Source organism: Homo sapiens, chromosome 5 (assembly GCF_000001405.40).
Source record: "Homo sapiens chromosome 5, GRCh38.p14 Primary Assembly".
Classification (NCBI taxonomy): Eukaryota; Metazoa; Chordata; class Mammalia; order Primates; family Hominidae; genus Homo; species Homo sapiens.
In genome coordinates this window covers 100,118,769-100,190,857 of record NC_000005.10, presented here as the reverse complement: position 1 = coordinate 100,190,857, position 72,089 = coordinate 100,118,769, and the positions used below count along the sequence as shown (strand labels likewise).

At 33.3% G+C, this 72,089-nt stretch overlaps 1 pseudogene, besides 1 other annotated feature; it reads right to left on the bottom strand.

The window, feature by feature from the left end:
• Positions 22,773–23,423: an enhancer, noted in NCBI's record as "NANOG hESC enhancer chr5:99503139-99503789 (GRCh37/hg19 assembly coordinates)". NCBI's record gives its function as "activates a minimal SCP1, AML or CMV promoter by ChIP-STARR-seq in primed H9 embryonic stem cells {active_cell/tissue: H9 hESC(primed)}" and the evidence as "EXISTENCE:reporter gene assay evidence [ECO:0000049][PMID:30033119]".
• On the bottom strand, positions 37,079–37,186 carry RNU6-1119P (RNA, U6 small nuclear 1119, pseudogene; annotated as a pseudogene).

Below are 72,089 nucleotides of genomic sequence, written 5' to 3'. Positions count from 1 at the left end.
GGAGGCTATTATCCTTAGCAAACTAATGCAGGAACAGAAAACCAAATATGGCATATTCTCACTTATACGTGGGAGCTAAATTATGAGAACACAGGGACATATAGAGAGAAACAACACACACTGGGGCCTACTGGAGTGTGGAGGGTGGGAGGAAGGAGAAGATCAGGAAAAATCATGAATGGATACTCGGCTTAATATCTGGGTGGTGAAATAATCTGTATGACAAACCCCCATGACATATGTTTACTTATGTATCAAACCTGCATATTCTGCACATATACCCCTGGACTTAAAATAAAAGTTAAAAAAAAGGATTACCAGTCATTTAAAGAAGTAAATAAGCACAATTCATAGTGACCAGGATAATCCATTGGAACTGACTCAAAAATGAAACAGATGTCAGAATTAGCAGACAATAACATTAAAACAATTATTATTACAATATGCCATGTGTTCAAAACGTTAAGTAGAGACCTGCATATTGTATTTTTTAAAAAGACCCAAATTGATATTCTAAATAAAAAAATGGATAGAATTAATGAAAGATTAGACACTGCAGAATGGAAGATTGGTAAACTTGTAGCTATATCAATACAAACTACCTAAAATGAAAGAGTTAAATAAGAATTAATGAAAAAATAAGAACATCATGAATTATGCAAGGACTTCAAGTAAATTAATATGCTAGTAACTTCAAAGAAGAAGATAGAGAAGAAGCGCAGATGGACATTAAGTATAAAGCACCAAGAGATAAAAAAATACACTTCAAGATTTAATATATTAAATGTAGGAATAAAGGAAAGAGAGGGGGGAGGCAGAAAAATAGGGATACAGGAAGGAAAGTAGAGAAAAAAGACAAAAGAGGAAGAGGGGGAAACAGACTATATTAAAGATAAATTCTTATTACCTTTTAAGTAAATTCTCCATCAAGTTTCTTCACCAGTAAATTATATCAAGCATTAAAAAAATTCTATTTTGGCAGTCTCTCAGAGAATCACAGAAAAAAGAAAAACATCTATCAACCTCTGTGTGCGTGTGTGTGTGTGTGTGTGTGTGTAAAGTTAGGCATGACCTAGACAAGGACATTACATAAAGAAAAACTGATCTCATTCATGTTTCAATTTAGAGTTTGAAAGAAATTTTAGAAGACTTAAATAAATGAAAGGAAATGTCTTGTTCATGGATGGGAAAACTCAATATTGTAAAAATGTCAATTTCACCCAAAAATGATCTATACAGTCAATGTAATCTTATTCCAAATGCCAATGCAATTTATTGGAAATTTACAAACTAAATATAAAATTTATATGAATGTATAAGACCAAAATTAGCCAAAATAATCTTGAAGAACAGTATAAGAAGACATGCTTCATTATATATTGAAACTTACTGTAAAAGTACAGCGATAAAAGCATTGCTGTATTTCTGCAAGGATAGTCAAATAGACCAGGGAAGTGAGCTCTACAATTTATGTAAATCTGCTTTGACAAATCTTGCCTTTTACACTCATAAGTCTTTAAGGCTATGGCACATTTTTTTTTAGAATGGAAGGGGAGGAAAAGAACCAGAATTATCTGATTCAGGTATAACTAAATTCAAAAGAAATAGACCTGGAAAAATTAGCTAAATTGATATAAAAAGAATTCAAAACAGCAGAATAATCAACAAAAAGTACTATTTCCTGGCTGTTAATATTAATTCTGACGGAAATGGGACCACTTAAAAAGGAAATTAAAATATTGGCAGTGAATGAATTCAGTCAGATTTTTCTTTTTGCTGAAAGCCATCTTATGCTTCAATGGTGACTTTAGTTGACTTATCCCATGGAGAAGTAAATTACTGATAACAACTGCTTTTCTACAGGCCATAGAATACAGGGGTATTTGTTAAAGGCCATTTCATGAAGAAATAATGGAAAGCTGACAAATCCTTGCCAGCATGAATTCTTAGAATAGACCATTTGGGAGAGTCACATTGCTAATACTAGATAATACTGATTTAAAAAGGATTATCTGGGTTAGAAACAGATCCAAAATGGCCACAAGCTTTTGTGAGAGGACCATTGTGGAAGATATAAAAACTAATTAATCTGTTGCAGTGGGTAAAAAGAATTTACCACTCTTATCCTAAGACAGGAAACTGCCCTGCTCCATCTCTATCATTTAGAATCCACTTTATGAATAAGTTGAAGTATAACAGATGCTGGCAACCCTAAATTGGCCATATGAAGTTAAGGAAACAGATACGAATTAATACTGTTGACACTGACCATGATAAATGCTGTGATACAGCCAGCTCTCTGCTACCTCACCAATCTTGGTATTCTTGCGTAACCTTGCTAATAAGTGCCAAGAAAATATTTAAGAGACAGTGATTGATTTACTAGTTTAGTTACTCTGCATGTAACTGACTGATGGAAAATAATTATGTGCTATTCAAAGGACAAGTGGCCCTAAAGAAAACATGACCCCAAAAATGGGGGCAGTAGTGATTACTATTTAGCCAGGTGGAGACGTCAGAAAGCTACTGAAAAAATAAAAGGAAAAAATATTGGATTACATATAAAAAGCACATTATCAAAACTTAAAGACAGAGGTTTCTTTGAACTTCAGCTATTACATTCATACTTTTTTTTTTTTTTTTTAACAGTGTATCACTCTGCCATCCAGGCTGGAGTGCAATGGTGTGGTCTCGGCTCACTGCAACCTCTGCCTCCCAGGTTCAAGTGATTGTCCCGCCTCAGCCTCCTGAGTAGCTGGGACTGCAGGTGCATGCCACCGCTCCCGGCTAATTTTTGTACTTTTAGTAGAGACGGGGTTTCACTATGTTAGCCAAGCTGGTCTCTAACTCCTGACCTTGTGATCCGCCCGCCTCGGCCTCCCAAAGTGCTGGGATTACAGGCGTGAGCCACCGCACCCGGCCAACATTCATACTTCTTAAAGTGAACCACACTTAAAGTGACTCAATTCACTCTATATAGCCACATTTGTATGAATTTAAATTGTATTTTAAGAGTGGTGATTTAGAACAAAAAATACTTGAATATGAGGCTGAATTTACTGCCTCCGATAATAAACCACTATGTAAAATTTATTAACAGAAGGGCTGAGATCTACTCACTCAACCCTTAGCAGGGGATCCAAGGTCTTTCACGGTTCCACAAGCAAAATGGTCTTTGGGTTTTGTGTAATGTTTTTGGAACTACTAGCAGGAAATGATTCCCACAGGAGAGAAAGAGAGTACTTTCACAGGTCCAGATGTGAAACCTAGGGCACATATATGGTACTTAGGTTATAACTAAACTACTTATAGGAAAAATATGACTGGATAATAGATTTCAAAGTTCTGTTGCTGTTAGTGGAATGTGTAATTGGAATTGCTATTGTGTGTGGAAGAGATGCTGTCTCATTTTAATTGGACATGCTGAGTGGGAACCTTTGTGTTGTTCAAGCACTCTTCTATAGGAAAATTAAGCAACAGAGAATTCCAAAAGTACAAGAGACCATTGTTCTATTAAGGATATGACAAAGTGGAAGCTTTAAATCTCACTCACTCACAGAATATGACAGTAGCCATTTTAGGACATAACAAGGTTGTTCTCCTCATTACTTACACCGTAAGCAAGATATTAAAGACTACACAAGAAGGGCAACAGGCCAAAGGTGATTAATACGCCATAACAGAATTGTCTTATACCTTCTTTTTCATACCTATTTAGAATCCAATCTGACACTATTTGGATTTCTGTGAAGTGGCTTTTGGTACATATTCTTGATTTTTCTACCTTGATATTTAACTTTATCGCCATTCTTCATATCTAGTGTAGTAACATCTGAGTTTGATAACACTCCATACATTGGTTCATTGCATTGATGATACTGTGAGAATTGCCTCTTGGGAGAAAGGCAGGCAGGAGAATTTAAGTCACCCATATGACAAGTAGAATCTGGCTAGTGAACACAGCTGAACTGTAAGCCTGGCCTAGTTACATTTTGAGGGATTATATTTCCTGGATAAATCACAGATATCCCTCGAGCTATGAGAAACAAATTATTTTATTAACTGACCCTGACACTGAACAGGAAACACAAATACAGGTGGATCTTTTGGGTTTTTGTGAAACCATAATCTGTACTTAAGAATTCTGTTAGTCTCAATTCACAAAGTCACCAGGAAACAAAACAAAACAAGAAAAAAAGAAAGTGAATTTGAAGGGAGCCCAGAGCAAAAACAAGCACTAAAAGACCCACTCGAACCTCATGACCTGACTGCCAGTTGATTTCAGTAGTACCTGCAACTAGAAATATGCTGACTGGAGCCTTTGGCAGAAAGGGGATATTGTATTCAGCAAAGATCTTTGGGGATTATGCCTCAAAAGCTGCATGCTGCAGAGGCACTTTTTAGACCTTTTGAAAAACAACTGGCAGCTTGTTACTGGGGGCATTGGTGAAAGTGACCCCTGCGGTGAATGACAGCACATAATACTGTGTCATTATGTGCTGGGACCAGAATACCTTTCAAGTCTTATGTAATGTCAGAGAAGAATAGAGACGCAGCTTAGCAGAGCTCACTGATAAAACAAAAATATTGTATTCAACAGCATGTGACAAGAGGAAATTCAGGAGATGTAAACTATGTATATATGCAGCTTACTTCTCTTCTTCCAAGGCCAATGACAGGGCTCTGTGGCTTTTCCTACCTCTTTACATCCCTACTAACTATTGTTATATGCTCTGATGCCAAAAAATAGCTTTCTTGGTTCAGTGATTGAAATTCTTAATTCTATAGTTAGATTGCAATTAGAAATTGATCATAATACATGTTACATATGGTAAAGTGTTGATGAAGAAGGAAAGAGCAAATAATAGGGAGAACTGAAATCTGTTTATTTAGGAATAAATGGCAGAAGGAATCAGGCTTGGACCTGAGGAAATATTTGGATAGTTATACTCTTGTGCCAAAGTTGATGTCATTTCAATATGCTTCTAGATTATTAAACAATAAATGCAGTCCTCCTCTCCTTATAGAATACTTAACTTTGGAAGATTTTATGTGACTTTAGAGGAGGTAGAATTAAGGTAGAGCAAATAGGTGCCCACCGGAAGTACCTGCTGATGACTCGCATGGGGAAAGCATACTGGAACAGATGCCTTTGTCAGAGCTGTAAAGCTAGCTCTCTGGGTTCATGAAATAAGTTGTTATGGGAATGCCTGTCCATGCACAGTTGGGCCAAAGAAAATGCATTTCCTTCATATCCAACTGAGCAAATAATGTGGGAAGAACCTTTACTCAATACAAATTGGAGAAACTTCAGATAATCTTAAACACTTTAAGATGGATCTAGGCAGAATTACTGAGCTGCCATTTGACTTGTATAAGTCACATTGAGGGGGCTACAAATGGGTATTGACTGAAACGGACACTCTTTTATTCTAGCCTTTGCTTATTCTGAAAAAGAAGCAACTGAACAGAATACAATAAAAGTTTAGAAAAAGCAAGTAATTGATCATTTTGGTCCACATGGATGTATTTCCTCTGATAAAGATTCACGCTACTGCTAATATTCAAAAATGGGTAGGAAAAATAATGTTATATGTTCATATCACATACCACATAATCCTTAGAGCAGTATTCTTATTGGAAATTAGAATCAGTGATTAAAATAGTTAAAACTTGGGATGAAAATTTTGCATTGATAAGGCTGTGGAGCATCATAATCTCTCAAATATCATTGAAGGGTTGTAAAAATGCACAACCACTTAAAAATCTACCTCTAAATTTTAAGTTAATTTAAATATAGACATGTTCTCTGACCCAACAATTTTATTCCAACAGAAGTACATGCATACATACACAATCTGAAATATTTAGGAAGAATCACCACATTATTCATAATAGGTCAAAACTGGAAACAAAGAGATTTCCATTAAGAGTAAAATGGATAAATAAATTGAGTTGCCCATACAATTGAATTCAAGAAAGCACTGAACAACAAACTGCAACTCTTCCGGAAAAAATGGATAAATCTCATGAGCAACAATTGAGTGAAAGAAGCCTGAAACAAAATAACCGATGTTGTATATATTTTTCTACTTAAATAAAATTTAGAAAATGACAAAGCAAATCTATAATGTTTTAATTAAGGATAACATTCAATTTGGGGTGCACTCAAATGTAATTAGGAGAAGGCATGCATGGACACTTAAATCTTAATATTCTATTTCTCACTCAATTGAGTGGCAGATCCAAGATTTGGACCTAGGTTAACTAATTATAAAGTCTACCTGTGATCCACTACACAACAGTGCTTCCACAAAATTAAAAAAAAATTCTTCTATCATTAAATTAGTCAATTTTATGTTTCAAGATTGCCAAATATCCACAATACAAGTCATCTAATCTTAGATTTTGCAATACTTTAGAGTATCTATGTATTTCTACTGGTAGTTGGCCATGTACGTCTCCCCTCAGCCTCTCTGAACATGACTAAATGGATCTTCCACACATTACTGCAATCTTAGAAGTAAGTGCCAGGCTGAACTTTTGCAGCACTACATTTTTTAAAATGTTGCAAAAATTCTGTCCTGATTGTATTTTCTTTTCAGCCTTCATCCTACAGTGAACAATAAGCCAGTATTTTCTGCTATGTACTTCACCTGTTATTGGTCATTTTTTTCTCTTTCTAAATTTTATTAGTAAAACAAAAATATATTCCAATAATCTATTTCTGTTTAACAAACAACTCCAAAGTTTAATGGCAAGAAACAAAAACATAAGATCATCTCTGATGATTTTGTGGTTTGACAAAATTGGTGGTTCAGCTGGGTGGTTTGTTCTGGGGTTCTTTCATGTGTTTGTAGACCAAGTTTTATGAGGTTGAAGTAAACAGAATGTTTGATTAAGATAGATTCTCAAAATGTTTTATTCTTTTATATGCCTGGTGACTGGGCTCGGATATTGGAAACAACTGGAAGTTGGCCATTCATCTCTTTGTGAAGCTTCCCCACATGGCCAAATTGAGCTTCCTCACTCATGACGGTCTTAGTGAGAGGATTTCTTGCATCTTGGCCAGCTTCCCTGAGAGCAAGTATTCTAAGAGATCACAGAGTAATCTTCAAGCCTCATTCTAACTTAACTTTGGTCATAAATTGTTACTTCCATTACATTTTACCTTTGCCAGCTCAGATTTAAAGGCATATTGACCCCTGCACAGGTATGTGAATATACACACTACTTAAATATATTAATTGGGGGTTAATCTTTGGAGACTAGCGCTCACAGTAGATCTTCTTGTCCTCTGTGATTTACTTCATTCCTACATGCAAAATATACTCATTGTACTTTGAAGACCCCCCCCAAAACCTCATCCTATTATTTCATCAAGCTTAGAATTTAAAACCAAGATGTTATTACCCAAATAAGATACAGGTATGAAAGAGATTTCTCAGGTAAGGTTCCTTGAGTACAAATTATCTCAATCTAAGACTAAGAAGTCAAGAAACATGTTGTCTAAAGCTCACAGACCCAATATACAATGGTAATACATAGTTAGAATAGTCACAACAAACACTCTTCTTCAAAAGTGAATGGGGGTAGGAGGCATATAGCATAGGCTCACAGGAAATCTAAAATCCAATAAGATACATGCCAGTAGTTCATTGATTAGGACCTAGTTCTGCATCCTGAAAATGATTTGCTGGGTTTCTTGGCTCTGAGCTCCTCGCTTTTCTTTCAAACTTCTCATTCATCCTTCATTTTGTTTAAGAGGTTGTAACCTTTTTCTTCTCATAGAATGTTGGTGTTTCAACGGTACCTTTCCATTTTGTTCTGTCTGTGATCTTTTTAGCTGAGCCACTGGTGCTTCCACCAATATGATTCTCCTGAAAATTTCATGTGTCTCCTCTGAAATATACTCAGGTTTCCTTCCTTAGATGAGTTATACCTACAAATTTCTTCAGTACAGGGCTGTCTCTGTTTGAATGCTGTTAAGAGGTTACTTTCTAACAACACCTTTCAGGTTCTTGGAAGCTCTATTGTTTAATACAGTTTCCAGCATACTTTTAAGATTGCTGGAAGAAAGAAGACATCACTGAAAATTGTGGAAAAAGAATCACCAAATTTATTTCCTCCATGAAAACAATGAGAAAACTGACAACAATATGATAAATAACTCTTTGAAAATTGTAGAAATTAAGTCTTACAACAACCAAGAGTAACATTTATCCAAGAAAGCTGGCTGAATACCAATAAGAACAGCAAGATTTGTGATGTTTTAACTTGCCCTGGTTGTATCCCCATTTCTTCAGCTCTGAGCATAACAGTCAGTATTCTTGTTAAAATTCATCAGTCTAGCAGCCACTAAAGATGTGGTTGGAGCTCTTTAAAGCCTCATTTTTAAATAAGTGCCTTAAAAAAAAAAAAAAAACCCTGCATGGTGATTTTCTGGAAAACCGCACTTGCAAGGCTGTATGTATTGATCTGATTTGGACCTCACACATTACAAAAAAAAAAAAAGCCAAACAAACAAACAAACAAAAAACTCATTCTCAATGAGCATTTGTTGAAAACATATACAGGCAATTGTGTAACTTCATGACTGCCTGAAGCAGTGGATAGAAACTGAGCAAACAATAGACTAACCAAAAAGCTTAAAAAGAAAATTATGAAAATGAGATGTCTTTAGGGACTTTGAAAAGCTCCAACATGTTTACACATGCCCAGGACAGTGCAGGTGATCAGCAAAAACCTGAAAAGGTCCTGAGCTCTCACCTCTGGATGATGTTGTGGCTCTGGACAAGCAGAAAGTAAAGACTAAGTCAAAGTTGGAAACTGCCAGGCTGAGTGCTGAAGGCATGTTCCGGCATACACTCAGAACCCCTTCAGCAAAGGCTGGAATAATGTGGTTCTGGGAATTTAAGGAAATCTTTGGCCAATCATTTGTTGACTATCAGAGACTTCAGAGGCCACATCAATAAAGCATATAGACATCACCAGTTGAGAAAAGCCACTAAGTAAACAAATATTTTCAGTAGCAGCAACAAAATCTGGGGAGAAAGAGAATCTGATTTCCCACTTACTCATGGAGAGTAAACATTTTTATAGTTGCCAGATTCACATGGCTATAATTTTTTTTTCTTTTTTTTATTATTATGCTTTAAGTTTTAGGGTACATGTGCATAATGTGCAGGTTTGTTACATATGTATACATGTGCCATGTTGGTGTGCTGCACCCATTAACTCGTCATTTAGCATTAGATATATCTCCTAATGCTATCCCTCCCCCCTTCCCCCACCCCACAACAGTCCCCGGTGTGTGATGTTCCTCTTCTTGTGTCCATGTGTTCTCATTGTTATATACACCATGGAATACTATGCAGCCATAAAAAATGATGAGTTCATGTCCTTTGTAGGGACATGGATGAAGCTGGAAACCATCATTCTCAGCAAACTATCGCAAGGACAAAAAACCAAACACCGCATGTTCACTTACAGGTGGGAATTTTTTTTTTCTTTTTAAGACCAGGTCTCACTATGTTACTTAGACTACTCTTGAATTCCTGGCCTCATGTGAGCCTCTTGCCTCAGCCTCCCAAGTAGCTAAGATTATATGTGTGAACCACCATGCTGGACGACATTGGTAGCACATTGTTAATCATATTTGCATCCATAAGGAATATTTGTCTGTAATATCTTTTTCTTGTGATATTTTGTCCAGTATTGCTATAAGAGTAATACTGGCTTCATAGAATGAGTTGAAAAGAGTTTATGTATCTTATACTTTTGGGAAGAATTTTTGATAAATTCTACTCCTAGGTATATATCCAGGAGATATCTAAAACATATACATATGCAAACATTTGTACAGTAATTTTCATATTCATAATAGCTTGAAGGTAGAAAGAACCCAAAAGCCCATAAAGTGATAAATGGGATATAATACATTTTGTGTTATATCCATGCAATGTAATGTTATTCATCCGTAAAAACAAATGAAGCGCTGATACCATAAAAGCTAAAATGTGAACTTTAGAAACATTAGGTAAGGGAACAGTCACATATCACATGGTTTCATTTATTTCAAATATCCAGATTAGAAAAATCCATACAGAAAGAAGGTAGATTGGTTGTTTCCAGGGGATATTGTAGAGGGATGCAGTTACTGCTAATAGGTATGAGGTTTCTATTTGTGGTGATGAAAGTGTTGTGGGATTAGATAATGATGGTTACATAACCTTGTGAATATACTAATATTACTAAATTGTACACTTTGAAATATTAAATTTAATAGCATGTGAATTATATTTCAAAATAAATCTTTAGAAGACATTCTGCCTAGCTGAAATTTTCTATGAGGCACCATAAATCTTTTTGAAGTACAGTTTTAGTTTCCCTTATCCAAATGCTTGGGACTGGAAGTGTTTTGGATTTCAGAATTTTCCAGATTTTGGAATATTTGCACATACACAATGAACTATCTTGAAGATATGACCTGTGTCTGAAAATAAAATGTATGATTTATGTAGATATCATGCACATAGACTAAAGATAATTTTATTTTTTGGGGGACACTGAACAAATTGTGTGTTGTGTGATTGCATTTTAACTGCTATGATCTGTCACGTGAGGCTAAGTGTAGAATTTTCCACTTGTGGCATCAAGTCAGCACTTAGCCAGTCTCAGATTTTGGAAAATGTCTAATTTTGAATTTTTGGATTAGGACTTCTCAACCTATAGTAACAAAGGTGGGTCTTATAGCTACATCTGGAATTTGATCTTTGCCCTGAAGGCATTTCTTTTTTTAATCTTTTTATTCTCAATACATGAGAATTGTGCTTTCTTTTTTTAATATTTTAACTTTTAGTTTAGGTTCAGAAGTACATATACAGGTTTGTTATATAGGTAACTCATGACTAGGGGGTTTGGTGTACAGATTATTTCATCACCCAGATATTAAGCATAGCACCTAATAGTTTTTTCTTTTTTCTTTTTTTTTTTGCTAAACCTCGCCCTCCTCCAACCCTCTTCTTTCAAGGAGGATCCTGTCTGTTGTTCTTCTCTTTCTGTCCATGTTTTCTCATTATTTAGCTCTCATGTACAAGTGAGAACATGCAGTGTTTGGTTTTCCATTCCTATGTTAGTTTGCTAAGGGTAATGGCCTCCAGCTTTATCCATGTTCCTACGAAACACGTGGTTTCATTCTTTTTATGGCCACATAGTATTCCACGGTATATATGTATCACATTTTTTTTATCCAGTCCACTGTTGATGGGCATTTAGGTTCATTCCATAACTTTACATGGAATAATGCTGTAATAAACATTGTGAATAGTGCTGTAATGAACATGTGTAGATGTGTCTTTATGGTAGAACAATTTATATTCCTTTGGGTTTATAACCAGTAGTGGAATTGCTAGGTTGAATGGTTGTTCTATTTATAGTTCTTTGAGGAATCGCCACACTGCTTTCCACAAGGGTTGCACACGTGAGAGTATAAATTAGTGCAACTTTTGTGGAAAGCAGTGTGACAATTCCCCAAACAACTATAAACAGAACTGGTGTGAGATAGTATCTGACTGGTGTGAGATGGTCTCTGACTGTGGTTTTGATTTGACTGGTATGAGGTGATATCCCATTGTGGTTTTAATTTGAATTTCTCTAATGATTAGTGATATTGGGCATTTTATCATATGCTTCTGGGATGTATGTATGTCTTCTTTGGAAAAGTGTTCATTTCCTTTGCCCACTTTTTAATAGGGTTGTTTGCTTTTTTGCTTGTATGTTTGTTTGAGTTCCTTGTATAATCTGGATCTTAGACCATAATCTAATGTATAGCTTGCAAATATTCTTTCCTATTCTGTAGGTTGTCTGTTTACTGTTTTGATAGTTTCTTTTGTTGTGCAGAAGCTCTTTAGTTTAATTCAATTTCATTTGTTTATTTTTACTTTTGTTGCAATTGCTCTTGGCATTTTCATCACGAAATCTTAGCCAATTAGTAAGTCCAAAATTGTATTTCCTAGGTTATCTTCCAGGGTTTCTATAGTTTTTAGTTTTACATTTAGATGTTCAATCCATCTTAAGTTGTTTTGAATATGCTGTAAGAAAGAAGTCCAGTTTGTATCTTCCGCATCTTCTTCATATAACTAGTCAATTATTTGAGCATCATTTATTGAATAGGGAGTCCTTTCCCCATTGCTTGTTGTAGTCCACTTTGCTAAAGATCAGATAGTTATAAGTGTGTGACTTTATTTCTGGTCTCTCTATTCTGTTTAATGGGTATATGTGTTTGTTTGTAAACCAGTACCATGCTGTTTTGATTACTGTAGGCTTGTACAGTTTAAAATCGGGCAATAGGATTCCTTCAACTTTCTTCTTTTTAGCCTCTTTTTGGTTCTATATGAATTTTAGAATAATTTTTTCTAGTTCTGTGAAGAGTGTCTTTGGTAGTGTGATAGAAATAGCATTGAATTTGTAAATTGCTTTGGACCTTATGGCCATTTTAACAACACTGATTCTTCCTATCCATGATCATGGGATGCTTCTCAATTTGTTTGTGTCATCTCTGATTTCCTTGAGCAGTGTTTTGTAGCTCTCTTTGTAGAGATCTTTTATATCCCTGGCTAACTGTATTTCTAGGTATTTTGTTCTTTTGTGGCAGTTGTGAATGGGATTGAGTTCCTTAACTGGTTCTTGGCTTGAGTGCTGTTAGTGTATAGAAATGCTATACACTGATTATTGTATATTGATTTTGTATCCTGAAACTTTGTTGAAGTTGCTTATCAGCTCAAGGAGCTTTTGAGCAGAGACAATGGGGTTTCCAGATATAGAATCATGCTACCTGCAAACAGAGATAGTTTGGCTTTCTGTCTTCCTATTTTCATGTCTTTTATTTCTTTCTCTTGCCTAATATCTCTGGCCAGAACTTCCAATACTATGTTAAATAGGAGTGGTGAGAGTTGGCATTGTTTTCTTGTTTTGGTTTTCAAAGGGAATGCTTTCAGCTTTTGCCCATTATGTGTGATGTTGGCTGTGAGTTCATCATATATAGCTCTTATTATATTGAAGTATGTTCTTTCACTGCCTAGTTTATTGAGGGTTTTTTTTTTCTTTTTTTTTTTCTGGAGTCTTGCTCTGTCACCAGGCTGGAGCGCAGTGACACAATCTCAGCTCACTGCAACCTCCACCTCCCAGGTTCGAGCTATTCCCCTGCCTCAGACTCCCCGAGTAGCTGGGACTACAGGCACACACCACCATGCCCGGCTAATTTTTTGTATTTTAGTAGAGATGGGGTTTCACCATGTTGGCCAGGATGTTCTCGATCTCCTTACCTTGTGATCTGCCCACCTCAGCCTCCCAAAGTGCTGGGATTACAGGCGTGAGCCACTGCGCCCGGCCTATTGTGGGTTTTTAACATGAAGTGATGTTGAATTTTATCAAATGCCTGTTGAGAAAATTATGTGGATTTTCTCTTTAGTTCTGTTTTTATGATGAATCACACATTGATTTGTGTGTGTTGAATCAACCTGGCATTCCAGGGATGAAGTCTACTTGTTCATGGTGGATTAGCTTTTTGATGTGCTGCTGGATCAGTTTGCTAGTATTTTGTTGAGATTTTGTTTCTATGTTCATGAAGGATATTGGCCTGCAGTGTGTGTATGTGTGTGTGTGTGTATGTGTGTGTGTGTGTGTGTGTGTGTGTGTGTGTGTGTGCTTGCCAGGTTTTAGTATCAAGATGGTGCTGGCCACATAGAATGATTTGGGAATGCATCTGTCCTCTTCATTTTTTTTTTTTTTTTGAAATAGCTTCGGCAGAAATGGTACCAGCTCTCCTTTATACATTTATTAGAATTCAGCTGTGAATCCATCTGGTCCTGGACTTGTTTTTGGTTGTTAGGTTATTCATTATTGACTCAATTTCGAGCTCGTTATTGGTCTATTCGGGAATTTAATTTCTTTCTGGTTCAGCCTTGGGAGGATGTATGTGTCCAGGAATGTATCTATTTCCTCTGGATTTTCTAGTTGTGTGCATAGAGGTGTTCATAGTGGTCTCCGATGGTTACTTGTATTTCCTTGGGGTCAGTGGAAACATCCCCTTTGTAATTTCTAATTGTGTTTATTTGAATCTTCTCTCTTTTCTTCTTTATTAGTCTAGCTGCTGGTCTATCTTATTAATTTTTTAAAATAACAAATTCCTGGGTTTGTTGTTCTTCTGCATAATTTTGCATGTCTATATCTGAAGACATTTCTTAGTTTAAAAATATTTTGCCAAGAGAGACTGATGAAGAGGGATCACCTTATTTTTCATTTGAGAAATTATTTCTCTTCATTTTTAATTTTTTATTTAATTAATTAGTTTATTTATTTTTAGAGACAAGTCTTGCTCTCTCACCTAGGCTGAAGTGCAGTGGCATGATCAGAGTTCATTGGAACCCTGAACTCCTGGGTTCAAATGATCCTCCCCCTTCAGCCTTCCTAGTTGTTTGTACTACAGACAAATGCCATCATGCCTGGCTATTTTTTTTACTTTTTGCAGTCATGAGATCTTGCTATGTTGCTCAGGCTGGTCTTGAACTCCTGGTCTCAAACTGTCCTTCCAGTTTGGCCTCACCAAATGTTGGAATTACAGGCGTGAGCCACAAAGCCTGGATTTCACATTAAATTATTATCAGAGCTGTATATTAAAATATCAGTTCTTCATTCTTTTAAAATTTTTATCATATGCATAAGAAGCAATGTTTATGTTATTTTCCACTTTTTGCTAATAAATCTACATAGACGGATACATGAATTCATTAGATACCTTTTCTATTTCCATGTTACTGTATGAGACAGTGTTACCAAAGTTTCTGCCATTACATAGAAGGTGTTATTTTATGGTCTTCAACAACATTGTCTCATCTTGGCATTGTCTCATGTTCATGGTTATGAAGTGTCTCCTTCAGGATCATCCAGCTTTCAATGAAAGTCATCTTGAGGCTCTTTTAGGTCATGCCCCCTGCTCAGTTTTAAAGGCAAGTGTTTTAGAGTTTTTGATACATTGACTCCCCAGTCCCACGTACCAAATTTCATTCTGATTATATATTCTTGTGTAAAAAACTTCCCTAAAGCTTAAAACAGCAAACCAATATTTTGTTGTATCACAATTTTGTGTGGCAAGTATTCACATTGAGTTTGGCTGGGATAACCTCTTGCTTCATATGTCAACTGCAGCCATTCACTGGTACTTTTTAGGTTTGTCTGGAGGGTCAAACATGGCTAACATTCATAGCTGGCTGGGCACCTCTCTATAACAATGAGTTCCTCTATGTGCTCATTTGGGCTTCCTCACAGCATTCATTGTGCTCTCACAATAACCAGACATTTTTTCATCGCAGTTGGCCTTGAATAGCATTCCAAGAGTAAAGCAGTGACCTCAATATATTTTTCTTAACTGGCTTCATAGATCATATGATTTCACTTCTAACACATTATATTCTTTACAAGAAAACCACAAGAAAAATCTAGATTTAATGGCTGAGGATCATTGAAGGCTATGAATAGGAGATATATGTTTCATTTGGGTAGGTGGGCTAATTTATGAAGATTAGCAATGGTAGAATTTTCTGACAGAAATTTACTTATGTGTATAATTTGATGGCATAATCTTATGGATGTATATGCATATGGACATATACCTTCCTAGAGCTAACTTCTTAGCTTCTTTATACTTGGCAGCTGTCTTCAGGAATGAACGTTGTTGGGTTCCGTTGTAAAATCTATGCCCTACTCAATTTCTTTATATTTCTGGTGTGATAGGGATTAATCAAAAAGCAAAGTAATCTAAATGTCATTTTATTCTAGTTCAATGTTATAGATTCTCTGTAATATCCAAAGAATAAATTTGTATTTATATCAATCTTTAGGAGGGAAATATTAGTTAGCTTTCTCAAATGTAAGTTACAAAATCCTACAAGATACATATAATTCATTTAAAAGACCTATTTTACAACAACTTTAAGTTTTGCCAAGGTCCTTATTATAAATAGTGCAACAAAATATAGTTAGAGTACAATATATTTAATCAACTAACCTTTTTTATTCTCGTTTTGGTACAAAAGAAAATACATTTTGTCTTTATCCAAAAAAACGTCACTTGTGTCACAGGTGGATTTTCTGTTGTTTGGACATTTTCTTATTTTTGTGCTTTGCCGCATCTGACCTTTAGTACACAGGTAACTTTTGGTCTTTTGCTGCTACTAGTTTGCTAAATAGTCATCTCCAAAAATAAAATAGTAGCACATTGCAGAAACAGGTATATTAATATTTAGGAAAATGTAGCAATGTAAATGTAATGTAAAAATTACAGGAGAAATAGAAACAGATAATTATATACTGTTATTACTATCTAAATGATTCCTGGATGGCAGAAAGTAAAAAAAAAAAAAATTTACTGAATATTTCTTCCTGATCCTTGTTCGCATCATGATATGTTAATCATTCTGTGGGTTTTCTTTTGCTAAGTTAATTGAAATAAGGATCCACTTTTAAGCTCAGTCACATGGTTGTTGGGAGAAGGCCTTTGTTCCTTACCACATGGGCCTCTGCATAGGGTAACATGGCAGTCAGCTTTCTCCAGACTCAGTGGTGAGAGACAAAGACAAAGAGTGCAAAAGGGAATTCGTAGTGTCTTTTATAACCTAATTTAGAAATTATATACCATCACTTCCTCCATATTCTACTGGTGACACAACACAGACCAACCATGATACAATGTGGAAGAAGACTACAGAAGCAATGAATAAAAGGAGAAGAGACAGTCATTGGGAGCTATCTGGAAGTTAGTTACTGTAATCTCTCCCCCATGATTTAAAGTGAAATACATATATTTAAGTCTTTCTAAAATCTCTATTTTACTCAGTTGATCTTTCTATGAATATAACAAATCATTCAAAGATATATTGTGATGATAGCTATAAATATATCTATACACATTATATATATTTTTAAAATGCTCATGTTTATATATGTGCAATTTTATATATCTATATGTATGTTTATTGCCCACTGTTAAATTTTACTTTCATTATGTGTTTTCATGTTTCACTTTCATTCGAAAAAAGAAAAATAATGGAAGTTCTTATTATATAAGCTTTTACATTCCAATAGAAAAATATAAACTATTGTTTGCTTAATACATATACTTACTGAAAATCATTTCTCAAGATCTGGCAATTTTTATAAGAATGGTATTTATATTTTATTTCATTTTCTAAACAGATTAGATTAATTTCTAAACAGATAGACAGTAGATTAAAATTTCCTCTAGCATACATAAAAATATCCTAATACAATAATATTTCAAGTAATATATTTTAATATAAAGTCATGTTTTATAAGTGATAATCACACAGGACATTCAAAATTGACAATCAGACATATTTGCCATTTTTAGGCTCTATTAAACAATAAACTATTTAATAGCTCCTCTTATTTATTTCTAAATATCATGGAGATAAACATCCTTCTTTGAAGGATGACTTTGTGCAATTTTGTTGAACTTTAAGGCATGATAAATTAATTTTAAGCTAGGATATGTGTAAGTTAATTAGCTTGTACTTTATATCATTGCATTCACGGATTCTTTTAATTTTGAGATAATTTACGCAGGTGACATTAAAAAATATCTTGAAGTATGTTTTTCTGTTTCATGAAATCAGTTCTTGGATGCTTTTTTTGGCCACATTATTATCATATATCAATAACTTAAATATTTACTTAAATTATAGCTGCCAATTATTACTTAACTCTTTGTTAGGCATGATTCAGATCTTATCACCTATATTGCCATACTCTTTCTCAAATTTAATAAGATTATCTTATGTCTTAAATGGAATTATCTTATGTCTTAAATGGAATAATTAGTGAAATATACTACTTTAAATTAGTTTTCTCTGATATACATTTTCCGCTTTTTTGTGTTGAAGGTCATTTTATATAAATAAGGATAACACTAGTGCTATTGAGTTACAGTCATCCTTTGGAAAAAAATGTTTATTACTATATAATTGTATAGCATTTTACTTATTTATTTGTACATTGGCTTGTTCATTTTAGGAACAAAAATTAATTTCAAATCTATGTTAAAGTAAACTGTCATTTTTAGAATTAATTTTTATTTCTTCCAAAACATTCATTTTTTAAAAATTTAGACATTTACAGTAACAAAATGTATTGTTTGAATGTTACTGCATGGCACTGAAAAAAATCTTTATGTGATTATAGAATCTCTAATAAACATGTATAAATATCTATTTAAATAATCCATACTGATAGAAAAAATATTCATTTCAAGGCCTTTAAACTAAATTAAATTGTTAGCCAGTTCTGCAAAATTGTCTTCTTATATCAACTCCAACAATCCCTGAGTCAAGTGACTTACTCAGGACATATAGCCAGGAAGTGGTAGAGGCAAAAAGAGTTGCTATTACTTTTATCAGAATTTTCAAAATTTCTATAATAGAAAATCTACTATAGAAATGTCTCCATGGTTAAAAAATGAATGCATTTTCCAGCTTAAAATGACTTCAGCTTACATCATTCCATGAGAACTGCTCTCAAGAAGGTAAAACATACCTTTTTAAATCCTAATCTTACATGAACTTATTATGTTCCACATAGCCAATAACTCCCTCCTTCTTGAAATTTTCACCTTTCTTGTCTTCTGTATTGCGTTTTTTTTTGTTTGTTTGTTTTTTTTTTTTTTTGCCGTGAGCTCTTTTACCATCTCTTTGACAACTTATCTTACTCAATTCTGCTTTTATAAGTTGTAGCTTTCCGAAGGTTAGGATTGTGTTTTTTTTTTCCCTCTAATTCTGTAAACCTTCCTTAAGAACAATTGGTTTTGCATCAACTTCTGTTTTTCCTTTAACAATATCATCATTCTTGTTTTCTTATCCTTTCAGGATAGGTATGAGAAAAGAAAGAACTTGTTTTTTGCTCCTTGGAATGTGCCACAATTTTAAAGAATATATATTTTTTATCATTTCCTGGTTTATTTGGAGACAGCCTATGTTAGTGATGCACTACCCATTGCAAACATATCTCTTTAGGCTTGTCTCTCTGGAACTTATCTATAGCCCTGGACATCCAATGATCTACCTTTTACTTTCTCAGACCTCTTACCTCTTCTTGTATATGATACAAGAAACCACTATGCTGTTTCTCTGCTGTGTAGCCTGTATCTGCTTCAGCACACACTAGGAATGGAGTTCTTCCTAGGTCCTAGCCTTTTCTCTGATGCCACAGGTTCCTTCAACCAGCCTTTTGCTCCTTCGGTTCTTCTGAGATGTGACTCAAACACCAGTCGAACTGAAAGATAAGCATATTCATCTTCCAAGTAATGGGATTAAAGCTTTTTTCTCTTGAATTCTGTTTATGATGCAGCATTCCCTAGCCCTTTCCCTTGGAGGGTGCAGTTCTTTTTTTTTATTTATTTTTATTTTTTATTTTATTATTATTATACTTTAAGTTTAGGGTACATGTGCACAATGTGCAGGTTTGTTACATATGTATACATGTGCCATGTTGGTGTGCTGCACCCATTAACTCGTCATTTAGCATTAGGTATATCTCCTAATGCTATCCCTCCCCCCTCCCCCGACCCCACAACAGTCCCCGAAGTGTGATGTTCCCCTTCCTGTGTCCATGTGTTCTCATTGTTCAATTCCCACCTATGAGTGAGAATATGCGGTGTTTGGTTTTTTTGTCCTTGCGATAGTTTGCTGAGAATGATGGTTTCCAGTTTCATCCATGTCCCTACAAAGGACATGAACTCTTCATTTTTTATGGCTGCATAGTATTCCATGGTGTATATGTGCCACATTTTCTTAATCCAGTCTATCGTTGTTGGACATTTGGGTTGGTTCCAAGTCTTTGCTATTATGAATAGTGCCATAATAAACATACGTGTGCATGTGTCTTTATAGCAGCTTGATTTATAATCCTTTGGGCATATACCCAGTAATGGGATGGCTGGGTCAAATGGTATTTCTAGTTCTAGATCCCTGAGGAATCGCCACACTGACTTCCACAATGGTTGAACTAGTTTACAGTCCCACCAACAGTGTAAAAGTGTTCCTATTTCTCCACATCCTCTCCAGCACCTTTTGTTTCCTGACTTTTGAATGATCGCCATTCTAACTGGTGTGAGATGGTATCTCATTGTGGCTTTGATTTGCATTTCTCTGATGGCCAGTGATGATGAGCATTTTTTCTTGTGTCTTTTGGCTGCATAAATGTCTTCTTTTGAGAAGTGTCTGTTCATGTCCTTCACCCACTTTTTGATGGGGTTGTTTGTTTTTTTCTTGTAAATTTGTTTGAGTTCATTGTAGATTCTGGATATTAGCCCTTTGTCAGATGAGTAGGTTGTGAAAATTTTCTCCCATTTTGTAGGTTGCCTGTTCACTCTGATGGTAGTTTCTTTTGCTGTGCAGAAGGTCTTGAGTTTAATTAGATCCCGTTTGTCAATTTTGGCTTTTGTTGCCATTGCTTTTGGTGTTTTAGACATGAAGTCCTTGCCCATGCCTATGTCCTAACTGGTATCGCCTATGTTTTCTTCTAGGGTTTTTATGGTTTTAGGTCTAACATTTAAGTCTTTAATCCATCTTGAATTAATTTTTGTATAAGGTGTAAGGATGGGTTCCAGTTTCAGCTTTCTACATGTGGCTAGCCAGTTTTCCCAGCACCATTTATTAAGTAGGGAATCCTTTCCCCATTGCCTGTTTTTGTCAGGTTTGTCAAAGATCAGATAGTTGTAAATATGCGGCATTATTTCTGAGGTCTCTGTTCTGTTCCATTGATCTATATCTCTGTTTTGGTACCAGTACCATGCTCTTTTGGTTACTGTAGCCTTGTAGTATAGTTTGAAGTCAGGTAGTGTGATGCCTACGGCTTTGTTCTTCTGGCTTAGGATTGACTTGGTGATATGGGCTCTTTTTTGGTTCCATATGAACTTTAAAGTAGTTTTTTTCAATTCTGTGAAGAAAGTCATTGGTAGCTTGATGGGGATGGCATTGAATCTATAAATTACCTTGGGCAGTATGGCCATTTTCACGATATTGATCCTTCCTACCCATGAGCATGGAATGTTCTTCCATTTGTTTGTATCCTCTTTCATTTCATTGAGCAGTGGTTTGTAGTTCTCGTTGAAGAGGTCCTTCACATCTCTTGTAAGTTGGATTCCTAGGTATTTTTTTCTCAGTTCTTAAACTCTTTCTAAAGAAATGTTCTTTAAAAATAATCTCTCAGACTTTACTCCTTTCACCCTTTCATACCCTTTTGGGAGTGAGAAGTTATAAAGTTACTTAACCTTAGGTTTACCTTGTTTCATGTGTTTTGTATCTTACGTGGCTTTGGAATGTGTCTTAGGTAGCTGATATCTTCATTTTAGCATTTCATTATAATGAATGAAAAAGAAATCTCTATATGAAGGCATCTCTGGAATTTATGAGTGTATTTTTCAATTCTTCCTTTTGTGAGTGGCTTTTAAACCTTTTTGTTTGAAGTAGTAAACAAAAGGATTTTCTGTCAGTGGTAAAGATTTTCAGGATTTGCTAATCTTTTAATTCGAGACAGCTATAGTACCAAATCTGAAGTGGAGCACAGGAGGTGAGGTTTGAAATGGGGGTGGTTATGAGGAGTTAGAAACCACAAATTAGAAATTCAGGAATTCCTGAACTTACATGAGAAGTTATAAATTTTACTCACAGTTACCTAGTTTTCACTTTTTCGTAATTAATATTTAACTATGATACAAAAATGTTTCAAGAAAATTAAAAATATTTTCACATTTTGATGAATAATTTTGTTGTTCATGTAAAAGCTAATGAAGTATATATAACAGTTGAAACTAACTCTAGGTAACTAGGCAATTAGTCTCTATTATTATTATTAACCTTGTCATCATTGTACCACTGTCAATTGGATATATAAATATTATAAAATACAGGACATGACTAAAATTAATGTATAAGGAATAGATGTGCTTATTTGGTTTTGCCCTTAATAGCAATATATCACAGAGTACTTCATTCATGCTTCCATTTATTCAGTCATTTTTCTAAGAGAAAAGTTCAAAATGCTGTAATTTGGAGTCTATTGTTTAATTAGTATGACTGTATATTTAAATACAAATAATAAAAGGAAAGATTCTCATTATTGATATTTTGTCAGAAGCTCAGCTAAGAGCTTTGTTAGTATTGCCTTAACTAACACCACAACTCTATGAAATAGTGACTTGTATTATTTCAATTTTTACATGTGCAAATTGTGGCTTAGTGAAATAAGAAATTGCAAAAGATCTCACATGTGGTTGAGTGGAAAAGCAGGATTTCATACCTGTTACAAAGTGCATACTCTTAATTATAATACACCGAATATGATAATATCCTATAACGTTTGCAATCCAGAGACAGTTCAAGTTAACGTTTTGAGGATTTTTAAAATTGAATTTAAACCAATTTTCTAAATAATTTTATCAAATTATGTGTATACTTTCTTCTTTAATAAGTACAAATCAGAACTCATGTTATCTATCTATATACCTATATACACATACATCTAAATAAGCATACCCTGATAACACTTTATTTATTTATTTTTAAAATTCAGGATAGTGAAAGCTGAGCTGTTACTATTTAAAATTGAAATAAATATATTGATTAATCAAATATTCTAATTATCCTGCAATTATGTATACATTGGCCCCATTAACATTGATGAGAAATACAAGACTAGGAAAATATGATTTGTTGAAGATTGTGCAAATGAAAAATTAAGATCTGTTTCAATCACTTGAGCTGAAAGCATTTACCAGAGTTCTAATAATACGTGCAACATTTACATATGATCAGAATTATTTTTAGTTCTGGTGTATAAAGCAGGAAATCAATGTGATATTACAAGGGAAAAATCCATGTAATGAGTGATCAAAGAGCCTACAGGGCTCCTATTATGTGTCTTGGATTTCATTTTGCCTCTCTTTTATGTGTGGCAATGAGGTGTGAAAATTGTTCTTTGGTTGTCTTAAGTATCAGTAAACTGCATCGTACCACACTTATTTAGGACTTAATGGGAATGGGTGAAATTTACTTTACAATTAACTCCAGCATTTAAATGAAAAAGGCAATATTCAAAATGGTGTTGTACTTCCTGTTCAAGTGAAGTTTTCTAGTGAATGATTCATTAGCTCTTTCAAGTCTAGTTAGCAATAACTTCTTTACATTGAAGAGCTTTCCAAGTCACTACATCTTTGCACAAATTATACTCAGTGAAAATTAAATTCTCATGAAATATGTTTTCATTCGAGTGGTAGCTATCCAGACCCATATCCAAGTGATGATATTCCTAAGCTCTAGTTCTAACATCTAGGAATATTAAATTCTCATTCAACAAAGGCTAACTAAATGCAATTTTTTAAACTTGTTATTAATAAATATTTAAAGTTCTAACTCCATCTAACTCCCTGGAAATAGGAGGTTATTGAATTTTTGAAGTTTATTGACTCTTTTAGTCCAAAAAAGATTACTATATATTTTCTGTATTATTGAGCACTTTGTTCAAAGACAATTAGGATTTCCAACTCCTGACGGTTTAGCTTCCTTTCACTTCCACAGTTATATTGCTCTCCCACCCATTTGATGTGTTGGCAAATATGTTTAATTAGACCTTGAGAATCTGAGTAACAGTCAGTCTCTATCAAAATTTCTTCAAAAGTAATTCAAAGAAGTCAGTGGTTGGCAAAACTGTCTTTTTTTCCAGGAGGATTTTTCAGTTTATTTATTCACCCAAAAAGTTTTGATAAGATCATATTTGATACAGGTGCTTTATAATGGTTATGTCTCATATGCCTGAAAAAGGTTGAATTATCACCTTAAAATGACAAAATGCTTCCCATTAACAGTAGTAATATTGATAATTTCATTCCTGTATCCTCTCATTCTCTTCTATTTTTCATAGTCTGACTAAAATTAAATATTACATATTGTCTTGAATGCTAATATGGGTATATTTAGTGCACTGATTTGCTACAGGCTAAAAAGGACCTCTTTTAAGTTATTGCAGCTTAAAAGTATAATCAGAAATGTTTGTAAGCCTTTCTAGTGGCAACATAAATTTAACATGATGTTCTCGAATTACTGCCTTTTTCCACCCTTTGCTCCAAATATTCTTGTGATTAGGTCTAAATTATAACTACTTGATTCAAGAGAATATTTTCCTTGTCAAAAAAGTGACCTTCGTCAAGTGTCAAATAAGTAAATTCTTTGGAAAAGGAATTAATTTTTTTTCTAGGTTTCTTTTCAAGGTCCTGCAGTACCCTTATAATCTCAAATTTTATAAAATGTTATTATTTGCTGTTGCTCAAAATATATCATGTGCCATCTTTAAAATGCCTGAAGATTCTTAAGACTCATATATAATGACTATGTATATATATATATATGTGTGTGTGTATATATTTGAACCATTCTCACTAGTAGCAATTCCTATTTTGTTGAACTTATTTGGAAAATAAAAAATCATTATAAATCAAGCCCAGAGAATAGAGTTATGCTGAAGAGAGAGACATTTGTGGGTAGAAATGAGAAATGGCAATATAAATTATTTTTCTCCATTGCACCATGAACAATCTTTTCCTTAATTTAGAATAAGAAATGTTACATTTAAAAATATCAAAGAAGCCGTTTTTCACACAAAGTTATTCAGAAATAAATATCAACTCCCATTTTTGTCAAAATGCATATTTATAGCAAACTCGTTATTCTTCCTTTAGTGACAGCTTAGGAATTAATCATAAAAAAGGACACATTGCCCCACTGCTTTCTCAAGAAATTTTTTCTTAGCTCATAACATGAGGGTTAATATAATTAATTTATGTCTTTGAATATATCACCCCCAGAATTCAAACTCTGCAATCATTATTTAAATATTAAATTCTGATAGTATACAACACACTAATTATGCTATATCAATAATTACAAATAATTTGGGGAAAATTATAAAACATATTACATGTATTTTACTGGTTAGTTAAAAGAAGCTCTAAGACTTTCTATTTTGGTGATATATTATTTCCTATTATAATTATTAAAAAAATCTGCATAACATTTGGTTATCCTCTTATCCCATCACCAGACATGTCAACATTTTACTTTTTCTCTCTACTCTAGTAATGAAAAATATCCTTTTCACTGCAGAGGCCCTGTTTCCATACTCCATCCTAATCTTGCATATTTTCTAGGTTTAATGTTCACTGTTTACACCATTCATGAGTGATAATGAAAGTGTCCAACATGTAATAATGTGTGGTTTTGCTGAAACCCCAGTTTGAGTCATGCACACCATGAACTGGTATGGTAGAGCAAGTGCCTGGGCCAGTGACAGTGTTTAATGGAGTTCTCAGCGTTTGGATGTCATAGAAAATTTTTGGTTCTTTTCTCCTATAACCTGAAATTCCTGAATTTATTTTTTCAAAGAAAAAAAGAGAACTTTGATTCTTTCTTAATATAATCATAAAATGAGAACTAAAAGTTAGTTGTTACTAGAAAATATATGTACTTTTGACAAAAATTAAATCAACTTCCATAAACCACTACATTTGATTCCTATCATAGTTCCCTAGGATATAGCATTTAGTTAAATTGCTCAGTCCTTGAAATAATTGGATCTTTTGCTTTCATTGGAAATGTGGGGTTGAATTCTTCATCATCAAATTAAAACTGTTTTCTTCATAGCAATCTAATAAATGAATTATATCTGTGTACTCTAGTTGTCCCTAAGAGAATCCTTGGAGGAGCTTTTATGGTGATTCTGAGCAATCAACCCATCACTTGCTCTATCTTTGTTAACTTAATCCATGCTCCCTTTTCTTTTCCTGAAAAATTATTTTTAACTAAATTTTTCCAATATGTAATTAATTTATTTTATCATGAATTATATGCTGAAATTGATTCTGAACATGTTTTAAGCTGGATTCGGTGGAACTTAGAAAATGCTTGACAAAAAAATGGAGTAGGAATGTAAAATGAGTCATTGCTTCTGTATAATAAATTGTTTTTCTTTTTGTCTCTGAATGATGGCAGTAACAATTTATCCAAAGCAGAGAATTTGATGACTTAGTTAACACAGGCTTCTGCTTGGGAACTTCCATGGAGCAGGTCCCATTTTCATCTCTTGAACAAATTTTGTACTTTGGAAAAAAGAATACCCAAAAAAACCCCAGAAAATAAACCCAATAATGATAGCAGAGTAATATATGGTAATAACATTTTCCATAATTTTGATAAAATAGGGGCTAATGATATTGACAGATTTCCCATAGAGATGAAAAAATTATAAACCTGTAGTTATATGTATTTTATAAATAGTACATGTGATTCTTAATACCAGTGATAAATATAATTAATGCTGAAGAACTGTGTAAAGTAGCTATCACTGCGTTCACCAACTGCAAAACCAACTCATTTGCAAATTTTAGAGATTTGCCAGAATTATTTTTGAAATAATTGTGCATAATAATCATCCAGTTAGAAGCTTCTTACACTTCACTGGGTCAGAAAGAAACTGGTAGTAATGTCAATATTGCAGGGGGTGTAAAATTTGGCTTTTGGAAATGTGCATGGATTTTTGTGTTCTACTCCTTAGCTTCATTTTTCTTGCGTGCTTAGGTAGGAAAAAACACCGGCTAAGTTAATCAAGGGAACCTGAGAGCAAAGCCAATATTTGAGGTAAAAAATGGAATTTTTATTTTCTGAAGAACTGAGCAGCAATGTCTTACAGAAATGACAAAATTTTGTTAAAGAGAACTTACAGTGGAATGTTCCAAATAAAGAACATTGCACTGAGGTGCATTTAAAAATGAGGGCTCCAAAATTAGTCTCATCTAGGGATGCTTATTTACATGCAGAAGATTCTAAAAATATTTCAATATTTTTATTTAGAAGTTTATGAAAAGCAAATAAAAACTTTAAGTGACTAATTGATTTAAAAAAAAATTAAATCTGCCTTGCACTCTTTGCTGACAGCTATGGGTGAGAGGATTAGGCATATATGGGACCATGGAACATGGGGAACTTTTTCTCCCCAAAGGGGGAAACTTGAGAGCTGATGGGATTGTTGGAAAAGATCCCTGTGTTACCAGCAAGCGGTAGCCTGAACTTTTGATTCAGTATTAGTGCAATGGGTGGGACTTTCTCTGACTTCCCCAAGTTCCCTACCTTTCCCACCCTGCCATGAGCAATGCTTCTCTCTCTCTCTTTTTGTGTATGTGTGTGTGTGTCTGTGCATGTGTGTAAGTGAAAATGGTAAACATCACTGTTTGTCTCCTCTCCAATGGTTTGGTTAATAGAAAAAAGCATTTGTGAGACTAGTCCTAAGCTTTAGCATATCTGGTGTACTTTGTGCTATTAATTTGTTTTTCTGTGTCATTCTGTCATAAAGAGAGGTACCTTAGGATAATGGGCTTAGGATCCCACAAGCCCGCTATTCAAGATGGTACAGGATGCTGGTCAGTAAGAAGCTTTGCTGCAGGTTCCTGAAACAAAAAACCTGGATGAGGTCTCCATCTTGTTTTATGTCCTTGGTAGGTTGACCATGTAATCATCTGATTGTACTTTCTCTTGGTCTCTGTCATTCAGGGAACAGGAATTTTGGAGTTCATGTTACAGTTAGCTCTAAAATTGTCTTGAGTAGTCAAAAGCCTTTGCAAACTCAAAACCGACTGTTCTTGGCTCCTGGGAAGAGTGATGAAAGTTGCCCAGTGCTTTAGCTTAGTAGCTAACGCTTTTTCTTTTCACAGTGGAAGCCCAGGTTCAGGATTCAATTCTTGGCTTAGAGAATGAGTCCTTTCTGGTTTAATATCAGTGTGACCTTTACCATTTGTTGATTTTCTTCCCCTACAAGAAACATCTTGAATTTTCCTTTATTTGAGATACCTTTGGAGATTCTATATCTGGTAAAAACTGCTAACCACCTGTTTGAAAATACCTCATTCACTTGTGGTTAAGTCATAACCTTAGTTAATGCTTGTTGATTTCACCCAATGAGGTTACTTTCAGTAAGATTTAAAAGCCAGAAATATTGGCTGTTTGGCTGGCTAAAGTAGGGTAATAGGAAAGTTAGATGGATATTTTTTAAAAAGAGCACTATGGTTAAAGGCATGCTTAATGGATATCCAAGCTGTACATGTATGTGAAAGGCCTTTATGTTTTTTCTCTTCTTGAATTTGTTTTTATGGTAAAAATGTTTGGTCTTCTCAGGTAACTGAATTGTTTTTCTTCATTTTGTCTCACCACTCTTGATGCACACCTGAGAGGGCATAAAAGAATTTCTAACAGCTTGGGACTCTTTAGGAAAAAAGAGGAGGTGCCATAGATCCTGTTTTAGAAAATAACCTCTGTTTTCCTTATGAAACACCAGGAATTAAAAGCAGATAGATCCCTCTCAAAATCTAATGCTAAATATACTTTTAGGGATGGCAAATGGTAGTTTTTGACTCATTGCACATTTGGATCAGAAAAGCATGCTCTTGGCCACCCAAAAAGTATGGAAATGTCCCTATCCCCACTGAGATAAGCCTATCATGGGGGATGGGCTAGTCACAGGATGGGCTGATTGGGTTTGGGTTGCTTAGCAATGAAATGAATGGAAAAAGTTTTGCACTGTCTTCTCCCATAGCATTTCCCTCTTTTTGGGGATCCAGGAGGTGATATAAAAATGGGACCCTTAATTTGGGGGATCTGGTTTTTGCCTTCTGGCTGTACCTGCTTATTAGGCCCTAGAAACTATATGCTTTCCTGGCCCTGTTTCTTGAAGGTCTCCACCCCGAAGCCAGTAATCCAATTAAGAAAATTAACAAATGGCAAATTAAAAATCCTACAATACTGGATCTTCCTCTGTCTGTCTGTGTAGTTATGTATGTGTTGTGTGTGTGATATTTATATAAAGCAGCTGTAATTAATTGGCTTAAAGAAAAAAATCAAATATTTTGTTAGAAAAATACAACTAATGCTTTTTAGTTCATGTGAGATCAGTGTTAGGAAATAAAGAGTTTTAAAGATTATTGGTAAAATAAAGACATTTGGTCTAAATTAGGCAGGTCAAATATTAGGTTAGGCCTGGGAACATGTGAAATTAGCCATCCCCTTAGCTATGCTGGTAAGAGTCAGACCTTATCAGCACTTCGGTCTGATGTCCTAGGCTCTAAACTAAGTACATAATTAAAATAGCTTACTAACCAGATTTTTCACCAAAAGTTGCTAAGAGTTAACAGTGTAACATGTACTTGAAACTACTGAAGAAACAATTTTACATGCAAGGTGTGTAAGGAAAGTAAAATGTTCCTTTACTAAAAGATTATAAGAAGGCATGTGAATGTAAATATTTGCCTTGGTTAGAGAGTTAAATAATTATTTTAAATTAGATAGGATAAAGCTAAATGTTTGTGCAGATTGTGGAAAGTTCATGAAAAATTAATTGTTAAAGAGATTCTGTGTATAAACATATTGCCTAAATTTGAAAGAGTATTGCTCATTTTTTTCCCATAAATTTAACATTGGAATAAAAGCATAACAGGGTTTTCTTGGAACACTGATCTGCTCCTTAACAAAAATTTGTAAAGGGTTATAAAATGTTTATGAGAATCTCACCTTATGGGCAAACTGATTAAGATTTGATAGATTATTCTATAAGGTTTTATTAAAAAATGGGATGACATTAATAGTACACTAATGCAAGGGTAAAATTTGGCTTTATATCTTGAATAAGATTTTCATGTGATATTAAAGGATATAAAATATTTTTGTTTACCTTTTCAATAAACTACAGGAAAAAGAAGAGAAAGATGAGACAGATGTTTTGGAAAGCTAAGTCTTCCCTCTATCAAAGAGGAAAGGTTTTTGCCTTTCTTAAAATTTTGAGTTATCATTTTGGCTAAATGAATGACTTATGTTGACCTGGAATTGTATTTTATTATATGAAGTGTTTTAAACCTTTAACACATTTGACAGGCTTCCCAAAATGAAATTTCAGCTTTAAAAGTAAGTCTTTTTTAACCTCTAACATTGAGATGCTGCAAAGGACCCCTGAAGCATCCAAAAGAAAGGTAAACAGAATTATTTGACATGTTAAGTTATATAGGAATCATCAAAATAAAAAATAATGTTTAACCTTATTCTGGTTATATTTTAGTGAATGACATTAATATATATTCCAAAATTATATGAGATTTCTAAAATTCTAATATGTCTGTGGATATCCTATCAATCATAACTATGGTTATTATGTTAAGTTATAGAAGACCACAGAAATAACTAAATTTCCTTGTCAATTATGTCTTTATGATGATTTAAAGTCATTCCACAGTTAATTGCTTAATGCTGATGCAGTTTCTGAAAACTTCACAAGCATGCAAAATTTTAGAATATGCCATCTTTTAGGAGGTTCATGAAAGGATGGAAAAGATCCTGAAAAGCACTCTCAAATACAAGTTTCTGATAACTTTAGAATCATATCTTTTGGACTGCGTAAGAATTCTTGGAACTTTAAAGAAAAGACTGACTGGTTCATAAAACTGCTAACCCAAGTAGAAAAATTAATTGAAGACCAAGAAAATACTTTGCCAGATTTCCATGTCAAATCAGTCAGTACTGAAATTATTTAGATGTACAATGTGAATGAACTCCATAGTTTAAGTCAAATTATCTATTATAACCTATTAGTTATCAGTGCTACTCACCTGAATTGGAGAAACAACTGGTGTTCAAGAGGACATAAGTCCAATGTTCAGCATGGACTCATGGAGAACCAGGATGGCTGCCTTGTCCTTCCTTAGTCCTGGAAGATTTTGTTATGAAAGTTCTGTATTCCATAACCATTATGAAAAACATAAAATGATCCAAATTAAATATATATTGGTGTGGTGACTTCTCAATTACTAAAATCATTTGCAACAAATGTTTAGTTTGTCAAGCACATATTCCTGGGAAGACAATCAAAACTTCAGGTACATTTGGCTACCAGATGGGACATTTAAACATTTATAGAGGGATTTCATTCGATTGTCATTTTTGATGCATGTTTTCTGGTTATATATATGCTGTTCCATCCAAGAACACTGATGTTATCACAGTAGATTATTATGCCACAGTGTGTTTTCACCACGTAAAGACAGCTTTTTAGGGTTCACTGACTGAGGACAATCAAACCCTTCACAATCTAGAACCTGAAGTTTGGATCTTCTGAGAACATCAGAGAAAGATTTCCCTTACCATCCACACTGCAGCAAAACTTCAGGACCTTGAAGCTAAGCTTCATAATCTCACAAGTGAGAAGGGTCCCTCCACACTCTTGAAACTGTACACCCACTGGAACTCTTAAAGTAAAGCTAACCAGGCAAGTTTCTCCCTAGAGGAAGATAGCATCCTTGATGTAAATAGCTTTTTCCAAGATCATGATTCAAGACTTATCTACCGTCATGAGACTCTTATCTTTAAATATTTTTTCCCTTGCTTATTCCTCTATGAACAATAGAAGTGAAAAGGGGGTCTGTTGTGTGCACTTATGGGGTATACTTTTATTTGTGAAGGATTTTGCAGCCAGCCTTATAAATGGATAACCTTATATGTTGATAGATGGAAGATGAAGACCCAATGTAAGTGAAAAATGTTAATGGTACGTACATTGCTTCATAATCAGTCAGAAATAGAATATTAGTTCACTCTTCTTAACCCATATCATGGGTTAAAGAGAACATTGCCAGAGGCCTTCACTATTCTAGAAGGGCATCATTTTTAAGATCCTTTTTTCATTGTTTGGAGTAAAAGAGGCAATTATTAGAAATGTATCTCTCATGATAGACTCTATAGCAGATTTGGCTGTAAAGGCTATGGTTTCACAACAGACTTCAAATTCTCTTGTAAAAGTTATGCTAAATAATATAATTGTTCTAGATTACTTACTGGCTAAGCAGAAGTATCTGTGCAGCTGCTGGCACTTGTGGCCTGTGGAGAAAACATCTAGTATTATAGAGATTCAGTTGTAGGGGATTAATGAAGAAACTGCTTAGTTAAGTGAGTAGATTCTGTATCTAGGTCATTATTTGATCTTTTTTTTTAAGTTGGTTTGGTTTATGGGAACCCTGAGTAAAGAGCATACTCCAAGCTCTTGTTATTATTCTCCTGATAGTCATATTAGTAGTCTCCCTGGTGCACTGTATTCTCTCAGAAGTTTTAAATGTTTGCATGCAGGCATCTCTAGAATGTCAAATGACCTATCTTCAACTGTTATGAAAAAAGCTGAAAGAAATGTGTGGCTTTAAGGACATCGTAACCTATGAATGACATGCTGAGGCTGGAAACCCAAAATAATGGTAACCAACAGTGGCGCTAAGGCCGTAAGTTTTGGTCAAACTATAACCTAAGTTACCTAAGTGGTAACCTGATCAAAAAAGGAAATTTTTTTGAACAGAATTATGGGAGGCCATTGTTTTGGACTGAGCTCATGTACTAGGCCCCAACAGACCAGACCAAACCAAAAATAGAGTCACTCATGTCAAATGTGACATAATCGAATGAAGACTTAAGGAAACACATAGATCCTGGAATAGATCTGGTTTTGTTTTTCTCCTGTAAACAGGACACAGCAGCATAAGGAGGTACCTCTACTCAGTCCTTGTTCCAACCTTGCAAAACCCACTGTTATACTGTTTCCAAGTGGGTTTCAAGGCCAGTGGGTATAGTGACATCAATAACTAAAGTTTTGATCAATCTATCAAAATTAAGAAGACGACCCAAAGATGAGAATTGTTAAATCAAGTTTAGCCTAAAGCTGCTTCCTTACATATTTAAGTTTGGCCTAAAGGTTTCTCTGTATATCATGAACTATAACCAGACTGTAGCCTATACTTGTACCAATAACTGAGTTATGGCCAATCATATGCAGCCAACTGTTCAAACCATGCTCAAATGAGGCAATGTTGAACTGTAACCAATCCAGCTGTTTCTGTACCTCATTTCCGTTTTCTGTACATCATTTTTCTTTTTCTGTCCATAACTTTTCTTCTACCACGTGGCTGTGCTGGAGTCTCTGAGCCTACTCCAGCTCAAGAGGCTGCCCAATTCGCAAGCCATTCATTGCTCAGTTCAACTCCTTTAAATTTAATTCAGCTGAAGTTTTTCTTTTATCAAAGGACATTGTGTGATCTGCTGGCGCGTTTCACTATTTATGAATAACCATTTTGGCTGTGGTGCATTCCCACTTTACTTCTGCAGTGGAAGCCACCTGACATTGCTTTTTTAACTTTATTATTTTTTGTTGGATTTTTCTACCCAGCGATTCCATAATCCATATGATTTACATTTTTGAACAGTAAGCACTCTTGAGAACTCTTCATACTCCTGCATTGAGGAAAGGGATGTTTGAGCTTTTTAATAGTGGCAATTATACATGGCTGATAAACCAACCAGAAATTGTGCTTTATTGCTACACATTCCAGTTGTTATTATGGATAAATTATTTAAGGAACAAAGAAAGAGTTCCAGCTTGCATGACGTCAGAGCCCACTCATGAGATGGGTCATTGTTGGTGGAAGAGGGAGAAAACCTATAGTCAGCTAGTAAGTGGCAGGCTTGAACAGAGAATATAACTGGAAGAGAAAGTCAGAAGTCATTTTTTTTAAATGTAGGTTTTACTGTGTTTTTCATTATAATGTTCCTGATATTAAAAATAGTGCTTTTTTAATTTGCAAAATTTTGTGGTCTTACCTATAAGTGACAGTGATGAATTTTTAAAGGCATCTTTCCATGAGGTGGTTCGATTCTATATAACCATTGCTTAGGAGTTCTTTTAAGAGTCTTCCAAGCTTGGTATCATTTATAATATTAGGAGTCATCTTATTTAAACTTCCAAGTACTTCTCAGAATTTCGTATTGATTCCATCTACTTATAAACTGATTTGGTAGATTGACGACAGTATAACATAATATTCTTCAATGTCAAATTTGTTGAGGGAATCCTTACCAACTGCCAAGCTTGTTATAATTCCAGATGGGTTTATAGATACTTTGAAATTCTGTTATTGATATGTTCAATTCTTTTGACCATTCTTATGATTCAAATAATCTGCATGTAACTTTGGACCCATAATTATAGTTTAAAGTGTAATTTAAATGTTACAGCATTTAAAACTGAAGAAATGATAAATGATAATAAAAAGCATAACAGTCAGCCATTTTGGAGTTTTTTTTTTCCTATTGTGGAACACTTGAATTTAAAAAATTAAAATATGTATTTTTAAACTCTGGAACTATTTCTAAATTAATGAGGAACAAATTTGCTATGAAAGTTTAACAATTTTATAAGTCGTTTTAAAGCAATGATAATAAAAGAAAAATATATTGTTACTATGTGCCAGGCTTATTTTCCAAAACACTTTTTCTGTGAGCATCTGTGACTTTGAAAAAGCCCCACATTCCACCTTCCCTTCTGTGTGAACAATAAATTTATGCCTTTGCATGCAAAGCCTTCTTGCCTGATATAAAAGCAGTGTGTCATTGAGGTTAAGAACATGGGCTTTGAGTCAGGATGGCTATTATTAAAAAAATTAAAAAATCACTAATCATCAGAGAGATTGTAATAAAAACCACTATAAGATACCATCTCACACCAGTCATAATGGCTATTGTTAAAATGACAAAAAATAACAGATGCTGGTGAGGTTGTAGAGAAAAGGGAATGCTTATACACGGTCAGTGAGAGTGCAAATTTGTTCAACTATTGTCAAAAACAATGTGGTGATTCTTCAAACAGCTAAAAACAGAACTTCCATTCGATCTAGTAATACCATTACTGGGTATATACCTAAAGGAATATAATTTCTTTTACCGTAAAGACACATGTATGTGAACGTTCATTGCGGCACTTTTCACAATAGCAAAGACATGGAATCAACCTAAATGCCTATCAGTGACAGAATGGACAAAGAAAACGTGTCACTTATACACCATAGAATACTATGCAGCCATTAAAAAATGAGATCATGTCTTTTTTCGGGAACATGGATGGAGTTGGAGGCCATTATTCTTAGCAAACTAAGGCAGAAACAGAAGAACAAACACTGCATGTTCTCACTTATAAGTGATAGCTAAATGATAAGGACACACGGACACATAGAGGGGAACAACAGACACTGGGGTCTACTTGAGGGAGGAGGGTGGGAGAGGAGGGAGAGAATCAGAAAAAATAACTAATGAGTACTAGGCCTAGTACATGGGTGACAAAATAATCTGTACAGCAAACCCCCATGACCCAACTTTATGTATATAACAATCTTGAACATGTACCCCTGAACCAAAAATAAAAGTTAAGAAAAAACAAAATTGGCTTTGACAAGCACTCAAGTGCTTCTGTTGTCCCTCAGTATCCTTTTCTGTGAGCAGTGGTAACAATACCACTCTATAACTTGCTGTGAAGTTACAAGGATTATATCATATGATACATCTAAAGAACTTAGAATATGCCTTACATATCTGTGTGCATTTAAATAATGGTGATTATTTTTAAATTATATTTTTTCCATGGGTGTTAATTGCTTTGCATATTTTGAAGGAATTTACCACATCAGGGTTCTAGTTTCTGAATTAAAATAATTTACTAAATTTCCCAAATTACGTATCTCAAAATCAATGTAAGATTGGTCTATAGGAAATGTATTCTGGATATGTTTCTTTTCACAAAAAAAAACAACCATTTTAACAGTCCAGCTATGTAAATGCCTTTTATTATTTTCCCAGATCCAAATTACTGTTTTAGAAAGATTACATTCATTTATACTGTAATTTTGCATTCTCCAGAGCAAATGATCATATACTTTCAAGGTGAAATATTCCATTTTTATAAATAATTTTAATTTTAATTTTAGACTCAAGGGGTACTTGTGCAGGTTTGTCACATGGGTATATTATATGATGCTGGGGTTTGGGGTACGCATCAATGAGCATACAATTCAAAAGGTAGTTTTTCACGTTTGCCTTCCTCCCCTTTTTGCCACTTCTAGCAGTCCTCAGTATCCATTGTTCCTATCTTTATGCCCATACATACCCAATATTTAGCTCCTGCTTAAAAATGAGAACATGTGGTATTTGGTTTTCTGTTTCTGTGTCAATTCACTTAGGATAATCACCTATGGCTACATCCATATAGCTTGAAAAGATATTATTTCACATTTTTAATGGCTGCATATTATTCCATGATATATAGGAATCACATTTTCTTTCTTTTTTTTTTTTTTCCGAGACAGAGTCTCGCTCTGTCACCCAGGCTGGAGTGCAGTGGCGCAATCTTGGCTCACTGCGAGCTCCGCCTCCAGGGTTCACGCCATTCTCCTGCCTCAGCCTCCCGAGTAGCTGGGACTACAGGCACCCACCACTAAGCCTGGCTAATTTTTTGTGAGGAATCACATTTTCTTTATTCAATATACTGTTGGTGGGCACTTAGGTAAATTCCATGTCTTTGCTATTGTGAAAAGTGCTTCAATAAACTTACAAATGCTTGTGTCTTTTTTTATACAACAATCTGTTTTCCTTTGGGTGTGTACCCAGCAATGAGATAACTGGGTCAAATGCTGGTTTTTTGAATTCTTTGAGATATCGCTAAACTTCTCTCCACAGTGCCTGAACTAATTTACATTCCCCCCAATAGTGTATAAGCATTTCTTTTTTCTATAGCCTCACCAGCATCAATTATTTTATGTCTTTTTAGTAATAGGCATTGTGAACGGTATGAGATGGTATCTCATTGTGGCTTTGATTTGCATTTCTCTGATAATTAGTGATTTTGAGCATTTTTTCATGTTTGTTGGCTACTTGTATGTCTTCTTTTGAGATGTGTCTGTTCATGTCAGCTTTGTCCAGGTTTCAATTATTTTGTTGTTGTTGTTGTTTACTTGTTGAGTTGTTTAAGTTCCTCAAAGACTCTTTATAGTAGGCCTTTGTTGGATGCAAGGTTTGTGAACATTTTCTCCCATTCTGTGAGTTGTTTTTTTACTCTGTTGAAAAATATGAAATGCTTCACGAATTTGCGTGTTATCCTTGTTCAGGGGCCGTGCTGATTTTCTCTTTATGATTCACAATTTTAGTATACGTGCTGCCAAAGTGAGCACAGCTATTCCATTCTGAGGGGTAAAGAATCAGAGTAACAAAGGATGAAAGTGCCTTGAAACAGTCCAGGAAGCTGCCTGAGAGGAGAGTGTGGTCCTCCAGCTGTGGTTCATGCACAGCTACTCCTTCTTCCTGGTTTTTCTGCTTAGTCTGAAAGATGTCAAATGCATTTTATTACAATCAATGCTTCTCTTGACAGTTTTCATAACTGCAATTAAAATGTACTTTTTAGTATTTACATGAACACTTTCCATTTTTCAATCTATCCCAGTCAAGATATTTCCAAAAAAAATCAAATTTTACTCATTTTTATTACTTAATTATTTTTATGTTGATAATATCTGAGAAAATGTGTAGGTATTTTTATATTCCTATATACGTTAAAGTTGACTATAATGTGAGAGAAAGCAACACATATTTATGATTGAAAAATTGAATCATGATATTTACAAATGGGAGCAAGTTTATAAGACCAAGTCATCCTCCACAGTTAAAAATGTACCTGGAAAGTTTGAAAATCATATAAAAATCTATATTAAAAATTTCAAACTTGTTCTCAGTTGGAAAATCTTTTTAAAAATCTAATTTTGGATAATCCCAATATATTAGAGGAAAATAATCTCTATCATTGAAGTAGTGGAATGTAAAACTTAAAAGAAGTAGACTCTAAAAAAGACTTTGTGATAACAATTTGGCTAACTATTTAAAAATGCAAAGTTTCATTAAATGACATTTATATTTATTGTTGACATTAAAAACAACTTTTCTTGCACAGAAATATAAGTTATTTGAAAAACATTGCATGTATACAAGTTGTGACTAATGTTTTGGGCATTTGTAAGGTATCTAATATTTGACCATTGCCAGATTATTTATTCTTATGTACTTTATTGAAAATAAAGCAACTGTAAGAACTTTATAGGTGTTATAGAGAGTATAAGGATGGAATAGACATGACATCTATCTTAAGTATGTTATAGCAAAAAAATGAATAAGTAAGTACAGAAATAATTATGACACAAAGTATAAAAGGTGGAAAAATAAAATATTAGTTTCAGAGGACAAAAGTGATTCTATTTAGATATTTAATTTTAGCTAGGTCTTTAAATTGATATAGGGAAGTCTATATAAAGATAGAAAGATACTTTGGGCAAATAAGTAGGAAGAAAGAAAAGGTTTGGAAGTATGTAACCATGTGGGGATTTGAAAATATTTCACTTAGCAAAAATGGAATTATTGTGGTAAACCTATGAAGAGAGCTTGAAATTAAATTACAGAGAGCATTAAATGATAGGCTAGGGAATTGTGACTATTTTGTATTCAATAGGAAGTAAATTTAATTGTATCTTTTAAAATGTTTTAATCATACTGTTTTCCTTTGTTGGAAAATGATACACATTCATTGTACAATAGTGAGAAAATAAAAATAAACAAAAAAAGGAAAATTGCTCCCTATAGATCTCTGTGGTCACTTTGCTTTTCTCATCTTCTTCAGGGCTCTCTTCAAATGTTACCTTATCAAAGAGGATTATCCTGACCACTCTATTTAAAATATAGTAAGCTCCACCTATCCTGTATTTCCAAACCAATAATTCACTTCGTTTTTATTTACTTTAGTTATTGTTGATGGACATGCATTTGTGTACTTGTTATTGTTTTTTTGTGTGTATTTTTCTGTGTGTCATTTATTGAGAAATTCAGGAGGATGTAACTTTTATTCATTTTTGTATTACCAATATGAATAAAGTGTATATTGTAGTTGAAGTTCAATAAATATTTTTAATAAGTGAAAAATAAAGTCATAGTGTACTTACTGATTTATTTGCTTGTCTATCACACATATAAATTATTTAAAATGAGCCAGGTTACGATGTACTGGTAATACAGTGATGAAAGCAACAGACTAGATTTCCAGCTTTCATATATGTCTGGTTCCTGTACACAATGTTACTGCACACAACTCGAATGTCTGAAAAATTACCTACTGCTATTCAGAACCTTACAAATAGTAGATATTTTTGTTTTAGTTCATTACCATACATTTGGATGTAATAATAGTAACAAATTTAAGGATAAAAAACACTAATCCTTACTTAATATTAGAGCCATTAATATCATCTTTGCAAATATGCCAACCGTCTAATGTCTGAGAATAATCAGCAACTTTTTAATATGTATATGTTGCATAGTGTATTCTCTTTACTTACAGAGTTTATCACCCATACCTCCTCATTAAGGGCTTTTAAGATTTCAGTTAGTTGTGTTAAAATTGTTGAAAAGATTATAATGTATTCAGGCTTAACTTATTTCCAGAGATATAATCTACACAATGTGAAAAGACTTCAAGCAGAGATATATTTCCTAAGTATTGGAGTAGTTCATCAGTGTGAACATACCACTATTTATTAATTCCTGCATTTGAACACCTCCAATATGAGCTATAAGGATGATGGTTCTTTGGCCTCCTCTATTTGGAAAGAGGGCCCAGGTCATTTAGGTTGGTATCACAGTTCTCTGGTGTGGAGGAACTAAAAGATGGTTATATTTTGCATGAAGATGGTGAATATCTGCATGCATACTAACTTTTTTCATTCTGCACACATGCCAGAAATAGCATCACAATGCTTTCCCAATGAACACAGGCACTTCAGAGTCACTCTCCACAACTACTACACATCTACCAGAGTTGATATGTGGTATGTGACTTGAAACTTATATTCCCCTTCTTTTCTGGCTAGGTTACTCGATGATCTTGACTATATGATAGTCAAATTATCTGTTTGGTTCATTTTCATTATCAACAGAGTCTATTCTGGATGAGTTATTTGTGGTGGAATCTCATAAAGTAATATCAAATGAGTAGGAGGAATTTTATACCAGTTAAATATGTGATATAATTATGACAACCTAGTTATAAGTTCTGGGAAGTATTTCCAAATTTAGTATAATGTTATGGAGGAAATTGTAACACTTTGGAATTGAAATAAACCTCATATATCACCTAATCCAACGTTTTCATTTTTTATGAGGAAGCGGAGCTTTAGAGAAGTTCAGTGGCTTTTCCACAGGTTCACAGGTAAAGAATGGCAGAGTGTTGTGTGCCTATTATAACATTGCATGATCTATAATAGTACCAAATAGCAGTTAGAAAGCCTGGACTATATACAATGATTTTTCAGTCCTTATATTTGAAAACTGCATTATCTCAGACTATGACACAAATTTAAACTGAAGGCTTAAATTAAAAGTGATCTCAGAACAAATTGAATGCACTTGGAAATATGGATTCTGCTCAGGCCTTCAAAAGTATTAGACAGGAGTATGATGAATGCTGGAATTTCATGTAATTTCTCAGACAGAAATGACACGCTATTGTTACTTAATCTGCTACACATGAATTGGCTAAAGTTTAGTCTTGTGCTCATTAACATAATTTGTAATTGTTTCCAAACAGTTAATATTCATTTATTTATTATTTTTTTCACACATTCCCTAACTGTAGTACTTACCTTCATGGTTTTGTCCATTTGGCACATTTTAGAATATTTGTTAGAATTAAATAAGTATTTATGAAGCTTTATAAAGATTTAAAAACTATATGTCAGTTTGTAAATAACAGTACTCAAATATGTCTTAGTCTGAGGGATTTCAATTTAAGATGATAGTGTGATATAAAAAATAAAGGAAGAACATTTTTCTCTCCACAACATGTACTTTCCTGTATCAACATGTGTTCCCACATTCAAATGAAATATGTTGTCTTAAAGTGTTGAAATAAAATTGTAAACATCTGAAAATTATAAAAATGCAAAGCATGAGAAAAATTAACACAAAATATGAAAGTTCGTTCAGTTTCTTCTTTCGGAACTGTCTGCAAAATGCATCAGGATAGAAACCTAATATAATGTTAAATTCTAAATGCTCAGCCTATGTGATATGCCCCCAAACTGTCTACTTTCCTCCATCTGCATTGCCACTATTAGCTCTCAGCTTTCCTATTGCAATAATATTTTAAGATATATTTTTCTAAGATTATTCCCCACCCCTTTTAATCCACTCTTCTTTTGGCATTCAGATTCATTTCTGCTCTTCTCTCACTTAAAACTATCCCATGGATTCCCACTGTCCTGAGAGCAAAATTCAGAATCTACCATGTATTTCTCATACGGTCCTACATTAAGCAGCCTCTATTTACTTCTCTGACTTCATCTAGTAACCATTTTCTTTCCTTCACCATGCTCCAACACTAGCCTTCTTGTTTTTGTTTGTTTGTTTGTTTGTTTTGGTTTGGTTTTTTTGGAATTGTCAAGCCCCTTCTTTTCCCATGAACTTTGTACACACTCTCCAAGATTTTCTTGGCATAGACTTCTTGTCATTCACATGTAGATTAAATGTTTCCTCCTCGTAGAAGCCTCCTTGGTCATCCTATCTGAAGTCATGTGCACTGTTATCTTGCTTTTTCTTCAAAACATGTATCTCAATGGAAATTATCTTGTATAATTATCTATTAATTGTTAATTATCTGTCTCTTCATGCCTTAATTAAGCTCCACAATAGAAGAACTTTGTCTGCTATATATACAGGTATACCTCATTTTATTTTGCTTCACTTTGTTGTGCTTTGCAGATAGTGTATGTTTTACAAATTCAAGGTTTTTGGCACCCCTGCATTTTGCAAATCTGTTGGTACCATTTCTTTCCAACAGCACGTGCTCACTTAGTGTTTCTGTGTCACATTTTGGTAATTCTCCCAATATTTCAAAATTTTCATTGTTATATTGGTTATGGTGATCTGTGATCAGTGGTCTTTTGATGTTACTATTACAATTGTTTTAGGGCACCACAAACCATGCCCACATAAGACAGCAAACTTAACTGTCAAATGTATTGTGTATTCTGACTGCTCCACCAACCAGTTGTTTCCCCATATCTCTCCCTCTCTTTGGATGTCTCTATTCCTTGAGATGCAACAATATTGAAATTAGGTCAATTAATAATTCTACAATGGTCTGTAAGTATTCAAATGAAAGAAGAGCTGCAGGTCTCTCACTCTAAATCAAAACGACTTAAGAAATGATTAAGTACAGAAAGCAATTCAAAAGCTCTCAGGGCCAAAAGTTAGGCCTCTTGTGCCAAACAGAGAAGTTGTAGATGCAAAGGAAAAGTTTTTGAAGGGTTTTAAAAGTGCCTCCTACTCCAGTGAACATATGAATAATATGAAAGTGAAACAGCCTTATTGCTGATATGGCGAAAGTTTTAGTTATCTGGATAGCAGATTAAACAAGCCACGACATTCTCTTAAGCTAAAGCCTAATCCAGAGCAAGGCCATAACTCTCTTTAATTATTTGGAGTCTGAGAGAGGTGAAGAAGCTGCAGAAGAAAAGTTTCAAGCTGATAGAGATTTATTTATGAGGTTCAATGAAAAAAGTCATCTCTACAACATAAAAATGCAAGGTGCTGCAACAGATGCTGATGTAGAAGCTGTAGCAAGTTATCCAGAAGTCTAGCTAAGATAATTGATGAAGGTAGCTAAGATAATTGATGAAAAGCAGTAGATTCTCAATGGAAATGAAATAGACTACTATGGGAAAAACATGCCATCTAGGACTTTCATAGCTAGAGAGGAGAAGACAATGCTTGGCTTCAATGTTTCAAAGTATAGGCTGACTCTCTTTGTAGTGGCTAATGCAGCCGGTAACTTTAAGCTGAAGCCAGTGCTTGTTTACCATTCCAAAAACTCTATGGTCCTTCAGAATTAAGGCAAATCTATTCTAACTATGCTCCATAGATGGAAAAATGAAGCCTAAATGACAGCACATCTGTTTACAGCATGGCTTACTTAATATTTTAAGCCCATGGTTGAGATCTGCTGTTTAGAGAAGAAATTCCTTTCAAAATATTATTGCTCATTGGCAATGCACCCGGTCACCCAAGAGCTCTCATGGAGATTTCATTAATGTTGTTTTCATGCCTGCTAACACAGAATCTGTTCTTCAGCCCATGGATCAAGAAGTAACTTCTACTTTCATGTCTTGCTATTTAAGAAATACATTTTGTAAGGCTATAGCTGCCATAGGTAGTGATTTCTCTGATGGATCTGGGCAAAGTAAATTGAAATCCTTCTGCAAAGGAATCACCATTCAAGATACCATCAGGAACATACATGATTCATGGGAAGAGGTCAGAATATCAACATTAACAGGAGTTTGAAAGAAGTTTATTTCAACTTTCATAAATGACATTCAGGGTTTTAATACATTACTGGTGAAAGCAACTGGATATGTGGTAGAAATAACCAGAGAACTGGAATTAAAAGTAGAGCCTGAAGATGTGACTGAATTCCTGCAAGTTCATATTAATCTTGAATGGATGAAGAGTTGTTTTTTATGGAATAGCAAAGAGTGGTTTTGAGATGGCATCCACTGCTGGTGAAGAAGTTAGAAACGTTGTTTAAATGAGATAAAAAGATTTAGGCTATTACAGAAATTGAGTTGATAAAGCAGTTACACAGTTAGAAAGGATTGACTTGAATTTTGAAAGAAGGTCTACTGAGAGTAAAATGCTATCAAACAGCATCACATGCTATAAAACAGTATTTCATAAGGTGAGGAGTCAATCAATGTAAAAACTTCATAGTGTCTTATAAGAAATTGACACAGCTACCTCACCTTTCAGCAACCACCACCATGATTAGTCAGCAGCCATCAACATTGAGGCTGGAGCCACTACCAATACAAAACATTATGTACAATTAGCTGAAGGTTCAGTTGATCATTAGCATTTTTTAGCAATAAAATATTTTAAAATTAAAGCATGGACAGTTTTAGGCATAATACTATTGCACACACAATAGACTCCGGTATAGTATAAACATAACTTTTATATGTATCAAGAAACAAAGAAGAGTCATGTGAATCACTTTATTGAGATATTCACTTCATTGCAGTGGTCTAGAAACCAAACTCACAATATCTCTGAGGTGTGTCTGTACTACTGTAACTTAGGATCTATATCAGTGCTTAGCACATATGAAACACTCAACTATTTCTTAATATTTGTAGTGGATATCACCATCTCCTAATCCTTAAATTTTATTCCACTGCCCTGTGAAGTAAATCTATGTAGGAGTGATGAAGTGTGTAGTTTTAGAAATAGTACAGAAAATTATTGTTTTAACATTTGATATTATCATTAATACATTTTCATAATTGTTGATAATGGACAGAGGAGGAGAGTAAAAACATTGATAAGTTATGTCAAAAAGTAACTCCTGGTTCTTCTTTTTTTGTTATTGTGTGCAGGTTATACAGACAAATGATCTTTTGGAAGCTATATTTACAAGGAACATAGTGGTAGAGAAAGGTCAGGTCTTCCAGCTGAGTAGCTTGAAAGGAAAAAAAATGCAATTTCTTTTCCTTACTTTCTGGCAGTTTTTCCTTTTAATATTTTTTTCTGTTGTATATATATTTTCAGTTTGTCAGATGTAATTTGTGAGTCATTATTATATTTAGAATACAATTCGATTCAAGGACTGCATGAAATGGAGAATCACACTATTAGGTAATCAGAAAACCATTATAATAGCGTATTTTCACAAACTTAAAACATTACTCTTCAAAAGAAAATTAACTTTCAAACAACATTTTTTTGTATTCTGTGTTATGAATACATAATTTTTTAAGGCCTATGATTACTAATGTTAAGACAAGGTCATCTCTCACACATAAAACTTACATAGTCAGTTTTCCACTCTTGTATTTGCTTTCTCTAAGGACTGACAAAGAGAACACTGGATTCTTTAACAGATACTACAACCTCCTAGTTATTTTGAAGCTTTCTAACATTATCAAAATTCTGCATGTATTAATTTGATTAAATGTTATTTTTTGAGGTAATATTGTGTTATTAATTTGAATAAAACATTTATTGAATCCAGACAATGAGCATAATATTTAACAAGTGACATAAACAGCATGAACATGCATATTTTGCAAAGAAAACCTCATAATCATTTTAAGGTTGAAAACAATTTTGTGAATGTTTATAGGAGAGAGAAATGCATGTACAAAGAAATTGTAAATTATTGAAATACTTGTCTGGGTTTTCATGAAAGAGGACTTTGGGGCAGTTTTCGTTAATTTGTTTCCTTGTTTTATTATTATGTTGATTATTTCAGTCTTGAATCATGTAAATAAGCATTTTAATTTTCCAGTGTATATTTCTGCCATGTATAAGTAAATTGCAAAAATCTTCTGGGTTCCCGCTCAGTGCAGTGATCTGTGTTAGAAAAAAGTGATTATGATATATTCAGTTTCATCTCATGATAAATTAGTTGTATTTAAATATGAAGTGAGGGAAAATTCACAGAGTGATAATGTTAAAATTGTAGTACAAATTTTCAAAAATTATAGGATACTATAAAAGTGGATAACTGTGAGTGTTAGTAATGGAGATCTCTTAGGATGAGATCTTGAAGATCTCTGAGAAGTTGAAATTTAAGTGGAATCTGGCATAACGAGAGAAAGTGAGCCATGTCTACTTCTGGGGAGAAAGCATTCTAGGTAGAAGAGCCAACAATTTAAAGTCTCTAAGACAGTAAAGCTATGTACAGACTCAAGGAGCTACATGAAATGAGGGTGGCTGGACCATAGTGAGTGAATAAGAGAGTGCTGGATGAGATTGTGTAGATTAGTAGAGCCCACAAAGATCTGTTGGCAATTGTAATATGTTTAATTATATATATATATATGTGTGTGTGTGTATATATATATATATGTGTATATATATGTATATATACACACACACACACACACACATATATATATACACACATGTACATCTATATATATATACATATATATGTGGGTGTGTGTGTATACACCTATATGTATTCAGGTATATATAATACTCCAAGACTTCTGTAGAGAATGGATTTGAATGAAAGGAAAAAAAATTTAGAATAATACCAAGATCTTTTACAAAAGAAATCATAGTGTCTTGGTATAGGATTGTGGCAGTGGATATAGAGGAAAGTGAATGGGCTCCCATTATACATCTGTGGTAAAGCATAACTTGATGCAAGTTGGGAGTAGAAAAGAATAAGTTGAATATATTTCACCGAAGCCACTCAAAGATTAGAAGAGTACTTGATTGTAGTGGTTAAAGTCAAGAGTTTAGCTCTGAGCAGTTTGAGCTCAAATATGAAGATATATATATCTAACAGGATCAACTGTAGATTGAGAAACAAATCTGACATTCATTTTTTTCTTATATCATGAGAATTAGACCATCTGCAAAAGCAATATATAGAGAGAAGATGGGGCCTGGAGCAAGAAATAACATCTTGAGATCTGGCTAACATGGAGAAATATGCAAAGCAGTGTGTGAAGGAGCAGGCATTAAATATGTGGACAATCAGAATTATACGTTGTTATAGAACATGAGAGAAAAAACAGTTTATAAAGCACAGAATCATCTGTTTTAATGCTGCTATGTTATTAAATAAATATATAAAAATATACTTACGGCTTTGAAAACCTGAAGGTTGTTAGTAATTTCATTTGAAATAGATTCACTGAAGCACTTGGTGAAAATCTCTTGGAGTGTTATGAGGAGTGAATGCAATATGACAAAGTGGGGAGGAGAGATGTATGCAATTTTTTGGAGAAGTTGATGGGAGTATTTTGTTAACGAATAATATAAATTCAAGAAAAGCTAAGGTAAATTGACCCGAGAAATGATAGAGCAGTTTTATATGGTGATGAGAATAATCTAATAGGGAGATGCTGATAGTAAGGAAGAAAAAGGAAAGACCATGGAAATAAAATACTTTATTGACTCTAATGGAGCAAAAGATCTCCCTATCATAGGAAGATAAACATTTGGTTCATTGAAATAGAAGGGAGGATGCTGAAGCAGAAAACAGACACTGGAGTGTTTATAGATTTTGTCATGGGGAGATGAATGAGCCCTATTCTAAAAGTTTGTGTTTTCTCAAGTATGTAAAAAGCAAGGTCAATGGCAGAAAGTAAGAGGGGGACCGATTTAGAGGGATGAGACTCTAGGAGACAGAGCTCCTTAAATAAATCTGAATTCATAATGACATTAGTCATTATTTAACACCCAATTTCATGATACTGTCTGATGACATTTGGCCATGCAGACTGTTAGCAAACTTGACTGTAGCAGATCCACCGAGGTGGAAGGCAGATGGGCTACAGCAGTGTGGGCATAAAGAACATGGCATGAAAGGCTAAATTGACCCAGTTGTACTAGATGTTTTAAGGTTGGGCCACAGTGGTCTAGAAGTCACAAAACTATTAGCACCCTGGGTGTGATTGCCTCTACTACGATCTCGATATATTTAAGCTGCATGCCTCCAGAATTATTAATGAACTATCTAAAAAGAATCAATATATTCTAAGTATCACTGCTTCTGCTTCTACACATTTTTTCCTATACTTGCAACTTCCAACCTTCCCTGAAAATACCTGGGAGTTTGAACTAGGAAAAAAAAGTGTGTATGTACATGTATATGGTGATCCAGTTTTTTGTATTGTTTTACTCCTCATTTCTGCAACTTCATTAAAGTTTTTCTCCACATTCTGGCATATTATTTTAAATCATTTCTCTAAATAACTGATGAGAACTTTGCAGCATTCAATAATCAGATTGCTGCCTGTTTATTTCTTGTTTGTTTTCATTTAGGCAATTGTAATTTTCATCTGAATATGTTTTTTACTAATGCCAGGTGGCTTCTATTGCATAGATTCAATGCATTTGCATATTTGAAAAAAATGGATTTTTTTCTCCCTGTTTTCTCTTTTTCCTTTGGGTACTATTACTTGATAGAGAAATGTTGACTCAGCTCTTCTCAGGGATAATTTTAGGAACACTGTGACAGAGCCTCCATTTTGAATATTAAATACTCTCTGGCATATCATGGCTGGGAATGCTTTCTGAAGCTTTATTTGTAAGATAGCTGAAGAATTACAAAGTGCTTAAAATTACTCAAGTCCTTCACTTTTCCCTATTTGCATTCTCTCCTAAGCCTTGCTTCTCTAAACTTGGAAATTTTCTGGGCTCTGTTGGAGAATATTCTTAAATCACAGGCTAACCCATTCCTTGTCCACACTGAACTGGGCTCATATTTCTTCTTCTCTCAATCTGATCCTATCTACAATTTATCTTCCAGAAAGTTTATCTTACTAGATATGCAATCTATTCTACTTGATGCAATAATTGTCTTCCTCCTAAATGGTCAGGTAAAGAGAAATTGGGTTAACATTGCTTTTGTTATTATCTATTGGTTTTATTTATTTTCTTCTGATGTGTTTGAAAGGATAAGAGCTACTTTTGTAATTTGGCTGCTGACAAATTCCAAAAATTTTTATAGATTATACTAACACATATATAGATTAAATGAGGTAATGATATCACGTTTTTCACTATTATGTAGGATATATTTGCAACATTGAGTTTTATTCTGAATGGCATATGTAATAACAAGAACATTGACAAAGTGGACTACATAGAAGTTGGTGTTTGGCATAGTTGAGGATAAGGCTGCCATTACTTGTGAAGAATTGCTAAATGAAGTAGGAAGGTCTGAGATAGTTATATGAGTGTGTGATAAGAATGAGAACTATGATGACAGGCTGAATATTACTTGAAGCTAAATTTGTCTTAATAGATGAAAACACATGATAAACATTGGAACTCCCCAGCATTAAAAATGAGCTGTTTTAGAATGGTGAGCTCTTTGTACTGGAGGGCATTCAATCAGGGGCTGTGCATCTATCAAGTATGATGTGGAAGTAATTCTTTCACTAGAGAGGTGGTTGGATTGATGTTCCTTTCAAATCTAATAGCCTACGATTTTGTGAGGGTCAAATTGAAAACACTATCACTTAAAGGATTACCTAGTATTTTCTGAGATATATCAATATTTGCTATTTTGAACCTAGAAAAACAATAATGGTTTATAACCAGAAGGACATGACAGATTGCAAATAACATAAACTATAAGAAGAAATAAATACTCAATATAAAAAGCAAAGAAAACACAGACTACAAACTAAATAATAAAATCCAAAAGAAATATTAAAACAGTTGATATAAGTTGACTGAAAAAAGAACTAATCTCTTTCAGGTAAATAAGGTAAAATCATCCACTTAAGATGAAAGATCATTTAAATTAGAATATAAAGCAAAACTTAATCACATATTATTTGTAAGCAACACATCTATAACAATGACTTGGAAAAGTTAAAAAAAGTAAAGAGCAAAGCTAAATGAATAAAAGTAAACAAAAATTCACACTCAAGGAAATTAGGGGTCACCTTCTTAATGGATTATATGAAATTAAGAACAAAAACATTAAAAATGATAACAATACATAGTATAAATCAAAATGATTATATATCTGTTATGAATATTTGTGCTCCAAATAATATCATACTATTCATTTGCTTATAGAGCTCTTTTCATATGTCAGCCAATATTCTAGGCTTTAAGGTTATATAATAAACAAAAAGAACACACTTTATTTTCTCATAAAGCTGATACCCTTACTGGAAAAATAGAAAATGAAGGGAATGGATAGTATTATGAAGAAAATCTGACACTGAAGAAGGTAGCACATCTGACTAAGACTTTATTTCATGTCTCTTAATGCATGACAATTCAAATAAACAAAAAGCAATTAAAAATATAGAATGTTTAAATAATAACAAAGTAGAACTAATTTTTATATATTGAATTCTATATCCTAAAGGCAGACAACAAACTGCTTCTTCTCTCAAATGTTCAAGGAACGGACACAAAATTTAAGAATGCCTCAGTAATAAACATGGGAATATGACACAACTATTTTCTGTTTCTAACGTTAAAAAAAGTTTATAATATGTTTAAGTTAGGAAAAATATATTATTGTATGAAACAAATAAATAAAATTTTAGTATAGACAGAAATTTTGTTTTAGGATATACACAGGATATAAAATTTTCAAAGATAGAGATATTAATAGAAATGAAAATACTACATATTCAAAGCCAATGAGATTTTATTGAAGCAGCCATATACTGAAATAAATGAATTTAGCACTCAACGTAAGTGTTATAAACAAGAAGCAATAAACTTAGAAAAAGCCTAAAAGCAACAAGTTTTGGACAAATATCAAATGAATATTAATAGATTGAATTAAAATGGAAGAATCAGTAAGTTCATATATGAATTGGTTCATTTTACTAACAAAAAGTAAATGTGAACTCACCGAACAAAGAAAAATGTAGAAATCATAAATAGTATAACATTATAAATGAAAATACAAAAATAATCACAGATAAAAGATATTACAATTTATAAGAAGTCATTTTGTTCAATACTCTGTATAAAAATTGATATCATTGATGAGGAAGTGTAGAATATTTAATCAGACAAATTCACCCAGAATTTATAGAGAATGGCTCTCTATATCATCTTAATTCTTGCTATTTTTCTGATATTATCTCCTACCTTTTTTCCTCTTTGCTCTCAGGCTGGCCCTCATACTACTTTTTGTGCAGAAAGCAAGGCCTCACCTCAGGCTTAGGACATTTGCACCTCCTGGTCTTTCTGACTTGGAACATTCTTTCCACTGATAGCCACTGCATTCCCTTATTGCCTTAACTTTTAAGCTCAAATGTCATCCTATCAGAGAGACTTTTTCTAACCACCCTATATAAAATATACCCCACCTCGTATCTCTGTTATGGATTGAATGTTTGTGTCTCCCCCAGTTCTTATGTGGTTGCCCTAACCCACAATGTGACAGTAATTGGAGGTAAGATCTGTGCGAAAGTGATAAAAGTTAAATGAGGTCTGAAGGTGGGGGCTGTAATCTTAAAATAGATTCATAATTATTAAGTATAAAAACAGAATCGTATCTAATAGTAAAACCTGAAAAGATATTTCATTATATTTAGACTAATAGAATGTACATAATCACAACTATTTAGCATCATTTTGGAGGTACTAGATAAGATAATCAGACAAGAGAAATAAATAGAAAATAATAAAAATTGCATTGAACTTAATGTCATCATTATTTGAAGATTATAAGTACGTTCACCTGGATTGTACATCTAAAATGATTGTACACCTAAAATGATGGTACAATTAGTAATTCTGGAATTTGCTTGAGGACAGTATTTATATAGTGGCAAATTTGAGATTGAATAGTACCATGAGTTCCTGTTTTAGATTTTCTTTTACTAAATAAGGATAAACAAAATATAAAATTAATTTAAACAATGAAACGAAAAGACAGCCATTTTCCCCAAAATGATGATTGTAACTGCATGAGAATGGAAATGGAAACACATAATATTAAATGGTAAGAGGAGTTGTATCAGAACATTCAAACGTGCTAACCACAAACATTTATACATACAAACAAGTGAGGAGTCACATAAGATGTAGATGCTTTCAAGAAAGCATCACTGGCAGCATAACCCACCCCCCCAAAAAAATCCAGCCAATCTACATCATTATAACTTTTTTTTTTGAAGTTAGAAGGCAAATTCCTAAGAGTAACAAGCCCATCTGAGGAGAAACACAGCACAGCAATTATTTGTCTCACAGAACAGAGGAGAAAGAAGTGATTACTCTACAGGCAGCCAGAAAGAATTGAAGTAAAATTTTAACAAGTTATTAAAGGCCAAGTATGGGCTGGCATATTAGAGTGGGAATGCTAGAATTCTAAGTTACAAGGGAGGTTGGCATTCACTTCCAAGTTCTTTTCTCATCTCTCTTTGGTGGTACGAAAAAAGAGGCAGGTCCCTGGGCATAGGACCTATACAGTTACTTAGGTCCCACACTTAAAAGAGCTCTGCATTTGGTTTAGTGCTCTGCTGTCACTATCTTGAAATTATTAATTATTTTGGAACAAGGGGCCTCATATGTTCATTTTACACTTGGCCTCACATATTATGCAGCCAGGCTGGCATGTTGGAGGTTATTGGTGGCTGGTGGAAAGTGGATAGGAATCCTATTTCTCCATATTCTTTCCTCTTACAGAGCAAGGCCCAGGCAAAAAGCCAATGTTTCTGCGGACAGAGTAGAGGCAACATTTCTATGCATCTGGTGGAGGGATAGGAATACTCCCCTATCCATAATATAGTCAAAGATCTACAGCTTCCAGGGAAGCAGTAGAAAGAAAAGCCTTCTGCTCTCAGGGTAGAATAATTAAGCATGTTCATGGGTGAAATCTGATTGTTACTAAAATGTCAATTGTCCCCAATTTATCTAAGAGTACAAACCAACCCCAGTGATAATTTGTGAAAGTTGATTTTAGTTGTCAACTTTACTGGGCTAATGGGTACTCAAATATCTGATAAAACATTATTTCTGGGTATGTCTGTGAGGATGTTTCTGGAAGAGACTGACGTGAATTAGTGGAGTGAATAAAGAAGATATAGATTCACCTAATGTGGGTGGACACCATCAAATCACTTGAAGTCCAGGATAAAACAAAAAAACAGAGGGAAAGCAAATTTGCTTTCTCTTCTGGAGCTGGAACACGCATGCTATCTAACTCTTGAACATCAGAACTCCAGGTTGTTTAGCATTTGGATTTAGGAATTGTATCAGTGCCCCCTCCTCCAACACACTCTCAGTCCTTCAGCTGCAGCTAGAATTACACGATTGGCTCTCTGTTCTCAGACCTTCTGACATAGACTGAAGTACACCAGCATTCCTGGCTCTCCAGCTTGCAGGTAGCCTACTGTGGGACTTATCAGCCTCCATAATTCCCATAATAAATCCCTTCTCCTCTATGTCTATGTGTATATATGTATTTATGTATCTCTCACTCTCTCTCTCTCCTTCTATCTGTCTATCCATATCCTATTGCTTCTGTTTCTTTGGAACACATTGAATACACAATTCCAGCATGCATTTTATAATTGAAAATTTAATATTTATATGGGAAATTAAAGAATAACCAACACAATTTTGAGATTGAAGGTTTAGTTAGTATTCCCAATACTACCTGAATTCCAGACTTGCTCTGAAACTATGGTAATCACAACACGGATAGGATGACATTTCTGTGAAGGTAGACATGTAGATGAATGGAATAAACAGAGTTCAGAAATAGGGCTATTTATATATATATAAAAATATATATTTTTTATATATTATATATAGTGTATACATTATATATGTATATATTATATATAGCGTATATATTATATATACACATATAAATATATATAATATATACAAATAAATATATATAATATATATACATATAAATATATATTTTTAACTTTATATATATATATATATATATATATATATATATATATATATATATATATAAAACTACAGATATTCCAAGGAAATTCCACAGAGTAATGAGTCCTCTCAACAAATGGTACTGGAAAAATTATACATCCATATAAAAATGTAATACACACATAAAATTATACATCCATATAAAAGTGTTATACACACATAAATGTAAAAACTAAAATTGAAAAATTATAAGAGAAATGGGAGGAGAAAATCTCATTCAACCCCTGTTAAGCACAGATTCTTAGATATGACAAAAAATCATTATTAAAAAGAATAAAAAACACATTGGCTGCATTAATAGTAAAAACTCCTACTGTTTGAAAGCCATTAAGAAAATTAAAATCATAAGCTACTCTCAGGATAAAATATTTGAAAAACACATAACTGATAAAATATTGGTATCCAGAAAATGAAAAATCAAAACAGAAACAAAAAAGTTTTAAATCAATAATAAGAAATAGCTCAGTAAAAAGAAAAGGGATAAAAGGTTTGAATAAACTCTCCAACAAAACTGAGACTTCACTGGCAAATAAACATATAAAAAGATGCACACTATTATTAGTTGTTGGTGTAATACAAAGTAAGATTAGTTGAGATACCACTACACACCTATGAAAATGACTTAAAAACATAAAATTGTCAATAGCAAGTGCTGGCAATGATTGGAAGCAGCTGGAACTCTCACTACTCATGGTGAGCATACAAAATGGTAGAGCTACTTAGAAAAATATTGTGAAATTTTCTTTTAAAATTAAATGTATCATTATCATTACACTAAGCAATCACCCTAGTAGGTATTTATCCAAAATGAAATAGATATGTCCATTCGAAGACCTCTATGTAAATATTTAAAACAGCTTTATTCTTAATCAACCAGACCTCAATAGAACCTAAATGTCCTTCAGCTGTTTATCAAATGGATAAAGAATTATGGTACATAATCCAATTTTTAAAAATCAATGTATACATGCAACAATATAGATACATCTGGAAACATTATACTGAATGAAAGAAAGCCACACAATAAAGGCTACATATTATACAATTAAATTTTTATGACATGCTAGAAAACACAAAATTATAGGGACCAAAATCAGATGAGAGACTGAAGGCGGGAGAGGAAAATGACTACAAGTGGCACAAAGTAATTTTTGGGGTGATAGGAATGCTTTATATCTTGATTGTAGTGGTTATTACACTACTTTATACATTTGTGAAAACTCAGAGAAAAGTACATTTCAAAATCCAAAGTGTAGGTTTTTCTCTATGTATATTATACTTAAATAAATCTGATTTTCAATATTTTCTCTCAAATTAAGAAAAATAGCAATAAATCATCTTAGTTAGCAAATTGGCAAGTGTCCAAGCATTAGATGATACATCTTTGCCTGCCTGCTAGTGCTTACAGAAAGCAGTACTCCCATACCTAGGCTGGTGAGATATAAATTGATCTAACAGTCATGTAGAATAATTTGGCCACAGCTATCATAATTTATATGCCACTTGATGCCTCAAATCCTCTTCTAGGAATTTATATCAGAAATGTAATTTTATATATTCACAGCTAGTTATATACAACAATACTCATTGGAGTGTTTCTGTAAGTTTGAAACAGCTTAAATGTTCATCACTGAAAGTCTGGTTAAATAAATTATGGAATTTTCATACAATTGGATGCATTCTATGTAACTGTATAAAAAATTGGTCAATTTTGTAGATATGAATGGTGATGCAATAAAATATAATGTAAATAGAAAAAAGGCAAGTGCCAGATAATTGATTATAATATGCTAATGTTTATCACTCAATAAACATTATTTATTCATAAATAATGTTATTTATGAATACCTACATGAATAGAATATCTATGGAAGTAGGCACAAACAACTATTAACCGCATCAATACATAGTGGATGGGAACTGGAAAATGAAAGGCATGTGTGGAAGGAAAATGTTATTATGTTTCATGATTTATTTTTTATCACCCTTTTATGATGTTATTTTATATTATTTGCATGCATCTAAGATCTGTTACAGTAAATATTTTAAAAGAAAAACAAAGGAAAAAGAAAACATAAATCAGAAGTGTTGGAGAACAATGGCACCTTGATCATGTCGACTCTCCTTCCCTCATCTCAATTTTGCTGGCATAAGAAATGAGTCAGGGCAGGAAAACTTCAGGTTCCAGGTCATGCAAATGTTCAGATTTGGGAAATCCTCCTCCATGATGCTGGGTGACAGCCCAGTGAAAGCAGCCAAGAGTGGAGCTTGCCTTGTCTCCCTATCTGAGGTGAAAATTAACCAACCAACTAACCAAACAAAACGTCTACACAAACAAACAAATGAAACCAAATCATCTTGAAGTGCCTCATTCTACTCACTTGCCAGTTCTAGTACTAGGAAAGAGAATTATAGTATGACTTGGTGAAAGCTGCCAACTTCAAGTAAGAATCTGGGAGGCCAGATGTTGCTTCTTTATCGTTTAGGAGAGAAGTCAGTCTTCATTTGTTTTGGTTTGTTGTTTGTCACCACTTGGCTTCAAGAACAGAGACTACTGTATTTTATTAATTCTCTCATTCCTACTTCTTGAGAAACAGACTGATCTTATTGCTAAAAAATATTTTTATTTTATTTTATTATTATTATACTTTAAGCTTTAGGGTACACGTGCTAAAAAATACTAAAAAGTCATGAACAGAAAAATAAAAATAAAAATTTACTCTGAGTACTGAGGCATCAGAAGGAAGAAGAAAAAGTAAAATTTTAGAAGAGTTGGTTTTTATTACTTTTTGTTAAAGAAGGCTTTGTGATATGTATTAGGTCTGTTAAGGAGAAGAAAAAAGGCAAAACATTTTCTAGTTTTAAGCAAAAAAATGTTGAAGTAAAAATTCAATACATAAAATAAAAGGGAAGATAACTAAGAAAAATCTAGCCAAATAAATTCTGTTGTGTTGTAAAGAAATTAATAACCTTGAATTATATTTAAAAATCTTGAAAAAATTTAATTAATAATAAAAGCATACCAAACCAAACTTCCTCAAATTCAGATGGCTTACCAGGTACATTTTACTGAACATTCAAGATAACCTCTACATGTGCAACTTCCAAAAACAGAAAGGAAGGAACAGATTTCAAACTCATTTTATTAATCTAAAACAACCAGTTTCTAAACGAGATAAAGGCAGCGAAACTGTTATAGGACCATCTATTTCACTTATAAAAATATTTTGCTGTGCACGGTGGCTCACGCCTGTAATCCCAACACTTTGGGAAGCCAAGGTGGGAAGATCACAAGGTCAGGAGTTCGAGACCAGCCAGGCCAACATGGTAAAACCCCATCTCTACTAAAAATAGAAAATATTAGCCAAGTGTGGTGGTGCACACCTGTAGTCCCACTTACTCAGGAGGCTGAGGCACGGGAATCAATTGAACCAGGGAGGTGGAGGTTGCAGTGAGACGAAATCCCGCCACTGCACTCCAGCCTGGGTGACAGAGTGAGACTCCATCTCAAAAAAAAAAAAAAAAAAGTTTCCTTTAGAAATATTTTAAAACTCCTACCTAGACACAACAATGTAATTAAAATAATCATCATAATCAAATAAAAGTGAGGATCATTTAGCATTAGAAATATCCGTTGGGGTAATCTACTCACTTACGAGCTGAAGGAGAACAAAATCATAAGATTATCTAAAATAATGGAGAAAAGACACATTACAAAAACAAAAGTGGTTATAATAAAAGATCTAAACATGATAGAAATAAATCCTATCTAAACTAAATAACGAAAATTAAACATCATACTTCATGGAAAAATGTTAATTCACTTGCAAACAAGAGAAGAATACCTGGTATCATTTCTTATAAATGATAAATGCAAAACTGGAAGCTCTGGATTGTCAAGTAAATGAAGCAAGAAGAAATTAGTATGAGATATGAAAAGGAAAGCTTAATAGTTTTCAATGTTTGTGGATGAAATGAGGATCAATGTACAATAATTACTGTACCAGCAAATAGCAAAACTAATGAAAGTTTCAACAAGTTTGCCAGATATGACAGCAACATAAAAATATTGCTAGAAAATAGAATAAGATGTGTTAGCATATACGTATTTATAAATATACATTGTGGTATAATTATAAATAATAACATGTAGTTCCTGTGTAATATCAACTAAAACATATGTAGTGATTCAGTTAAGAAATAACATGTAAATTTTTTATTAAAATATTAAAGTTGTATTAAATACTAAAAGCTGAATAATTTGAGAGGTGTATAATGTCTGTTGGTGGTTCAAAACAATCTATTTAATTTAAATTTCAATCAAAATTCTAAATATATTTTTGAGGCACTAATAACTTACTCTAAAATTAATATGAAGGACTACAACTCTGCAAATATTCAGGTCAACTTTAAATATTAAAATCAAAGTAGATCATACTAACTGCAAAAGATGACAGCAAACAATACTTACATTAGAGAAAATAAATTAAAACTACTTTTTGCAGGGAGAGAGTGAAAACCGGGGTGGATAAGGCATACTTAAAAATGATCCCCTAAGTGCCCCTAAAAATAAACTCTAAGAGAAATAAACAAACAAAAATAGACTTCAGTATCAACTATTAAATATTTATGGTCAACAAAAATTATCAGATAAAAATTAACAAATGGATAATAGACTGAGAGAAGTTATTCATGATGTCTATATTTGGCAAATGATTAGTATACAATTAATCTCTGAAAATGAACAAACCAAGTAGAACAAAGGACACGTAATATGATAATAATTTATATAACAAAAAAGCTGAATGGCTAAAATGCTTACGAAAATATACTCAACCACAACTGAAGTCAGAAATATATCAAATTTGAGTAAGATTCTGTGTAAGAGGTATGAGGTTGACCAAAATGAGCAAGTCATATAATAACAATTTTCATAAACACTGAGGAAGCAGCAATCTTAATGCATTGCTAATAGGTGTGTAAAGAGATACAGCAATTCTAAGGGATCATCAAAACTCTTCAGGGAACATAAATGCTTATATATCTTGCCTATTAATAGAGAGAAAATCTAAAATCGAACCATAAAGAGGTATGTTAGAGGAGGTTTGCCACTTAGTTATCCTAAATTAAGGAAACATATAATTTTGTGAGGTATAACTGATGCCTATGTAGACTAGTTTACAAGAGCCAGAAGTGAGAAACTAGATGCAGCTAAGAAATCATGAATAAATCTTAAAAACATCCTATGGACAAAGAGTAAGAAACAAATCAAGTTTGATGACATAACATTTACATAAATTAAAACACATGCTTAGAGATTTCTTCTGTAATGTAGTGTGAAAATATTCATGACAAATGTTCCTGCTAAAATAAACTAAAAAAAAAAAAAAAAAAAGCTTGTGTTAGAAAAGGTCATAGTTCTGCTGAAGTAAAGAGAATGAGCAGTCTTAAGATTCTATAGTGTGGACAACCACTGAGATTTGAGCTGATCATCTGCAGCCACTTTTTGCTCTAGGGGCATTAGCTGACTCTGGGTGCCATCAAGGGGTTAAAAATTTGGAGTAAAGTCTTTGAATTTAGATTACTCCCCACAATGCAATATTAGTAGTCCTGGAATGTTCAAAAACTGCCACCTACTATGTTAGGATATGTGGTAGGCAGAATAATGGCCTTCCATTTAAATCTACAACCTAACCTCTGAAACCTGTGAACATTTTACCAAACATGCAAAAGGGACTTTGCAGATGTGATTACAGGTATAGAAGGTATAGATCTTTCCACAAGTAAATTATCCTGGATTATACACATGGGCCCAATATAATCACATGAAATCTCCAAATTGAGAAACAGTCTTGGATCATAAGATGTATGAGATGAAAAAAAAAAGAAGTAGATATTTGAAGTAATGGAAGAACATGATATTGCTGCCTTTGAAAATGAAAGAAGGCCATGAGTCATGGAGTACAGCAACCTCTAGATCCTGGGAAAGGCTATAGCCAGTAGCCAACAAGGAAGTTATGTCTTTGGTGCTACAACCTCACAGAGCTGAATTCTGCTAACAATCCAACTAATCTAGAAATACTCCCCTGGAGCCTCTAGAGAAAAATGAAGCCCACAGACACCTCAATATTTGTCTGGTGAAACCTGTGTTGGACTTTCGGACTCCTGACCTACTGAAATGCAAGCTAAAAAATGTGTTGTCCAAGCCACTAAATTTGTGGTTGTTTGTAATGGTAACAATAGAAAACTAATACTAATACAAAGAATATTGCGTTGATTATTTTTTAATGTTTCAGGACTGTGATAACTTTGCACATCAGTTTCATTTTTTAGAACTATAATTCATGTACATCCTAGAGCTTTCTAATAAACTATTTAAGTAAGTGACTACTGGAATATGTATTTAAAGAAGCTATGCATCAGTTCAATTTATAGGAACCAGAAGATTCAAATTTTTGCGGTGTTTATTATAGAAAGTATTTTAACTAAATCTTGGTGATTAAATTGAAGCTAGGCTATGTATAATACACTCAATATCCAACAGCAATGAGTGCAAAAGGTGGGGAGATTTTGTGAAAAAAATAGATTTCTCATTTTTGTATGCAAAGTTATTGGAAAAGGGTCTAGTCTGTGCAAGTACAATGATTATTTTAATCATGCATTATTTTAATGTCAGTTATAAAGCTGCTTGAATAATATGATTCATATGAAAAAAGGGGAAGAGAAATTAAAAAAGATTTAATTCAATACTTTTTATTTTATACCACTAAAAACTTTAAAAGGATGTTAATGATTAATCAGCACAAATTTAATGCCTATCATTTTAAGTCTGACTAGGCAGTTATTTTAATGACTGTCATTATTGCAACATCTCTCTGTCAATATGAGATCTGTAACAGGCAATACAACTCTCTTAATGTGATGCTTCAGAGAGTGAATGCCTTTTATAGATTCAAATTTCTGATGAAATCTATATAAATGATGGCTCATGGTATTTAATAATCTGTTTCTTTTTGTACTTAACATGTACTAAAAACCACCATTCTTATAAAGGTCTTTTATTTCTGGCTGTGTATATTTTACTTCTTGTCAAGCTATCTATTATTCATGCCTGTGTCTGGTGTATAACTCTTTACTACAGTTCCTAAGCTCAGTACACTAAATGGTGACTTAGTGGTCTCAAAGAGTTAACGTAGTTCCCTCAGTATCTAATTTAGTACATGAGAGTGACTTGGGTACTGATGATGAGCTAGCTCAATATAAATGATAGAGAATCAGTCATCTTGTGAAAGCAGCGGTTAAATACACTTTAATTGAGATTCTTGTTACAAGTGGGAAGTTTTAAAAGTGCTGATGAATTAAGAATTCCATTTAGAGTCAGAGTTAATGTTTGGCTACAGGACTAATATCTAGGGTATATTTAAGGCACCAGGAGAGCAGATGTAGACATAAGTAGGAATAATTCATGCATCTGATGGATAGTTGGACTAGGTGACTTTAAAGTCCTTTTTAACTCTGGTAGTGCATGGTTCTGTGCATATTAGAAATCTAGCCCTGGAACAAATATGCATGAGCAGTCACACTATAAAATCAGAGCATAAAGAGGAAACTATAAAAATAACCAGAGTGTGGGGGAAGATGGACAGTTAAAATAAGAGCCCTGCTTTGAATCAAGGATTTAAAATAACTTTGAAATGCTTTGATTTGAATGTCTTTTGACTAGTGGTTTACAGGTTTTTAGGATGAAGACTTGTCTTAACAGCCAGTTTTATTATCTCCTAAGATGAAAATATTGTATAATGATAAAAAGTCATGCTTTTAAATTATTTTGAATGTTGTTAATACTCATATGTATAATGTATTGTTTATTCAGTCATCAGCCGACTAGGCTGAGTGTACATCTGAGTTTGGAGAAATAACTCTGTGGGCCTATGAGAATCCAGGGCCACAGATCATGAACCACTTCTTTAAAGTATCATTTCTTAATGCAAATTTCTTAATAATTGAGATTGGTTCTTCAGATGAAATTTAGAAGGTGAGTCTGAAGTTCCTAGGGACATGACATATTATGGATATTATTAAAAAGAACACACATACACATAACCCAACAACTGGAGAAGATAGCTAATATGATATGTTTCTTATAACACATTTGCCAGAAACAGTGTGAAGAGCTTCATATTTAACTTCACAAAGTCTTAAGAATCATTATTATGATAATTTTACAGATGCCAAAAAATAAGAGAGATGTTAGATAACTTGATTAATGATAAATAGATTTCAACTCCAGTCTATCTGTTCCCACATTGTTTTCCTTCCATTAAGTGATGATTCCTATAACATATAGTGAAGTAAAATGAATATTGGAAAATCTGCATTAATACATTGGAAAATTCGTTTTATTTACAAACACATGAAGTTTAAATTGTCAACTTTCAGTATACTTTTGGTAATATAAGGCTTTTGATTTTTTTCATATCAGATAGTAATCTCTTTATTATTTCTAGTAATTTATATAACACTTTCCATGTGCAAGCAGGGATTATTTTACACATTTTAAAGCATTAAATTATCACACTGACACTTGAAATTAGAAGCTCATTTCCTCTTCATTTCACGCATGAATATTCAGAGACATAAAGAGGTTAAATAATGATATCTTCTACATCTTATAGGTAATAAGTGGCAGAACTCAGAATTTGAACTTAAGTAGTCTAATTCTAAAGTCAGTTCTCTTACTTTTTTACTTGTTGCTTTAAATTATCACACAGAATGCTTGATCAAATAGCAAAAATATGTCTAAGAGCATACCTAAAAAGAAATAGAAAAGGCTGGTTTCCAATAAATCCTGTTTAACACCATCTGGCTTTGTGATCAAGAGCTATACAGTGGCTTGCATTGGATTAAAATTGTACAATCCCCAAGTAATTTCATATACATTATAACATTTAGTTGCAACTTTTTGAGAGTGATATGTCTCCAATTACAAATAACTAAGCTAAAACTAATAGAGACAAGGTCTCACTATTACAAAGTAGCAGACCGTCTCTGTGGGCAGGATTTATTCCCACTGAAATCTTCAATACATCAGATAAGTTACATAAATATTATCTCAGTTATTTTATACATTTTGATAACTGAGATTTGTAATTCTAAATTTGGGGTTATTTGAAATGAAAAACTTTTGGAAGAACGGGTTTGACTGAATTTTCTGGGGCACTAAGTGTTCCAAAATAAAAGAAGCAGTAAAATTAAAGACATAACTACATATACATGGATGTGATAACAATAAGATCTATATTAAAGTGTAAGTTTTCACAGATTTGTTTTTTTCCCCTCCTTCACCCTGGCCAATTCCCACACACATTGGCCTTCTAAGAAAAAATAATTGTTTTTGTAACTAGACTTTGATGAATTAGTAGTGCAATTAGTGGAGATATGAAATCAGGAAGCCAAGAGAGGCCAAAAATCTATGCCTGGGGGAAATTAGAAAAAAAAAAAAAAAGGAGATTTAAGATGGGAGAAGACACTAAAGACGGCCATTGGAATAGGAATAAGGCAGGAATGTGAGAGAACAACAGACAGGGGAAACAGATAGGTATCTATCCAGCAGATAGAGGAAAGATTTTTGAGACACAGCTGAGAGAGCCAAGAAAAAAGGGGATATGAGTATCTTCTTTGAAAAATAATTTCGAAGAGAGGGAGAAGATTCACAGTTCATAAATGCTTCGGGAGTTTAAGATGTGCGTGCAGATGTGAGTTTGTGCATGCAGGGTTACAGTTTTTTTTTTTTTTATGATTTTACGTGCTTTTTGTAACATGTGACAATTTTTGAGCTTGCCTTAAGCCTAAACCTAGGTTTGCTTTATTTGTCAAAATTATAATGGGTACGGCAAGAGAAGATAGTTAGGAGTTGCTCTAATTTGTTCTGTCGTCTGTGTCCACTGGTCTCTTGATGTCTTTGCTTCCCTGGAGAGCAGTAGAATTGCCATCAATTTTTTTTTCCCATATACTGCGGAGATAAATAAATCCTCTAAAATTATATTCTTGCTTTCAAAGTATATTGCTTTGTGATTAAAATATTGTTTCCTATTCCCAGTCAACCAAACAGTACAACTGTAAAGATTGTTCAGTATGCAAGATGCTAACCTGATTTCAGCCTTTACTAATTGCAAGGCAGGGACACTACTTTGTCTCCTTTTGATAAAGAAGTTGTAATGTCTTGTGTACGGGAAACAAACTGACCTTGTTAATGCTATCGTTAATTAAATGAGGATCATAATTGAATGCCAGTTTGCACTAAAAACATGCTTTGCCACCTTCTGAGATTCATTTAAGAGCAATTGAGGCAGTCAATGTGTAGGTGTTTATGGGCTCTACATTAGGTCATTGCAGGTGTTCTATTAGCAATTACTGCCTTTCATATTCTGCTTATGAAGAGTCTTAAGTTTTCATCTTTCTGGATGTGCATATTACTTAATATTACAGAAGGTATGCTGAATATTGATTTAAAAGTTACTTTGCATTCAAGTGACCTGTGACAACTAAGTGGTGGATGTTAGAATAGATTCTCAGAAAAACTACACATACTACAATCTAGGGCATAAACATTTGCCATTTGCAAGGTGTCCTACTGGTGAAAATAGTGAATATTTATGTTTTCATCCTAAGCAATATTTGCATAAGTAGCTACAGCTTTGTTCTCTAAGATTTTTCCCTACTAGCACTAAATAAGGATGAATAATTTATATTCTTTTGTTTAGGAACCTTGCTGCCTCTTCCTATAGAGTGTACGTGTTTATAATAATTTTGGAGACTAGATTGTCACTTTATTTAAAAGGTATTGAACTTTGTCTTGAGCAGGTAGATTTTGTCACCAGCCACACACAACCCAATTGTATCAAAGAAAGATGATAAGAAGGTTACAGCTAAGAAGTAGTTTCTGAAATTAGTCTTAAAAATGCATTAAATGTTCAATTGTGGCCTGTTGGTGAGCAAACGGTGTACCAAGTTCCCATATAACTGTCCCCAAAATGAGCAAGAAGTACCACTTTGGTTTCCATGTCCACTCAGAAATTTGATCTTTTCCACTATTATACAGAGAGCTGAAAGCACTGTTAAATGTATTTAAATATAACTTGTGAATTTTGGGGTGACAAAAAGATGTTCAAAATCTTTTGAACAATTTCTATCACTAAACTGTCTAACATTTCTATTTCCCATTACATATTAATTAAAATAATCAAAATGTTGTCTGGCCTGGAGAATAAGTCAGATTAGCCTAAATCATTCTTAACTATCTAATGAGCTCTGAAATATTACTGGTCAAAGTTTATTCCTCCAGGGGAACTCCCTTCCAAGGGTTTTTGTTTGTTTTGTTTTGTTTTTTAAAATCCTATCTTATGGTTTTGCAGTATAAACCTATAGTTTCCAGGGTCGCTGTCATGCATTGAGCAAATAAAGAAATAGAGCCGGGGCTTCTCAATATCTCAGCCAAGAAGTGACACTTGTGGCTTTTGCTTAAACTCTGTCAACTGGAACTACCCACATTAACCTGACTAATTGAAAGACTGGAAATTTTTGTCTTCTGGGTATCCAAGAAGGAAAGGAGAAATGAATATTGATGAGAGTTGGTAATTGCTTCCACAGGCAGAAAGAAGGGCATCATTCCTAATTATGAACAGATCCCAATAAAATTGCATATGATCTTTGCTCATTGTTATCTAAGCTTATTGGTCTTCTGAGCTTTTGAGCCCACAGATCTAAGTTCTGTATAATTAGGAAATCTTGGTTTTCTTATTAACTTCCTTGGGATACTGAGATCCTGTTAATTCCTAGTTATTGAAAAGTTGATTCAGCAATTCAGTCTCTAATATTGCTTTGCTTTCAGTGTCACTGGAAATAGGAGATACAGTCTGAACATTTCTGGCAGAAAATTCACATGAGAGCTGATTTCACATTAGGACATGTGTGAGAGGACAAAACAGATGTCTATCATCATTAACTGCTAACATTTGATGAGCACCTACTGAGTGTTTGTCATTTTAAGAAGCCTGCCTATAGTGGTAGGAAGTTTTACAAGCCTCTAAGCTATATATGTGTGTGTGTGTGTGTGTGTGTGTGTGTGTGTATGTATGTGAAATGTACTTTTTTAGGCCAGGGATTCTTGACTTGGATATGTGAAACTTTATAGAGCCCAGATGGGCTTTGGTGGGGTGTATGAAAGCTTTAAATTATATGTAAAACTGTGTAGGTATATGTATTTGTGCATTTTTTATAAAGAATTATTGGTCCAAAAAAAGGTCTGAAATGGTGATTTAGGAGAACATCTTAATTTTGCATTCAGGGGCATAGGAGCAATGCAGAGTAAATGGGATATGAAGTAAAAAATGTGAATGTTTATAAACATCTTAGTTTTCCAGCTTCTATGTTCGTTGTTCTATTTTTTAAGTAATCATTTTAAGATTAATATGTAGTCAAGATATCATTTCGAAGCTTGAGGCTTGACATTATCAATTATGGTCTAGGGTCAAAAAATATCCTCCTCAAGTTTTCTGTTTTGTTGTGTTTTAAACCCAGTGATAAACTGTTTGCTTTTGGGTTACAACTATTTGTTTTATATTTTCTCCTGAGTGGCTGACTTATATCCTCAAGATAAATTTAGCAGCATTGTCATTGCGCATGAATATAATGAAATGAAGGAAAATATGTTCACATATATTTTAGGTTGTTTTAAAAATAAAGCACTTTAATAAAATTATTTTGTGTTCTTTTAATATTAAAAGGGTCTAAGTTTTCTATGAACACTTTAGGAATAAAACATATGAAATGATCAGTAAGACTTCCTTGGATAACTAATAAGACAACATTTGTGAATTTGTAATAGTAAATTATACTTAGTCTTTTAAGAACCCAGAAACTGGGTTCAAAAAAATAGTACAACATAAAGATAGGAATAAGGAATTTTAACACATTTTCTCTTAGAGTGATTTTTTCTTTACAGAACCTCTATTTTTCAATTCTTGCAGCTTTATTTCAGTCTGTGATTACTTTCCCTTGGCCAAATCCTACAAAGCATGGAAAAGCCTTAATTTTCAGTGTTACATCCCTGCTTTTGTTCACAGCATGCTACTACTTTTTAAATCTTATCTTTTACAAAATAAGTATGGCCATCAGAGTTGTTTTGGATTCAAATTGACTAGTTTATGTAAATCCTCATCAGATATAAGAGAAGCAAAGATAATATTTTAGGGAACATGGTGAAGGAATGACATATAGGTAAACAAATGCATTTGGACAAAAATTATTGATAGGTAAAAAAAAGAACTGAAAGTAAAAGTCTATTTTTAATTTAATTATTTTACTTTTTCTGAAATATATTTTTCCTTTAACCACAATTATTTCCAGAAAATAAAATATGAAACTCTTATCTAATCTAAAGCTGACAACACTCAGATATGTGTCTTTTTGGAGATAGGCTGGTCATTATTACAACAGCTGTGTCAAGAGCCAGAGCCATTTTCCCGTGTTCAGGGAACATTGTCTAGTTTTACAATTAGAAATTAAAGATTGATGAAAAGATTATCTTTAAGGCCTATCTTGGCTTTTATTCCAAGATATTCTATGGTAGTTAGTAACAATAAAATGCTATGCAATATGAGTCTCTCTGTATCTCTAACTTAGTATTCTGTATTGGATGTAGCCTGAATCCGTTTTTTAATAACAAACATTAAACAGGATTTAAGTACACAAGTATACCTCCCTCTCCTGTGAATGGATATCTAAGAGCTTGGTATCTTGCTGGCTTCAAAACTGTGGGATAATTTTGTCCCTTTTGTTACAATATGTATAACAAACTATGTTGAAATATGTATCTATAGTGCAAACAGTTTTCATATGCAGTAGATAAATAGTTGAATATAACAACTGAAATATGAAATTGTGTCAGCTCATTTTGGATATTTCATGAGGTAATTCAGCATGGCCCTGCCCGATAATAATAGCCAAAAGTGAAAAACTTCACCATGCTCAATGAAACAACAAATTATATCCTCCCCTCCCCAACACATGTTCACTGTCTCAGTCCTTTTTTGTTGCTGTAACAGAATACTAAAGACTGGGTAATTTAGAAAGAGAGAGGTTTGTTTTGGTTCACAGTTCTGGAGGCTGGGAAGTTTGAGATTGGATGGCTGTATCTGGTTGGCTTCTGGTAAGTATCCCATTCATGTGGCACATGAATAAGAGTGCTGGTTATAAGAATCAAAATAGTGAACAAAAGGAAAAACCTTAAGTAATGAGAAGATTTAAATAATAAAACACTTTGAAAGAAATGAAAAGACAATTAAGGCCTAAAGAAACAACATTGTTATGGGAGATGAGGCCACAAAATAAATAAATTAATAACAATGAAAACTTCACATATTACAGTTATCATCTCCTTTAAGTGGAATAGAAAAGCATTTGCAGCGGATTGAAATTAACAACTATAAAACTGAGTATAGGATAATACCATTTTGTAGCATCTGTTGTCACTTGGCACAAAATGAGCAATTCCTTTATGTAAGGAAGTAATTCTCCAAACAACAAATGTTAGATTTCTAATTTAAGCCAATGAATAAGAAAATAAGAACGGAACAACAAACCACAGTAATTTACCTTCATTATCAAGACTATGTCCTTCTTTTAGACTTACTGCTTTCCACTTAACAGAGCCACAGTGCTTCCTTATACTTAGCTGCATAAAGCAACCTACAAGGTTTTTGTTAAGACACAGCACCAAGTTACTTCAATGTTATTCATGGGAAATTTAAGATATTTAAATTTGTAGTGGTATTTTTACTGTTTTGTTTACTTATAGAATTATTTATGAGATTATATATGTTATGAGTGCTCTGCATTTATGTTTCACATATTTACTATTTTTAAAACTTTAAATGCAGTAACATCACACACACACACACACACACACATATATACACAGACATTATAGAAAAATAATATTTGTTTGACCCAACTAATTAGATTTTAAACCAAAATATTATTTTTTATCTTTGGAAAGAAAAAATATAATTAAAAATCTATTCTAACCTCTAAATGTATTTTTCTCATTAGATTATAAATTTCTTGTAGGGAAAATATTAGATTTTTTTCTTTTTTAATTTTAAGCACTGGTCAGTATATAGTAGCTGCTTATTAATTGTTTTAACATAGAATTAGAGAAAACAAAAAGTGCCTCAGGAAACAAAGTTCCTCTCATTTTACAAACTACAATCATTGGCCATTTCCAGAGGTGAACTTTATTGCAGGCTTCCAGTAGTATCCTTGAAACGCTCCTCATTGATCTTCTTATCTCTCATGGATTAAATTATTGGTTTAAGTTGAGACCCCGATATTTATAACATAGCCAGGAACTTCAACACTCCCTTGAGTGTCCTACAGGTGTCTTAAATTAAGCATACTTAAAATTAAACTTGTCCAGTATTTCCCAAATTAAATGTCACTACTATTTACTTAATCCATATTCCTGGCAATATCTTTAAATGTCCCATTCTTTTAATCTCATATTTAAATTCTAATGACCCTGCCTACCAATGATCTTTCAAATCCATCCACTTATTTTCATTACCTATTCTTTTACCTTGTATTTTTTTTCAACATCTCTCACTTAGGTTGCTTCAATAGCATGTCCAACTTGAACTTTGACTTTTCAGTATAAAACCTAGGTTCCTATTGTTAATTCCCCAGGGAGTACTTCTAGTGATCATGTAAGAGGTATTGGTGAACCTAATGTTCAAAATTCTGGCTGTTTCAAGAGACACTGTAAAACTTCCCTTAAGTTACGTTAGGCAAGCAGTGGAGTAATATGGAGGATCATTTCTCTTATGTGTTGATGCTCAAGTTTGTTTACTTGTCTCCTTTATGATGAACACTAATTCTGACTGAATCATGACCAGAAGTTAAATAAAAACTTACTGACTTTTTTGAACTCAGGTTGCAAGAAAACTTGTTGAAATAATAATTTCTTACTAATAAGTTCCTCTATATCCATTGCCTTCATCTATATAGCACAGCCCCCTAAGGTCAAGAAAAATATAAAAATAAAAATGAACATTTAGATATAGAACGGGGGCTTTAAAGTACTTGAAGTTATAAAACATTATGGATCAACAAAATTATTTGAAACAATACAGACAGTATTTTGAGAACACAAGAATATTAGGACTCAGCTGTTATAAAAATGGAAATATAAATGAATTCAGTAATATTGTCTCAAATTACAACATTATATCCTTATCATTATGGAGTAAACAACCTTCGCAGTAAACAGGGTCAAGATAACGTATAAATGTTAAGATAAGTAAACATCAAATAAGAATGGATATAAAATTTTAAAAATAAATTCTATGTTGGATATTTTCTATCAATTTTTTTATTGGTGACACTAAATAATTGGATTATGATGACCTATATATCTATGACACAAAGGCCTTGATATGCTGTTATTTTGAGATAGCATAATTAGAAATAAAGAGCAAAGAGGAACAGAAAATCGTCAGAGATAATCAATGTGTCAGCATTCTATAGCCTACTTGAAAACAAACAAAAAAAAATTGAATTGAGAACCCAATGCTATAAAATACCTTTATAAAACCAAAATTGGGGATTTTTCTGCTTTTTGTTTTGTTTTATTTTTTCCCGAGGAGATAAAACCTGATCCTTCTAAATGTAGCCTCCTTTTCCCTTAGGAGTCATATCCTTTCTATGCCTTTGCAATAACTCACACATGCACACACACACATGTGCACATACACATACACACACAAACACACCCACATCCATTACAAACCTCTCATACCACTGGAAAACAAAGCAGCAATCGGAGTCTGACTTAAAACTTTGTGCTGGCATCATCACAGTAGAAAGTGACCTGGCTTAAACTTATTTTTTAAATGTGTATTTCCACAAGTTGTTATATGCTATATGGTATTTCAACAGATCGTTCTCCCTCCAATTCGGATTCCTTGCTTTACCTTAAAAACATATCTTAATAATCAACAGTGAAGGATATTATCCAGAGAGACAAAAATGGGCACATTACTTCAGATGTTTAATCTAGTGCTTCTCTACAGACTCCGAATACTCAAGTTGCATGAGTCACATACATGAAGCAAATATGATCAAAGAGAAAGAAAACATCTCAATATACACCCTAATCCATGATGGAAAATACATTTTGCTGATGTTGACAATTCTTGAAGCTCTATGAATGTTAATTGAATTGAATTTGGATAAATATTTTTTTTAGATTTTTAATTTCTTCTAATGTAACTTTGGCAAAAAGTGTTTTTATGAGATTTTTTTCATTTTATCTACTTCTGCAACTTCATTGCATAGAGATTTAGAATATACTTTTATTAATTTTAAAACAGCTACAGATCTGTAGACATGAAACATATTTTCTTGCTTAGTGTTGTTAAGAAATTATTCCTTTTTTTGCTTCTTTATTATTTTTGGATTTGGGGGGATTGTATTGTACCTGTAGATCAACCTGGAAATAGTAAACTTTTTAAAATATCAAATCTAACAATCCAGGACATGGGTTTATTCCTCCAGTTACTCAAGTGTTACTCAATTTCTTTCAATAACATTTTATAATTAGCACTGTAGATGACTTGCATATCTTATGTTAGATTATTTTTAAGGTTTTAATGTTCTTAAGGTTTTAAATAGAATTATTTATTAGCATTTCATATTCTTATTTTGGTTACTGGTATTTACATATACTATTATTTTTTGTACAAAAACCTGGTTGAATTTACTTATTAATTCTAATAAGTATACTGATTATTTTTAGATTTTCAACATATACAATCATTTGCCTATGAATAATGATAGTTATTTTATTTCTACATTTTGTGGATACCATTTTGTTATCTCTGGCTTGACCTCATTTCTGTTAAGAAATCAGTTGTCAGTCTTAATGAAGTATTTTAAAAATAATTTTTTAAAATTTATCTTGAATTTATTCTTTGTATGAGCAATGTTTGGTATTTGTCCATGGTTTGATGTCGTTCAATTTCTGGATGATTTTTGGTCATTATCTTATTAAGCATTGCTTTATCCCCTCTGTCTTCAAGAGACTTCTGAGACTTGAATTGAATGTTCAATCTTTTCACCATGTTCCATATTATGTCTAGGAGCTTCCCTATATTTTCTGTTTGTGCTGAAGCTTGATTATTTCAGTCTTACTTATCTTTTAGCTTTCTAACCATTGAGTTATCTTCAACTAATTTAATCTGCTATTTTATTCATTTACTGAATTCTTATATTTAATTATTATATTCTTCAGTTCTAGAATGTCACTTAATTTTATGGTTTTAAATTATCTGCAAAAATCTGTATTATTATTTAACTTATTAAATATTATACTGTCAATAATTTGAAATATCTATCTGATTATGTCAATACTTGGATTTTGTGTAGGTTTTTTTTCCATTTTCTTTCATTTTTCTATTTTTTATGTATAGTTTCATTGTCTAGTATGCCTGATAAATTATGATGAATATT